Source organism: Quercus suber, unplaced genomic scaffold (genome assembly GCF_002906115.3).
Source record: "Quercus suber isolate HL8 unplaced genomic scaffold, Cork oak 2.0 scaffold_252, whole genome shotgun sequence".
Classification (NCBI taxonomy): Eukaryota; Viridiplantae; Streptophyta; class Magnoliopsida; order Fagales; family Fagaceae; genus Quercus; species Quercus suber.
This window is the reverse complement of record NW_027069708.1, coordinates 723,411-780,715: the sequence shown is the minus strand read 5'-3', so window position 1 is coordinate 780,715 and position 57,305 is coordinate 723,411. Positions and strand designations below refer to the sequence as shown.

The following is a 57,305-nucleotide window of genomic DNA, read 5'->3' as shown; positions in this document are numbered from 1 at the left end:
AGTTGTAGGATACTATGTGACTTATTATAAGTAAATTAAAATTATTAACATAATTTTCTTTTAAAAAAAATTAAAACTCTATTACTAATTCTCTCAATAAAAAAAAAAAAAAAACTCTATTTCTAAAATACTAATTAATTTTTTTCTAAAAAAAATACTAATTAATTTGATTAAAACTAATTATCAAAAGTTTTAATCTATTTATGGCTTATTTAGTCTAAATTATTTAAAAAATTTTAAAAAACTTTTTGATAGAAAGTTGGGAATTACACAATGTGCACTTGTTAATATGAATTTAAAACTCAAAGCAATTTTTGTTTCAAATTTTTACTATGAAAAAGTTGTGTTGGGTAGAACTATCCTTATTGTAATTAGTCCTTTAGAAAGGCATCCTGTAAATGTGGTTAACACCATGATTTTAAAACAGGTCATTCAATGAATCATAAAAGGAAGATGTTCAAGATTTTTGAGGTTAGAAAAAAAATTAAATCGTGATAATGTCATAATTAATTTAATAATGATTTAAAATATAAATAAATATATTAAAGTAATACAAATAGACTAAAAATAGTCCAAATAAATATAAAAACTATCTTTAAATGTATTTTTTACATCACAACTTTCATTATAATGTTTCAAAAATCAAGATAATATTAACAGTTGTTAAAAAACAATAGTAATATGGACTAATAAATTAGTAGTTTACATTATACTACTATCAATGTAAGATTTATATTATAGAGTAAATAAATATGTACAATACTGTAAGCATTTATTTAATCAACAATGTAAATCTTAAATTCATAATATAAACCAATAAACGAATTTAATAATCCAATTGGTGGGTTTGCAGTATTAAGAACTAATGTTAGTGCAACAAGAAATTTTACAATTTTTGCCACAACTTACCACGTAGTGAGTTATGTGTGGTGGAGGAAAATTAATGGGTTCATGAAATTTATATTTTCACCACTCACAACTTGTCACATGAAGCGAGTTGGGACAAAAGTTCTGAAATTTTTGAGAGAAGAAAGGAAACTGGGCAAATATTTTTGAGTTAGACTCAAGTGAGAGAAATGTTCATTTGCTACACCTACATAGTGTGCGGTTGGATTGTGATAGAAAATTAAAATTATTTTACTATTTAGCTTATTTTTGCTATTATTCATGAGCCCGAATGCACTTTTTGGTATTATTCATAAACCCCATTGTACTATTTCAACTAATTTTTACCTTTATCTATAGTACTTTCAGTAACAAATTTTCAGTTTTAGCAAAATAAGCAATATCTAAACATTTTCTCTCCCATTTTCAGTTTTAGCAAAATTTTCAATTTTAGCACTTTTCTTCTACATTTTCTCTCCAAATCACAAATATTTTGTGGGCCAGGTGGAAAATGTCTAGGCCCACCTAAAAATTTTCTCTCCCATTTTCTTTACCAAATAACACACAAACTCATTTTTTCTCATTTATTTTCCATCGATCCCATTTCAATAAATAAAGCAATCATATGAAAAAAAAAATTTAATTACAAAAAAAACGAAGGGTGGAGACATAGCCACATGTCCAACTTTTCACGTGGGGAAGGGGTAGGGGTGCAGTGCCTACCAATGTAACCGTGCCATAGTTTTAGACAAGACAACTCATTGAAAATAAAAAATGCATGAAGTTGTCTTTTAGTTTTGGATACTGAACAGAAGGAAGAAGGAAAACTCAGAAGAAGAAGAAGAAGAAGGAGGAGGAGGAAGAAGAAGGAAGAGTTAGAAGAAGAAAGTGTACAGTAAAGGTTTGTTCTTTTCATTCCTATTTTATTTTATGTGGATTTAGTGTGTTTTGGCCCTTTTGGGACTGCAATTTCGGAGTTGAGGGTGAGGACTAGTGATAAAAAGACGAGTTCAAGATAGAAAAGAAATTAGTCCTTTAGAGAGGCATCTTGTAAATGTGGTTAACACTAACAGTTGAGTTAACACATCATCATTGCATGGTCACAACTTTTTTGTTTTTAGGGCAATAGTCATATTGAACTATTGTTATTTAGAGGTTTTTTTTTTTTTTTTAAAGGATATTGTTATTTAAAATTGTGTCATAAGAATTAATGGTGTGAAAAATCATTCCTCTTGGCTGGTTTGCCTACTTCTGACCTATAAGCCAAGCACGTTGGTATCCTTTCACTTCATCTTTATGTTATATATTATCCTGTATAGTCAAAGCGGCCACAAGGATAAAATGGTATACCTACCTTCTCCATGCATCCATACTCTTGGAATTTCCCAACATATATAAAAGGGGAAGCATATAAGTAGATATGAAGAATATGTACTAATCTATATTATGTGCGTTTGTTCTGCAATAAATTTCTCTAGCAAGCTACAAGGAAGGCCACTATCCTGCAATTAATTGGGCTGAAAGTAGCGTCAATTAGGCAAGGCATGGACAGCAAAATCGAATTTAAAGGCAAAATTTGCGTGACGGGGGCTTCCGGCTTTCTGGCGTCTTGGCTAGTTAAGCGACTTCTCCTGTCTGGATACCATGTCACTGGAACTGTTAGAGATCCAGGTTTTCCTTCTTCTAACATTTCCTGTCTTTTCTCCCAGACATATATATATATTAATAAAACTATATATATCATTTGGTTGTTGCATGGGAAGGGAATGAGAAGAAATTAGCACATCTGTTGAGTCTGGAAGGAGCAAGGGAGAGACTCCGATTGGTGAAGGCTGATTTGATGGAAGAGGGAAGCTTTGACGATGCAATCATGGGATGCCATGGTGTTTTCCACACTGCTTCTCCTGTACTGAAACCTTCTTCTGATGCAAAGGCATGTTCTCATCTCACATTATATATATATATATATATTCTCAGTAGTCTACATGTAAATTATTCGAAAATAAGAAAGGCTGTTGACTGTTGTAGTATCACATGAAAATGCCGGATATAAATATATTTCATAATTAACCTTTATTTTTTTTCAAACATTCTATGTAAACAGGCCGAAATCTTGGACCCGGCTATTGAGGGTACATTGAACGTGCTACGTTCATGTAAGAAGAATCCATCTTTAAGGCGTGTAATTCTCACCTCATCTTCTTCAACTGTGAGGGTAAGAGATGATTTTGACCCAAACATACCTTTGGATGAGACATTTTGGAGCTCTGTGGAACTCTGTGAGAGACTCCAGGTGACACTATTTAAATTTTTTGGTTTTATCTTTCACACCAAATTTGCATTCCTCCTTAGTCACATATAGTTGTCGCATTTTAAAGTACAATGTCAATGGCCAAGTTGTTCGTATCCGTAACTTGCTAGTAGCTAGGACCATTTAGAGTACAATTCTACAATTATTGCTTGCCAAGCTGCTTTGCATATATTCTACTAGTTAATAATACAAAAGCACGTAGCTAACCTATATAAGTTCATCTTTTGGGCATGGTGATCGGTGAATTTCTAAAGTTATGGTATGCTTTATCAAAAACACTCGCTGAGAGGGCAGCATGGGAATTCTGCAACAAAAATGGTATTGATCTAGTGACCATTCTACCATCATTCCTTGTTGGACCTAGTTTGCCACGAGATTTGTGTTCTACTGCTTCTGATGTCCTTGGCTTGCTTAAGGGTAATTTCCTTTTGCATTATTCCTTGAAATCTTGCAAGTATGGATGTAAAGTTACTTATTACTATAGGTCAATTGGTGCTTTTATTATTTCATAATCAGTAAAATGGATCTTTGATAGCTAGCTTGTTAATTTTTGTGACTATGTGTGTGTGTGTGCGCAGGTGAAACGAAGAAATTTCATTGGCACGGAAGGATGGGATATGTCCACATAGATGATGTTGCACTTTGCCACATCCTTGTTTATGAGAATGAAACTGCTCACGGACGATACCTTTGTAGCTCCACTGTGCTGAATAATGATGAGTTGGCATCGTTGTTAGCAGAACGATATCCTTCACTACCTATCCCTAAAAGGTATGTTGGTATTTTCATTAATAATAAACACACACGGATATATACATGCACACATAGATGTTAATTGTGGGACTTTTCAGGTTTGAGCCACTAAACAGACCATATTATGAGTTTAACACCTCGAAGTTCAAGAGTTTAGGATTCAAGTTCAAGTCTATCCAAGAGATGTTTGATGATTGCATTGCATCCCTGGTGGAACAAGGTCATCTTCGGTCTGTCTAGCAATGGCCTGTGGTGACTTGTCCAGCCGATATTGCCCTATCAACTAATCAAACCATTAAATGTAGTGAATGAGAGTAATTGTTTCACACATAAAACTAACGCGAAGAATAAGAGTGAATGAGATTTTTAAGAACTTAGTGGTTCCTGTTTTATTTATTTTTCTCTAAATAGAGTACCTTTTGTTTAAATAAAACCAACTTGCATTAGGATGTCTTTGTGTGGAAGATTTACATTCAAATTCTTCCTCCTTCATTGAAGGACAAATTTTTTCTTATTACTATTTTTTCACTTTCAAATTTCTATATTAAAGAACAAGATGAGTTAGTCTAAAAATATTTAAAACGCCTTATATCAATCATGTGTAATCTCATATAGTTTAACTTTTTATACTAATCAAATTTGAGCATTAATAAAAAAATGATTTAATCACTACTTTACACACTTAAAAAGGTCAATCTATCCTTAATTGTATAATGACCACTTATGACGTGAATTTTAGGATTTTTTTTTTTTTTTTACTACATAACCATGCTTTGTTATTTGGCACACTAGTTAATTTGGCATTAATGGGACTATAAATATCATAAATCTTCACTCAATTGACAAATTTGGGTAAAGAGGATCTTCAATGCCAACTATTATTGATAAGTCCTTAGAAATCAGTGAGCTGAAAAGTCTTTGGATGTTGTTGATCTTGAAGAATGAGTCCTGGAAAACCAAAGAAAATTAGAGAAGACCGATGGAAGCTGGTCTTGAATTCTCCAATGGTAAAGTTAGTGGATTGAAGTAGAAAAGAGAGCACTTCAAAGACTTCACCAATTTTACTCTAGAATCCAAAAAAAAAAAAAAAGTGTCCATACCTCTGCGTAGAAGGGTCTTTATATAGTGTTAGCCTGACAATTATTTCTCCTACCGTCGTAGAGTTTGGAGGATTCAGAGGGTAACTTCCATAACTGTCATAGGAGTCACCTCATCGGGACTTGTGTTCTGATTCAAACAATATGACTCTTCAACATGACTCTTGGCTTTTGGAAGAGTGTTGGAAGAGTGTAACTCTTGGTGAACCTCACTCGTCCATCATTAAGGACAGACGAGGTTCACTGCTAGTACGTCCTTCATTGGACGAGTGAATGAAGGACGAATGTAAGAGGACGGTAAAGGAAGGACAAGTGTACCAGCCCTTCGTTCTCCACTTTGTACATCGCTATGGACAGCCATATGAACGAGTAATTAACTTGGCGTTTTTCTTGCACCATCAATTATGATGCCACTAGTCGTAGACCCAAACGATGTATGAGAATAAATAATTATTTTATAATTGTAATATAATATATAATTTTTTCTCTAAAACTTGTTGAAGATAATTTGTTCTCTTTAAAAATTAAAAAAATTTTATTCACTCCAATTAGGTCTATCTCAATTTCACTCAATCCACTTCAGTTCACTTCGGTTCACTTGGTCAATTTCGGTCCCCTTTAGTCAATTTTGGATTAATTGGGTCTTAAATTAAATTATATATATATATATAATTTGTCTTTTCAAGTTTAGCTAAAATTTTCATTTTTTTTCCTTTATTTTTGGGTTGAAAAGTATGAAATTTTATTATATTTAGGATAAACTCTTTAGTTTTGAGTTAAAAAATACAAACAAAATAGATATTAGAAATTAGAAATATGAGCCCTAAAAATACAATAAAAATGATAAATATTCAGAAGTTCTATTCGGTCCACTTCAGTCCTATTCAGTCTATTTTGTCTTCTTCGGTCCACTTTGGTTCTATTCGGTCCACTTTCCTCCTATTTGTTCCATTCAGTTCACTTTGGTCCTATTTAGTCCATTTTGTCCTCTTCAATCCACTTTGGTTCTATTCTGTCCACTTTCATCCTATTTGTTCCATTCGGACCACATTGGTCCTATTCTGTCCACTTTAGTCTTATTTAGTCCATGTTGGTCCATTATGTCCACTTCAATTGTATACTGTCAACATTGGTCAAATTCGGTTCTATTTGTTCCTATTCATTCCATTATGGGGTGTTTGGTCCTAATCTGTCCTTTTGTTCTTATTCAGTCCACTTTAGTCCTATTTGGTGCACTTCAGTTCACATTGGTTCACTCTATCCAATTTTTTTTTTTTTTTTTTTTTTTACTACATAACCATGCTTTGTTATTTGGCACACTAGTTAATTTGGCATTAATGAGACTATAAATATCATAAACCTTCACTCAATTGACAAATTTGGGTAAAGAGGATCTTCAATGCCAACTATTATTGATAAGTCCTTAGAAATCAGTGGGCTGAAAAGTCTTTGGATGTTGTTGATCTTGAAGAATGAGTCCTAGAAAACTAAAGAAAATCAGAGAAGACCGGTGGAAGCCGGTCTTGAATCCTCCGATGGTAAAGTTAGTGGATTGAAGTAGAAAAGAGAGCACTTCAAAGACTTCACCGATTTTACTCTAGAATCCAAAAAAAAAAAAGTGTCCATACCTCTGCGTAGAAGGGTCTTTATATAGTGTTAGCCTGACAGTTATTTCTCCTATCGTCGTAGAGTTTGGAGGATTCAGAGGGTAACTTCCATAACTGTCATAGGAGTCACCTCATCGAGACTTGTGTTCTGATTCAAACAATATGACTCTTCAACATGACTCTTGCCTTTTGGAAGAGTGTTGGAAGAGTATAACTCTTGGTGAACCTCACTCGTCCATCATTAAGGACGGACGAGGTTCACTGCTAGTACGTCCTTCATTGGACGAGTGAATGAAGGACAAATGTAAGAGGACGGTAAAGGAAGGACGAGTGTACCAGCCCTTCGTTCTCCACTTTGTACATCGCTATGGACGGCCATATGGACGAGTAATTAACTTGGGGTTTTTCTTGCACCATCAATTATAATGCCACTAGTCGTAAACCCAAACAATGTATGAGAATAAATAATTATTTTATAATTGTAATATAATATATAATTTTTTCTCTAAAACTTGTTGAAGATAATTTGTTCTCTTTAAAAATTAAAAAAAATTTATTCACTCCAATTAGGTCTATCTCAATTTCACTCAATCCACTTCAGTTCACTTCGGTTCACTTGGTCAATTTCGGTCCCCTTTATTCAATTTTGGATTAATTGGGTCTTAAATTGAATTATATATATATATATATAATTTGTCTTTTCAAGTTTAGCTAAAATTTTCATTTTTTTTTCCTTCATTTTTGGGTTGAAAAGTATGAAATTTTATTATATTTAGGATAAACTTTTTAGTTTTGAGTTAAAAAATACAAACAAAATAGGTATTAGAAATTAGAAATATGAGCCCTAAAAATACAATAAAAAGGATAAATATTCAAAAGTTCTATTCGGTCAACTTCAGTCCTATTCGGTCTATTTTGTCTTCTTCGGTCCACTTTGGTTCTATTCGGTCCACTTTCCTCCTATTTGTTCCATTCGGTCCACTTTGGTCCTATTTAGTCCATTTTGTCCTCTTCAATCCACTTTGGTTCTATTCTGTCCACTTTCATCCTATTTGTTCCATTCGGACCACATTGGTCCTATTCTGTCCACTTTAGTCTTATTTAGTCCATGTTGGTCCATTATGTCCACTTCAATTGTATATTGTCAACATTGGTCAAATTCGATTCTATTTGTTCCTGTTCATTCCATTATGGGGGTGTTTGGTCCTAATCTGTCCTTTTGTTCTTATTCAGTCCACTTTAGTCCTATTTGGTGCACTTCAGTTCACATTGGTTCACTCTATCCAATTCGGTCTGGTCCACCTTGTTCCCATTTGGTCCTATTTTGTCCATTTAGTCCACTTTGTTCCATTTGGTCCATTCTCATTTTAGTCCACTTCGATTTGGTTAAATTTAAGTAAAAGTCTTTCTAAATATGAAGGTTATGAATATACAAATCTAATCTTTATGGCATTTACTCATTTGTTTTAAAGTCATTACTTTTAAATGAGTTGAATGAGGTTGATTATACCTTCAAGCAAAACATACATATATATATATATACATATATGTATAATTTTTATTTAAATAAACTATTCAAATTCTTCATTCTCTTAAAAGAGATTATTATGATAATCAAAGCTCATAACAAACTTATACTGAATATGTATAATTTATTTTTTAAATTTTATTGTAGATAAATTTTTCCCTAAAAATTAAACAATTTCAAAAAGTAATTTCTATCACTCTATTTTTACAAACATATAATTTTATCATTTTTTTATGTTTTTAATTGATATTATTCTTTTTTGAAATGATACATATTATTCTAACTATTATTATTATGTATTATATTTTCCTAATTTCTTTTGATACAATTAAAATATTTAAGCTTCAAAGTTATTATTCAAATTTTCATTCTCTTTTGGAGATTATTATGATAACAAAAACTTATTATATAATTACAATTTGATATTACTCAAATAATAGATAATACTCTCAATCCAAACTTTTATTTTCTCATGTCTTAAGTAGGTACTCCAAATAGGACTGAAGTGATCTGAAATAAATCAAATGGACCGAATAGATCGAAATGGACCGAATAGACCAATTTGGACAGGATAGACCTAAAGAGACCAAATAGACCAAATTGGATCGAATAGACCTAAGTGGAAAAAATAGACCAAATAGGACCAAATAGACCGAAGTGGAGTGAATGTATTGAACAAACCAAATTAGACCGAAAAGATCCAAAATGGATCGTACTAGATTGAATTGATTGAAGTAGACCGAAATAGACTAAAGTGAACCAAATGGACCAAACTGAACCAAATTGGATTGAATTGACTGCAGTAGACCAAATAGATCTAATTGAATTGAAGTGAACCGAAATGGACTGAATTGACTGAAGTAGACCAAATAGATCTAATTGAATTGAAGTGGACCGAAATGGACCGAAGTGGACTGAAGTAGACTGAACCAAACCAAATAGATAAAGTGAACCGAAATAGACTGAAATGAGCCGAATGCCGATCTGTAATTAGCATAGCCAAGATTGTGTTTAGAAATAAACTCAAATTCTTACTTCAAAAATAATCAAGTATTAACTTAAAAAAAAATTAAACCAAAACTCTGAGAGAGAGAGAGAGAGAGAGAGAGAGAGAGAGAGAGTACTTGTAATGAGGAACTAAAAAATACAACACTAAAACATATGAACCCAAATTAGATTTTTAAAAGTCACATTGATTCATCAATATAAAGTAGAGTTGCAAGTAAGAATAAAAAATCAAGAGAGAGAATAACCACTTTTTCAAGAGACAATGTGAGAGAGAATAATAAGAAATCTATAGAAAATAATATGAGAAGAAAAAATTAAAAATATTAATAAATAGTAATAAAAAACTAAATTATCCAAATCATGTTATATTATGTAATAAAATAACATTACATTCTTATATACTATTTTTATAATGCAATATGATAACATTGATATATGAAATCAAAGAGAAGAAAAAGATAACAACTTAAAAAAAATAACTTAATCAAATCCACCCAAATTAGAGTTCCAAATAATACAAAAAATCCATTAACTTAAAGTAGAGATGCAAGAAAGTTAAAATAATCCACCAAAAAATGAAAAACAAAATTTTTAGAAAGAGAAAGAAAGAACCTTTTGTGTGTAGGAAAAATGTATATAGAATGAAATAGTGAATTGTAAATTTATAATAAGAATAGGGAAATAAGAAAAGACAAAAATAAAGGAAGAAAAAAGGATAGAGGAAAAATGATATTAAGGTAGATAATAATGGGGAGATGAAAAGGTAAAAGGGAGGGGAGAAGTTGGAGAAAGTATAACAATAAGTTGAGAAATTAATATGAAGAAAGAGAGTTAAAAATAAGAGAGAGAATGTTGAAAACGGGTGGATGATGTGGCCACTGATGTGGCTCAATAAAAGCGTAGCAACAATAAATGATATGCTTCAAATGTAAAATATTTTATATGTAAAAAATTTTTAGAATTTTTTAGAACTTTTTTTTTTTTTTTTGCAAGTGTTTTGTATGACAAGTAAAATTTTTAAGCAAATCACCAAAATCGGTGCTATAGGTCCTATGATCAGATCGCCAATGTCCACCACTAGAGTGGTGTCTCTGGTGATTGGATTTTTGGCACCAGTCATCAAAATAGTGTCTTCGACCACTGCCCACTGGACCGCCAGCACCGATGGTCAAAACATTGGCTTCGGTTATCGAACCTTCAACATTGGTCATTGGATAGGTGGCTCTAACTATCAGGCCAATGACCTAGCCACCAGATGGGGGGAGGGAAAGTCACGGTGTGTTTTGTAAAATATTTTATCAAATTTTTAAAAGCAAAATATTTTATAACTTTTTATTAAGGATTTTACAATCAACGAAAAATATGTTATAAATTTGACTATATTTTACATGCAAACAAATACTTGAAAATGAAAAACATTTTTCAAAGTATGGTTTATTTTAAAACAAACAGAGCTGAAATCAAAACTATTGAGGTGTGGTGGGAGATTTTAAGCAAGTGCTTGCAACCCAAGAAGGTAACCTATATTTCCACGGACCCTATAGAATCAAGTAATATCCCACCGGATTCAAATTCTAGAATAGAACAGGAGAAGTGGCATGGTTATTATTCATCTACAATGACGTGATAAACAAGGTTGGAGATATATAGGGTGGGTTCAACCCACTTATGTGAATAACATGTACCCAACCTCTCACAACACGTGAGACCTACACGTGTTGTGAGAGATTAAGTGTAACGTGATAATATACACCCTCTCGAGAGTGGATTCCTTTGTGGGCCAGACTCTTTCTACAAAAGTCCAAACCCTTATAAATGTTATACATTTGTCTCCTCTACAAAACACCTCAAAATCCACCTATGTGTAGTCGATCGGTCTAGAATATCTTTTCTTAAACCCTACAAATGATTCTATTGTGTTTTTATAAATATTTTTTGGGGTTTAATCCAACAAATTACACTTTAATTTCTCTTTCATAATTTTTTTTTCTTTAAAAATGGTACATGCCATGAGTGAACAATCGATTGTCAATGCAGACATTTCATTTATTTTAGATTCTTAAACCTCTTAAGGAATTTTATCTTATACAAATTAAGACTTTCAATAGTTAGTAATGAAAGTGAATATTAATTGTAGACAAAGAAATGCTAATGAAATTAATATTTATTTTAATTAATTTTATGAGCACTTCTTCGTCTACAGATACTTACTGACATACCAAATAAAAACTGGGACAAATTTTTGAGATAAATCTAACGAGTTGGTGAAATGGTTATTTACTGACATACCAAATAAAAACTGGGACAAATTTTTGAGATAAATCTAACGAGTTGGTGAAATGGTTATTTATATGAAATGGTTAAATGTCACGTGTATGCCTCTCCATCGATCCTTTGGATTCTTTCCTAGATGTCATGTGTATGCCTCTCCATCGATCAGATGGACAGTTGGACACATAATTGTTGAGTATATATCTTCATGTGGCTCGAATTTCTGCCACACCGACACGTACGTCTTCATCATGAATAAGTCTTGTGCCACATAAAGTGGCAAAAGACTTATTCATCACTAAGTCTTTTTCCCTCTCTTTGTCACCTGTGCTAACTTCTAACTGTGAGGTATTCATTTCAATCGAATACCACTCATTTATTTAAATATTCTAAAAATACTTCAAACTAATAAGTTTCATACGTGTCACTGTGATGGGTATCTACTATTCAAACTATCTATATATCTTGAAAGATCGAAGAAAGAAAGAAACAACAAATTAATACAAGGCTCTTTATTAGTAGAGTAGATTAAGTTATTATCTTAGTTTTCAGCAAAAAAAAAAAATTATTACCTTAGTTGATTATAAGCTTTGCCAATAAAGATTTGAATCTTTACTGAAGTAGGAAATGTAAAATAAGTGTTATAGATACCTCTTTAACAAAAGGTTGTAAACATATCATTTTTCTTATTTTATACTTATAATAAAATCGAAACATTTAGTGGGTGTTTGGTACACCCACTCAAATACACATTTTCAGTTTTTAAACAATATTACATATTTTCATACACTTTTTCACTTACATGTATTTTTACACGTATTTTCAAATAACAAAACACATGTACCAAACACTCCTTAAGCTGTCTTTGAATATTCAATTTCTTTATACACGTGGGCACAAATGTAAAAATAGTTAAAATTTTAATAATTAGTAGATCAACAAAAAATTTAAAATTGGAATTTTAATCAGACTTGTATTTAAGATTGCCGCGGGCTAAGAGGTTTCGTCGATGGGTGTCGGCCAAGACTATGATATCTGCACCTTCTTCCCAAGTAAATTGGTGAATCTTCCCCATATATAAGGAACAATTTTTTCAAATTGATTTCCTATCATTTTCCCCTTCCTCCTCCTTGCCTTAAATGGAAGATTTTCACTTCTTTTTATAGTGTGGTGTATGGATACTCATAAATAAGAATTCATTTCTTAATGATCTAATGACAAGTGCACGTACTAGACATGAAGGACCAAGAATCACATGGCTCATAGATCATTAATTCTTTTATTGGCTCGTTCGGCACCAGGGACTCTTATTACGTATGGCATAGGTTCTACCTTTCAAGCACATGTCCACAAATGTCTCTCCCCGTGCACATATAATTTGTTTCCATATATAGTACTTTTAAGTTACTATCTTCATGTCATTCACTTGACATGCCACGCCTAATCATAAGAAGTAGCTAGGTGCCTAGCTAGATCCTACGTACCCATGGTCTAGTTAGCATGCAAGTCTCCTTTAGGGTTATCTTACGCTTAAGTGATCTAGGTCCGGCTTCCTAGTTAATCCCACGCTTTAGGGTTATCTTATAAGAGACTCGTCCATGATCGCTTTAAGGCCTTCCGAGGAGAAACCATGGCTGCTTTTAATGGCGCCGAATTCTCCTTTCTCTGCATGCCAAATGCCACTTAGCAAAGGGTTATTCATTTGGATATATCTCAATGTGTCCTACCGGAGCCAGGTCCGCATAGTGGCATTGAGTCTGCTCGATGACGTTGAAGTAAGGTACAACAAATGCAATACTTAGTCCCCAAACAAATATTTTACTTAAGATCGATCTACATCATCTTGAGCTTTTTTAGATCGTAAAATCACAAGATTTTAAGATTTGGATCAAGATATAGCAACCATAAAAATAGAAGAAATTAAGAGACAGAGAACCGAGTGAGAGGAGAGAGACAATGGGATATATGACATGAGGGATAAAAAGAGATATTTAGAGAGAGAAAGAAATATTTAAATGGAACAATAAAAAATAAGAAAGATTATGTTGGAACGTGAATTTGAAAAGTGTGTTAGCTAAAATAGTGTATGATTGAGTGCAATCTCGCTAGTCTAAGTAAGTGCATCCAGATGGAGCAAAGCCCTCGTCTCTGCAGTTGTAGAAATGATAAGGTAACTCCCTTAGGATGGTCATCGGTGTGATGTCTGCCATAACATCTCCGATGTCAAAGTTAGTATAAGGAAACTCTTTGGGAAATAATCATGTAGTGTAAGAGAACAAGAAGTATTTCTAAGTGTGTCTATGTACCTTATGTTAATGTTGTGAGGGCCTTATATATGCTTCCATAGCCCCTAGCCGTTGTGGCTGTTAATGTGGTCTTAAAGTCTCTTTTGGTAACACCTCCTGGTCGATGTGAGCTTTGATGAGCTTCCAACGGTTTGTACAGCTGTTCCTGTTACTGTCCAAGGCATTTATCTGTCCGCATTGAATGACTTCTTTTCTTTCATCAGTAATGTGGCTCATATCGTCAAAGGCACTTGGTTAGTTCGTCTGTCAATATTGCGTCATTGGTTTAGATGAGGTTTTCTAGATAAGTTGAGTTCGTTAGTCCCATCAGTTGCCCTCGGATTCTGTGGTCGTTGTGACATATCATGACGACCATAGAATATGAAAGGTCCCTAGGCTGTACATGACTCTTGGGGGTTTCGCTCCACATTGAATGCGTGGTGGTGGCGCCACACATGTTGCGGCCATGTGGCACATTTTGACCAATGGAGTTAATGCTTCAATTTGTATGACTCTTGGGTTTCCTACTGAATTTCAATTTTTTTTTTTTTTTTAGCCTTGGTTTTTAAACTTCTCTTCTTCTCACTTCACTTTTCCCAAACGCCCAATCATTACTCTGAGTATTTCCTCCAATCTTTCTCTGTGATTCTTCTCCGAACCGATGCGTGGTTGGGCTTTCTACATTTTTCCTTTGAGGTATGTCTTTCTTCCGCTTCTTTTTTCTTTTTGGTGTAATCATAAACTATGGTGAATTTATTATTCTCTTTCCCCTTTCTTTTGTGTTTGTTTTTGGGTTTTGGGGCTTTTAGGATCCATCTTTTCCCTTTGTTTTCTAGTTTCTCTATGGTTAGTGGTTCTGAGGTTAGGATAGCTTGCCCCTCAATTTCTTTTCTCTTTGCTCGCTTAGGGGGGTCTTTAGGAATTTTCTCACATCTTGAGAACTTCGTTTTTTAGGGTAATAGTCTAAGCGTTGCATTGGCTGATTTGTTGCCTTTGCTTCATCAATCGATTGATTGGTTTGAGAGTTTGGTGAGAGAGCAAGGGATCATATCTGAGGTGAAATCGAGTGAATTAGAGACTGGCTTGTCCTCTAATGATGACCTAGTGGAGGTTAGGGGCGATACTACTGTTTCTGCCCCTCGGGAGGTTAGGGTTTTTTATGCCCTTAACGAGGTCTGTGGTTTGGATGCTGGCACATTTTCTAGATTCAAGGATAGATTCCAGTTTCCAGACAGGGTTAGGGTTCGTTCACCCAGTGAAGAGGATCGTGCCTGCCACTTCTTCCTTGGGGAGGTATGCTTCTACGAGACTGCCTTCCTGTGTGGGCTTAGGTTTCTTGTTCACCCATTCATTATGGAGCTGTTAGGCCACTTTGGCATTGCTCCTGGGCAACTTATGCCTAATTCGTGAAGGATAGTAGTCAGCCTAATGGGGATATGGTTGGCTATGGATGGTGACATGATCAGAGTAGACGAGCTTGTTTACCTATATTGTTTAAAGGCGTCTAAGGAGTATGGGTTCTATGAGCTGGTGCCATAGGAGAAGAGGACTAGGATCATCCGAAATCTGCCTTTATCCTTCAGATACTGGAAGTCCCGATTCTTCTTTGTGTCCGAGGATGATTGGGAGACGCCCTCTAACAAAATTTAGGGTGATCTCCCAAGGCTGCTCCATCGGTGGAGTACCCCGAATTTAGGTGCGTCATTATTTCTCCTCGTCCATTAATTTTCGTTGTGTTCATTTATCGTCACTAACCCTTTTTGCCCATTGTCTCCTGCAGTCAAGAGACGGCCCAAACTTAAAAGCAGGTACAAAGGACATGTTGAGAAAGTGATAGAGCACGCGAGGACAATCGAGGACTTTGACGACCTGGTAGACTCGTGGACTCTTGCTTTTTACTGTCTCGGTCCAGAACCATTTGCCTTTGTCCTGCGCAACCTTGATATAGAGGAGAAAAAGAGCAAGCGTTAACCTCATCAATGCTGACTTTCTTGCATATATACCTTTGCTCACAAGTTTTTTATTTTTTATTTTTTATTTATTTTTGTTTTATATAAGGAATGACGTCAAAGTATGTACGTCCGAATGAGGGCTAAGAAGAACAAGCCCTTGTCTAATCTTTGGGCCAAGACTGTGAAAGTGATGGACAAGGGTGCCTCCATCCCTCCTGCTACCTTGGTTACTCCTGGCACCAAGATGACGAGGATGGCTTCCCCAGCTGCCTTAGTTGAAGAGATCCCTCCCCAACGGAAGAGGCAGCAGATCGAGGATAAGGAAAAGGAGAAAGCTGTTTCACGTTTGTCCAGTGTTTGGGACGATGCTAAGGTTGCAACGGCTAGAGCGTAGGAGATTTTTACTGCTGATGAAATGAAGGTACTTTCGAGTTTGTCACCAAGTGAGCTTGTGGGTCATCATCTCCACAAACTCGTCCAGGTATTAAACTTGTGCCAGCTCATCCCCTCTCTTCCCTTTTTTTTTTTTTAATGATTCTTTTCTCCTAGGTGTTGGGGGAGAGTCTTCACCTTACCTCAGAGTATCTTACTCAAGAGGTCAAGGTCAAGTCTACTGTGTCTCGGGTGTCAGCCTTGGAGGCAAAGAACTCAAAGTTGAAGAAAGATTTGATAGTTGCCATGGACGAAGCTAACCATGCCAAGACCCTGAGTGACAATCTTAGGGCTGAACGGCAGTTGACTTTGGAGAAGGACGAGCAGCTCTTGGTGGCCAAGGAGAAGATCAAAACCATAGTTACTAAGGCCATCGAGGGTTTCCAGCAGACGGAAGAGTACAATACTGTGTTCTTCAGCTGGTACTTCAAAGGGTTCGAGCTCTTGAGGCGGTACTTCATCAAGCACTCTTCTGGAGTAGATCTAGAGAACTTGGACCTAGAAGAAGTAGATAAGGAGATGACAGTTGACGAGGCCTCCTACTCCACAGCCCCTGACGGTGATGCTCCTGAGAGTGATCTTCCTCCTCCTACTAGTGATGATCCAGCTGTGAACACCTGAACCTGTTACTCTTTCTTTTTCTTTTTCTTTTTCTTTTTTTCTTTTTTTAGGTGCTCGTTATGTTTTAGGCCTTTTGTAAGTCTAATTTCAGAAAAAAAATTTCTTTTTAATCTGCTTTGAGGACAATGTCTTTAGCCCAATGTTTATGGGCTTTTGGTTTAAATCTAAAAACAATGGTATCTGCTTGTTGTTTTTGGGCTTAAGTTAAATTAGCAATTGTATACTTACTTGCTTTTGATTTCGGTTCCTGTAGTTTTCCTTTCTGCGTCATTGCTTTGTACTTAGTAAGAAATTTTTAGTTGTGACCTTCCTTTCTTCGTCAGCAACTTTTTCCCGTCTATGCGGGTTTTGTTACTTAATTGATTTCCTGCGACTCATACCATCTTAATGGTTCTTGACGAGGGTTTTGGTGAACTAGTTAAGGGCTCAGATTCAGCCCTGAGCCTTTTCGAGGGATGTTCTTTCTTTGTGACCTTGTTTTCAGGCATGCATTTTAGTAGCATCTTGAACAGGTTTGTTGCAAGGTTCTTGTCTTTTGGTTTCGTCAGTAACTTGTGTCCGTCTAGGCGGAATCTTATTACTTATCCATTTTCCCTTTCTTTTTGTGACTTACACCCTTTTAGGGATCTTGTTACCTTTTTGGCCTCGTTAGAAACTTACTTTCGTCTAGGCGGAATCTTGTTACTTTGCCATTTTTTGTTTTATTTTTGTGACTTATACCCTCTTAGGGATCTTGTCATTCTTTTGGCCTTGTTATTAACTTACATCCGTTTAGGCGGAATCTTGTTACTTAGCCATTTTTGCTTTTCTTTTTGTGAATTCCACATTATGAAACCTGTTCTCATTAAGACATCAGTTGAATAATTCTTTTTATTGCTTTCAAGAATGTGTACAACTATCCGTTACATCTATTGGTGATATTTCTTCAAGTGCTCAATGTTCCATGGTTGTGGGAGTCTCTGTCCATCTAAGGTCTCCAGGTAATAACTGCCTTGTCTAGAGTAATGGACGACCCGGTAAGGTCCTTCCCACGTGGGGCCGAGCTTTCCTTGGGTCGAATCTTTGGTTGCTGGGGTAATCTTGCGCAGGACGAGGACTCCTATGTCAAGTCATTTAAGCTTCACTCTCTTGTTGTAGTACTCAGCTATCTTTTGTTGGTACTTCGACATCTTGTCGAAGGCTTTCTCTCTCACTTCGTCTAGACAATCTAGGTTGACTCGTAGCTAGTTGTTAATATTCTCCTCGAGGAACATCTCTTGCCTGATGCTACTTATTCCAACCTCGACCGGGATCATTGCCTCAGTGCCATAGGTGAGTCTGAAGGGGGTTTCTCTTATTGGCATTCTTGTCGTAGTCCTATAGGCCTACAAGACGTTGGGCAATTCTTTCGACCAGGCTCCCTTTCATCGACTAATTTAGCCTTGATAATCTTGAGTAGCGTCCGATTCATCACCTCCGTCTTTCCATTTGCCTGTGGATGTCTCGGGGACAAAAACTGGTTCTTGATCTCTAAGCCTGAACAGAAGTCTCTGAAGCTTTGGCTGTCAAACTGCCGTCCATTGTCTGATATGATCGTCTATGGAATCCCAAACCTGCAAATAATGTTCTTCCACACGAAGTTCTGGATTCTAGCTTTGGTGATGGTTGCTAGAACCTCTGCTTAGACCCATTTTGTGAAGTAATCAATGGCGACTAGTAGGAATTTTACCTGTCCTTTTTCTTGAGGTAACGGGCCGGTGATGTCGATTCCCCATTGGGCAAAGGGCCAGAGGGAGGATATCGTCGTCAGTCTCTCTGCTAGAACGCGTTGGACATTCCCAAACCTTTGGTGCTTATCGCACTTCTTGACGAGCTCCCTTGCATCTACCTGTATTGTAGGCCAGAAATAACCTGTTCTGATAACCTTACTTACCAGTGACCTGGGGCTTGCATGATCTTCGCATACTCCTCCATGGATATCATTCAGAATATATTTGGCTTCTTCTTCGTCCATGCGCATCAGGTAAGGTATGGAAAAACCTCTCTTGTATAGTGTGTCGTTCAGGATCGTGAACTTGGTTGCTCTCTTCCTAACCTTCTAGGTCTCCTCGTTGGCTTAAGGGAGGTGCCCATCCTGGAGAAAGGATATGATTGTTGTCATCTAGCTACCTGTGGTCTGGATTGCAAATGTGGAGATTTCATCGATGCTGGGGCGTTTCTAGACTTTCATCACCAAGGCCATGTTCACCGCTCCTTCTTCTAACAATGCTAACTTCGCGACTTCGTCTGTTACCATGTTCTGGCTTCTGGGGATTTGCTCATATTCCACTTTATCGAACTCCTAAGCCAGATGCTTCGTCAGCTTAAGGTATTTCTACATTCTTTCCTCATTTGCTTTATATTCTTATTTAATCTGCCCTATCACCAGCTTTGAATCGCTTTGGACTAGCAGTTTCTTAGCTCCGAGTGCCTTCTCGAGTCTTAGTTCCATCAGTATTCCTTTGTATTTGGCCTCATTATTGGTGGCTGAAAATTTTAGTTGAACTCTGTATTTGAGCACTTCTCCGTTAGGGGTGGTTATGACGACCCCTACTCCCCCCTTCTTTTGGGCTGACGAACTATCGGTCTGTATTGTCCACCATTCTGTCTTGTCGGTGAGACTATCCTCGTTTGGGAGGGTAAATTTAGCAATGAAGTCTGCTAGGGCTTGTGCCTTAATGGCTGTCTTGGGGTGGTACTGAATGTCAAATTGACTGAGTTCAATCGCCCATTGGACCATCCTCCTAGCTACCTCATATTTGTTCATGGACTTCCTGATGGGTTGGTTCATCATTACCAGGATAGGATTTGCTTGAAAATATGGTCGTAGCTTGCGCGAGGCTACTATTAGGGCAAATGCGATCTTCTTGATCTTGGGATACCTAGCTTCTGCTCCTTGGAAAGCCTGACTGATGTAGCAAACCAGAAGTTGTTTCTTCTTCTCTTCCCTAATCAAGGCTGTGCTCATGGCTGTGGCTAACACTGCCATATATAGATATAGATTCTCTCCTTCCTTGGATGGACTTAGGAGGGGTGGATTGCTCAATAACACTTAAATTCTTGAAACACTGCCTCACATTCGACAGTCCAGGCAAAAGCTTGCTTCAGTGTTTTGAAGAAGGGCAAACATTTGTTCGTTGCCTTAGAGACGAACCTATTGAGTGCTGCTATCCTTCCTGTGAGCTTTTGGACTTCTTTGACAATCTTGGGTGATGCCATATCGAGTATGGCTTGTACCTTTTCTGAGTTTGCTTCTATTCCTCTTTGGGACACCATGAATTCCAAGAACTTCCCCGAAGCTACACCAAAAGCACACTTGCTAGGATTTAACTTCATCTAGTATTGTCTAAGGGTGGCAAACGTCACTTCCAAGTCGTCCAGATGGACAAGTTCTTCTCTACTCTTGACAAGCATATCATCCACGTATACCTCCATGTTCCTGTTTATCTGCCTGCTGAACATTTTGTTGACTAACCTCTGGTAAGTTGCTCCTGCATTTTTTAGTCCGAAGGGCATTACCTTATAGCAATAGAGCCCTTGGCTTGTGATGAAAGTGATTTTCTCCTAATCCTCTCCAGCCATTTTTATCTGGTTGTATCTTGAGAAAGCATCTATGAACATTAGTAACTTATGTTTGGCTGTAGAATCCACTAGCTGGTCCATCCCTAGTAGAGGGAAACTATCTTTCGGGCAAGTTTTATTCAAGTCCGTAAAGTCCACACACATTCTCCATTTCCCATTTACTTTCTTCACTATGACGACATTTGCGAGCCAGTCAGAATAGTAGACCTCTCGGATAAAGCTTGCTGACAACAATTTATTGACCTCGTTTGTAATTGCTTGGTTCCATTCTGGGGCGAAGACTCTTCGTCTTTGTTAGACAGATTTTCTCTCTGGGTCCACGTTCAGCTTATGCTGAATGACTTCTGAAGGTATGCCTAGCATGTCCTCGTGACTCCACACGAAGACGTCCATATTTCCTTTTAGGAACTGGACGAGCCTTATTCTCATCTTGGGACTTAGCATCGTCCTTATCCTTGTCATCTTGGTTGCCTCTCCCTCGACCAGTTTCACTGTCTCCAGGGCTTCTACTTTATCTTCTTCTTTCTTCTCGATCATCCATGTATGGTTCTCCTTTGCAGCCAAGACGGCCTAATAGCACTCTCTAGCTAGGACTTGATCTCCTTTTACTTCGCCAACACCGTTCTCCATTGGGAACTTTAGCTTTAGGTAATAGGTGGACGTGGCTAACTTCCATCAGTTGAGTGTGGGCCTTCTAGTAACTACATTGTAAGACGAGGGGTAGTCTACCACCAAAAAGTCTAACTGACGAGTCAACTGCCTTGGGTAGGTCTCCACCGTTATCGTCAGTGTCACTATACCCTTGGGATATACTCTATCTCCACTAAAATTGATGAGGGGAAAGTCAAATAGGCGCAGCCTCCCTGGATCGAGCTTCAATTGCTGAAAAGTAGGAAGATAAATGATGTTTGCGGAGCTACCATTGTCCATGGGGATCCTTTTGGTGTTGAATCCTTCTATTATGAGCATAATGACTAAGGGATCGTTATGTGGCTGCTTTAATCCCCTAACATTTTCCTCGTTGAAGGACATGTCCTGATTCGTCCGTCTCTACTTACACGGGGGTGTCATGTGGACGCTATTCACCTGCCTCTAACATGCTTTCCTAAGGGATTTGAATGACCTGCCTATGAATGGCCCTCCTACAATTGTCTTTATCTCCCCGATTATATTCTGCGGAGGTTGGGACATGTGGTCCTCGTCTCTGGGCGAAGACTCGCGCTAGTTTTTGTTTCCATCTCTGAACTTACTAGACTCCCCCTTCTTTACATACCTTTGCAGTTTCTTTTTCTGTATCAACTCCTCTATCTGCTCTTTTAGGTCCCGAAAATCTTCTGTATAGTGGCTATGATCCTTATGAAACCGGCAGTACTTCTTTTTGTCACGCATGTTCGGCAATGAATGTAATGGTCTTGGCCATTTGAGATAATGTTCATCCTTAATCTGTGTCAAAATTTTGTCAACAGGCATAATTAAAGGAGTGAATTTTACCACTCTGGAAGTTTTCTCATCTTTCCGTTTATCCTCGTCACTGGTCCAACGATCTGGACGCTCCCTTTTTCGTCCTCTACAATTGTCCTCCTTCCTTCCTTTGTTTGCTGGTCTCTCTACATCCCTTATGGTGGCTAATGCATCTTCAGCATTCATGTACTTTTGTGCCTTCAGGAGCATCTCTGCCATCGTCTTAGGAAGATTCTTCGCAAACGAGGCCACAAACTCTCTAGACTTCCGCCCTGCTTTGAAGGTCGTCAACTGAATTTTGTTGTCAGCTTCATCTACCTCTAGGGTCTCCCGAGCGAAGTGTTTCACATACGACCTTAAGGTTTCTTTCTCCCCTTATCTAATGGTGAGCAAATGGTCCACTAGCCTTTTAGGGCGTTGTCCTCCGATGAAATGGCACAAAAAGGCATTGCTCAACTACTTAAAACTGTCAATGGACGATATTGGCAACTTGGTAAACCATTCCCTGATAGCTCCTTTGAGAGTGGTGGGGAAAGAACGACACAATATTTCGTCAGGAGTCTATTGAAGGCCTAATGTCATCTTGAAGGTGTTGAGATGGTCTTGAGGGTCTTTAAGTTCATCAAACGGCTTAAGTTGAGGCAGGCGGAACTTTGACGGTATAGGGCATTTTAAAATTGTTGTGGTGAAGGGCGAGTCTGTTGCTCTAACCATCCTATCTAGGTTTCGATCTGTTTTTTCCTTAATGGTGTTCCTTAACTTGTCCATCTCCTTTCTTATCTCTCGAAGAAGATTTGAGTTTTGCCCGTCTGGGGTAATCGACCCTAAACGGTTACTCCTTCTATTGCTATCTCCCTCATTCTCTTCGTAGGCTCTAGATCGATTCTCCTCCTGCTAAAGTCGTAGTCTCATTTCTTGATTCTGTTGGGTGAGCTCTTCGACGATGGCCGTAAGAGCCTAGACTTGCTAAACTAATGCTGCAGAATCCTGGTTGGACTCCATCTGAATGGAGAAGTTGATTGGAAACTACACTTTCGGATCAAGGTACAAAAATGTCGTTCCCACGGACGGTGTTAAACTGATGGAGTGCAACCTCGTCAGTCTAAGTAAGGGCGTCCAGATGGAGCCAAGCCCTCATCTTTGCAGTTGTAGAAATGGTAAGGTAGCTCCCTTAGGATGGTCACCGATGTGGTGCCTGCCACAACTTCTCTGATGCCAAAGTTAGTATAAGGAAACTCTATGGGAAAGAATTATGTAGTGTAATAGAACAAGAAGTATTTCTAAGTGTGTCTATGTACCTTATGTTGATGTTGTGAGGGCTTTATTTATGCTTCCATAGCCCGTAGCCGCTGTGACTGTTAATGTGGTTTTAATGTCTCTTTTGGTAACACCTCCTAGTCAATGATGTGAGCTTTGATTAGTTTCCAACAGTCTGTACAGCTGTTCCTATAACTGTCCGAGGCATTTATCTATCCGCATTGAATGACTTCTTTTCTTTCGTCAATAAGGTGGCTTATATTATCAGCGGCACCTGGTTAGTCCGTCTGTCAATATTGCTTCGTTGGTTCAGATGAGGTCATCCAGATAAGTTGAGTTCGTCAGTCCCATTAGTGTATGTGTCTATGTGGTTAAAAAGATAAAATTAGGAGGGAAATTGGTTTAGGGCTGCCACACTATAAATCTTGAGTGTATGGTAATTGTTGATGGCTTATAATGGAACACAGAATAATAAAAGGAGAAGTGGAAAAATCAAAGGAAAACACAAGCAATCCACAGTTCTGCACCACATGAAAAACCCTCTGTAAAAGAAACCACATAGAAAACCTATTACCTATATGCTAGCCAACCTACCCTTGCATTTTTTTTTCTTAAAAGTATACAAGTTTTTATTCCCTTTTTATGAAGGTAGAGGGAAGGGGGACATGATGTTGGGTTTAGACATTAAGTTGGCAAACCGTGGATAAAACAAGTCTTGTTTTGTAGTTTAGAAGTGTATTCAGAGGCGGAACTAGAATTTCAAGAATGAGAGGGCCAAAGTAATAAAAAAATATAAATTTTATCTAATTTAAGAATATTACGGGTCTGTTTGGGATCCGCTTATTTTGCTGAAATTGAAAACTCTTTGCTAATATTAATGTAGATAAATGTAAAAATTAGCTGAAATAGTGTAGTGAAACCTATTAATAGTACCAAAAAGTGCAGTAAGACCCATGAATAGTAACAAAAATAAGCTGAATAGTAAAATAAGCTGACTTTTTAATTTTTACCAAACACATGCTACATGGGAATTATGTGAAAAATTTAGAAGAGTCATCCATATGTTTTTGAAGATTTTAACTATTTGGGGGGAGTTGTTCATAAATTTAAGGGTAATTTTAATTTTAATGAGTAGTTCCACCCTTGAGTGCATTTGTACGATTAAGTGTGCGTTTGGCATGTCTTAAGTAAGTTTTTTTAACTATTCAGCTTATTTTTGCTACTGTTCATGGCCCACTGCACTTTTTGATACTATTTATGGGTCTTACTATACTATTTCAGCTATCTTTTAGTTTTATCTATAATATTTTCAGTAAAAAATTTTCAGTTTTAGCTAAATAAGCTATTCCCAAACGGAAAATATTATTTTTGTCAATTTATTTTATTATTCAGTTAATTTTTGTTACTATTTATAGGTCTCACTGCATTTTTTTATACTATTTATGGGTCTTTCTATAATATTTCAGTAACTTTTACCTTTATCTACCGTACTTTTAATAAAAAAGTTTTCAGTATTATCAAAACAAGCGGAAGTCAAACCAACTCTAAGCTACTACCCAAGTCTTGAAATTTAGAGTGCTAGTTTCAACTGGTAAATTGCGGTCCCTCTCATTATTTATGCTGCTTTGCATAAAGGCAACTTTTCTTCAAGAATGATAAAGCCACATTTAAAGTGATGGCGAAATTTATCTTCAATCTCTGCCACATTCTTATTTTGTAGCCTCATAAAACCTACACCGTGTCCTTTTTGGATTATTATTAATAACAAAAAAAAAAAAAAAAAGGTTGGGTAGATAAGTGGACGGTCTAAATGCAGCTATACAAACCATCATCTAAAAAACAAAGGGTTGTGATGGACAGCATTTTCCTTGTGGTACACAATATAGTTGGGAAGGCATATTTGTTGTGAAAACTCAACGTTATCTTCCTCATCTGTTTTCCTCTCTTTGCTGCAGCATATTGACTCTTTCCTAAAATCAATAACTAAAGTCAAGAGGACAATATAGTTTCTTGTTGGAATTGGTACAAGCTACCAAGTAATATGGTTCTGCCATGTCATGCCGTGGAAGAGCAGCAATGGCATCATAGCTTGGCAGCAAATTAATTAGTGCAATGCTTACAAGTTTGAAAACATAGTCATCTCAAAAAAACAGTGAGATCCTCGCTCATGCATCTTTCAAAATATCTTCTGCAACATGTGAAATTATTTATTAGACTCTCTCTTGCACAGCATATATAATCCTTCGAATTCTAGTTATATTGCAGAGTAAGTATGTACAGACCTATATACTTTTTCCAGAACCATTCTTTCTATATTCATTTTTAGTATGTGTATGAGTTGTAACTTTGCAATTCAATCTGTTCCAATAATTGTTTTCAGTAGCAGGGACTCTCTATTATTTTTCTATATATATGATTTCCCATGTTCCTGACTGCATAGAATTGAAGGAGGGTCATTTTGTTTGTGGTAGGTATAGATAGAAAGGAAATGGCGGAGAAAGCGAGAGCAACACCATCTAATTCTTCTAGTAGACAAAATGAGCGGAGATCGATTGGGGTGTTCGAGCCGGCAGAGAGTAAGAAGAGTACTAGCAGTGAGACAGTGGATGATCATCGGGGTAGCACTTCCTTGCTGGGGTCTAGTAGTAGCAGCAGTATTAGTAGAGAGGCAGCAGTGAAAATAAATAAGTGGATGGCATTCGAGCCCCACAATTCTAATGGGAAAGATAATAATAATAATAGTAGTATTGATATTGATATGGATATAGTACCAAACATAAAAGCTGAAGCAGGAATAGCAGAAAGAATAGCAGAATGGGGTCTGGTGGTGAAGTCAGAGTCAGATGTGGGAGAAGGCAGTTTCAAAAAAGCAGGAGGAGAAAGAATATTGATTTTAGGAGGGGAATCGACAAGAACATCGGAGGAATCGAATCGTGGGTCATTTGCATCTGCATCTAAATCAGCATCAGGAGATTTCCCAAGGTTATCGCAAGAGTTGAAGACGGCTTTGTCCACTTTGCAGCAGACATTTGTTGTATCTGACGCCGCTAAACCTGACTGCCCCATCATGTACGCCAGCTCCGGCTTCTTTAGTATGACCGGTTATTCTTCTAAGGAGGTCATTGGAAGGAACTGGTATGCCATCGGACCTATTAACGCCATTTCACTTTCCTTTCCTTTTTCTATTTCTTTTTTTTTTTTTTAATTCGTTTAAGCAGTATTTTTGATGAAAATAGTTTGAAAATAGTAGTGATTTTAGTATCCTTGACTTAAAAAAATAATATCTGTTTCTGCCGTTTATTCTCAAAAAAAAATAATAATATAATAATATCTGTTTATACAGTCAAGCAAGTAATTCACAAACTATTGTTATAGTAAAAATAATAATTTCAATAATAAGTTTGGATAAAATTAATAAAATTAAATGTTAAATTTTATTGGATATATACAGAAGTTTAAAATATACATAATGCTAATAAAATAAAATAAAAAGGGGTATTGTGCACATAACTTATCACACGTGTGTGAATGATGAGTACAATTAAAAAAAAAAAAGTGTGATAATCATTGCTCNGGCTTCCGATTTGGTTTTGGTGGGCTATGGGTTGTGGGTCAAGGTTTTGGGTCGGCGGCATTGTGGGTCGAGGTTGTTGATTTCCGATTGTGAGTTTGTTTGTTGATTTCTGATTTGTTGTTTGTTCCGATTTGTTGTTGTTGATCAGGGAGTTCCGGTGCAGTTGTTTGTTATTTGGTTGATCAGGGAGTTCCCATGGGTTTTTGGTTTTTTTTTTTTGTTGTTGTTGTTGTTGTTGTTGTTCTGATTTGTTCCGATGGATTGTGGCTGCCACGGTGGTGGCTGCGGCGGCGGTGGCGGCGGTGGCAGCAGTGTGTGTGGTTGTTGTGGTTGTTTTTTTTTTTTTTTGATAACTGGTTGTTGTGGTTGTTATTTATTGGGATAGATATATTATTTTATTAGGTTGTTTATATTATTTTAATGTGTAGAAAATATTATTTTAATATATAGAATTGTAGTATAAAACATCTGATAAATGGAATGTGGTAAAATAATGTGGTAAAATAATAAAGTAGGGTTTTAGTGTGGCAAAATGGCATAATTTTTGCCACATCTGATACGGATGCTCTAATAAAATAAAATAAAAAGGGGTATTGTTGCACATAACTTATCACACGTGTGTGAATGATGAGTACAATAAAAAAAAAAAAAAAAGTGTGATAATCATTACTCTTAAAGGAAGATATTATTTGTGTGTGTGTTTTTTTTTTTTTTTTTTTTTGCACTTCTCTTTTTTAAAACAGTGCATTATGTCAGCTCATCCTGTCTTCTTCTTTTTTTCTTTTTTTTCTTTTTTCCCCCAATAAATTAGAAATAAATACATTGGTATTACATTTTAAAAATTGAAAGCAAATAAATGTTATTCCTTACATGCTCCTATTAACCATATGCGCAAAGCTGCCCTCCGTGTGCTCTCATGCGTCACCTGCACTTTAGACCATTTTAAACAGTATTTCTCTTCTGTTTGTGGTGGGTTTCATTAAAGTTTTTCTTGTGTATTGATTCTATTGAATGAGCCCTCAAGGATTTAAGGGTTTATCCTTTGAAATAGACATGTTCTATTTTTTGTGTTTATCTCGTTGAGTCGTATTCATATACCCTCACCCACCATCTCAATACCAATCATGTGCTTTCATGTAGTTGTATTGTGGCTTCACGAAATGCCTCCACTTTGAAGATACCCTTTACATTTCTCAAATGGTCAAATGCACTAAGAGCCCTCATCTCATGTACTAGTTTCGTCCTAGCGATGTGCCATACCCATTATTCGACTTTCACATGTCCATTATTCACACAGTACTTACTTATCGTTGATCCTCTTGATTCATTCAATGTGCATTAAAGGCCTTTCTTATATTGAAAACTTCCCTTCTAAACTTAATTTTGCACCAATGCGGGACAACGCTTAGTGTTTTATTTTTCGATAACCCTTAAACTCACGTGTTACAACCAAAACTGTATACGGGAGTTAGTCATGTGTAACGAGTTATAAGGCAAAAACACATCCACGCACTCAATGCAGTTTTGGGTGGGGCAAAAAAAAAAAAGAAAGAAAGATGTTCTGTACCCATACTCTACATAGTACTTATCGGTGGACCCTCCTAATTCATTCAACGGGGATTAAAGACCTTTCTTATGTTTTTGTTATCCCTCATCCTTAAGTTTGATGGAATGTTCTATCTTTTACCACCAAAAGAGGAGAGAGAAAAAGAAGTTTGAGGGAACGTTAGAATATATCGAAATATTAGCATAGATAATATAATTATGGGAGTAATGATTATCACAAACTAACTATTGTATATTCCTTACGCAATCCCTTTGAAAACACAATTTCAAAGGGAGTGTATAGCGAATGTGCAGTGAGTAAAAAGAATTTTGCTTCTTGTAATACACGCATCATAAATGTGACCAGGCCTGAGCCTGATCTCAAACTTTTCTATCCACTGTTTACCTAGGCCGTTGGCTAAACTCTATTGTCATTTTGTATTCTTCTTTAATAAAAATGTGTGAGAAGATATGTGAAAGATGAGGCCGTAACAGGGGTTTTTGACTTGTGGGTGCAGCCGATTTCTTCAGGGACCGGAAACGGACCCGAATGAAGTGGCCAAGATTCGAGATGCAGTTAAAAGTGGGAACAGCTACTGTGGCAGGCTCTTGAACTACAAGAAAGATGGCACCCCTTTCTGGAATCTTCTCACTATCACCCCCATCAAGGATGACCATGGCAAGACCATCAAATTTATTGGGTATCTATTTCTTTCTTTTCAATGCCTACTAATTCTCTCTCTTGTTTTCTAAAACAATTTGTTACAGCCTTCTCCTTATTGTATGACACTCTTCTCTAGTCTAACAATTGTGGTACTTGTACACTTACATATATATACACATGACACACATGCATGCGATTCAATGTTAAATGTCTACATGTACACCTGCATGACTTATATGTTAGAATCAGTGAACAATTAGACTGTCCTCTTTGCAGCTTTGTCAGTAGGTTGTAGTGCCTTTTCTTGGCCTCAGCTCCGGCCTTGGCACATTTCTTGGTTTTGTTGGAAGAGTAGCCAATTTAAGTGAACTTTGATATTTTTTCTAATTGATATCAGTGTTCTCCATTGAACCAAAATCACCTAAATGTTAAGTGTTGAAAATGCTTTGCCCAGAAAAAGAGTAGGATAAAGATCTATGACCAAGAAATCTCAGGTGAACAGGTCTTTGCAAACTATAGCTTCAATGTAGATAGAAACTTTGGGCTCAAGGGAGCTCACACTGCTTCAATTAAGTCTAAAAATCTTCAACTTGTCTGTATTTATGTATTATTGTTGGAAGAATGCTTAACTGACCTTATTCATATAAGTCGAAAAATCGTATTTCGTCATGTGTCTTGGATTCAAAATGACTATATCTAACCTTATTCATGTAATGCATATCTTGAAATGTTAACATGTGCATGCATCACCTTATAATGTAATCTCGTGATGCTTAATAACCATTCATGCGCCATTTTGTTTAATTGATGTTTTAGACTTGTTACTTCAATTAATATGCTGTCATAAGAATCTTATGATTATTTCAAATGAGGCTTCCTCTCAGGCATTAAATGCCTATTCCTCAATTTGGTCATAAAGAACCTCATATCTTTAGAAACCCAAATCTCCACTCCACTACTCAATGCATTTAATGAGCTTAAAAATTTATGAATTTAGTCATAGATAACCTTTTGAGTGCTGAATTCAAGGATGCTCCCTAACTAAATTTATCACTATTGATGCCTTAATGATTATTATAGCTTTTCTAGACTTGGTAATTTCAAATCATAGGGCCACATAACTATTTCCTGAAATAATAAAACATATGGTCATAAGTGAATATATATATATATATATATATTTTGGCCTTTTTAATCATGATATGAATTGTTTAGCAGAATGTTTTCTGTTTTCTGTGAATTATGTTTTTATCTCATCTTATGGTGCGATTTTCAATGTTGTTTCTACAGAATGCAGGTGGAGGTCAGCAAGTACACAGAAGGTATTAACGAGAAGGCACTACGGCCAAATGGTTTGCCCAAGTCATTAATCCGTTATGATGGTAAGCATTTGTACTCACCCTGTTGATGGATATGACTGTGACTGCTTCAATCATCTTATTTTCACATGTCAGCTCGTCAGAAGGAGAAGGCTTTAGGTTCCATCACAGAGGTTGTCCAAACTGTGAAACATCCACGATCTCACACTCAAGCTACAAATCGTGACACTACCAGCAAACATGATGAACAAGAAAAATTTGACCTTGATTATATTCTGCCAAAATCTGCTGAAATTCAGAATATAAGCACACCTGGTGGACAAACGCCTCAATCAGATTACAGGGATGATGTGTCTCGCTCAAGTTTAAGCCAGGAAGCAGGCAAAAAATCTAGAAAATCAGGTCGCGTTTCCTTGATGGGGTGAGTGTTTATTGAGTCACCATTGCTTTATAGTAAGGTTGATACTAATTGCATATTGTAAAAAAAAAAAAAAAACATTTTGAGCATTTTTGTTTATACACAAATATCAAACTCAAGGTTGGTTAATGCCTATGAATGTCCTAGCAGGACCTATGACTCCCTTTAGAAGTACCAGATTTCTATTTCATACATAAATTTCTCTTACAGTTTTAAAGGGAGGTCTCTGAGCTCTGCAGAGAGGCAAGAACAGAAACCAAGTATTGAACCAGAGGTTTTGATGACTAAAGATATAGAACACACTGACAGTTGGGACTGCACTGAAAGAGAAAGGGATATACGCCAAGGAATTGACCTAGCAACCACATTGGAACGCATTGAAAAGAATTTCGTGATCTCTGATCCAAGACTTCCTGATAACCCAATTGTAAGATAAAAGAAAATTACTTGTTTATTTGTATTAGGAAAAACCTTGAGATAAATGCTCAAGAGATCAGAATTTTAGTAGTTTATCTTCTGATGCACTCAACTACAGTGCACTAATTCCCCCTCATCTCTTATTTATTTATTTATTTTTTATCCTAATTGAACCATATACTGCATTTTTCATGTCTATCATCATATTAGATACACAATGAGGTACTCCATTGATGTTAAGATGCTTCTCTAAACAGGTTTTTTTTTTTTTTTTTTCCTGTCTACTGCTGTCATCACAGCTTACTGCATTTTACTATCATACTCCTTGTGATCATATAACACTGCCCAGTATAAAATGTTAAATATTGGCATTAATAGTAGCATTTTTGTCAAGAGAGAGTTATATCTACTTTTTAAATCCTAAATAGTATCAATATCCAATATACAACCTTCATGGTACTCTATGTAAGCGTTATGGTTCTATTTCACAATATATACTATATATGATATAGATGATACTAAAGGTGATATAATCGTTCATGTGCAGATATTTGCGTCTGATAGCTTTCTTGAATTGACAGAATATACACGCGAAGAAATTTTGGGAAGAAACTGTCGGTATGAAAACTGTATTTTATATCTTTGTTTTGTTATTATTTTGATTTCTTGTATCCATTTGCCTCCCATTATAGGGGCATTCAAATTGGACTCATTCTTGTTGCACAGATTGTAATTTTTTTTCCATCTTTATGTCCATTCCTTCTCTTGTCTTTTTCTATGATTGTACCATTTAATGTTGTACTTCAAAGTGTTTTCACTATAACTGGTTAAAGCAGATGCTTATATTTACTGGACCACTTTTAAATAACAATTCCAAAACTTTTGTCCAAATTTCAGATAAGGATGATATGTAAGTTAGAGGCCTGGGAGATGATAAGTTGATGTGTGTGAATGCTTTTTGATGTTGTTAAGATATTTTAGTAGCTAGTTTACCTCATTCAACAAAGAATTTTTTTTTTTTTTTTAATAATTAGTTACAACAATGGGGGACGGGGGATTTGAACCCTGGATATTTCGTGAGTGTTTGGATTGCAATGAAACACTTACTTGCGTCTAGCGTTTGCGTTTTAGTGGGTCCCGTGCACTGTTCACGGGACTTATAAACTACTTTTTTCAACAAAAGCAACTTTAAAACTGGGTCCTACGGCACTATTCACACATTTAAAAATTATTTTGCTACAGTATTTTCAGTTTTTAGTTTTCAGCAATAAGCGGTATCCAAACACACCCTTCCATTAAAAACATTAGGAGGTGCCAGTTAAGCTACAAGGCTCTTGACAACAAAGAATGGTTTTAGAATTCTAAAGGCAGATGTTTTTTTTCTGATATTGATACCTCTACCATATTCATGTCTCATTGGTTTGGCAGTGAAAATCTTGGGGACTGAAGTTTGAAGGTTCAGTCTATATTCTTTTCAGATATGTCGTATTACTAGCAAAAACTTTGAGTTATATTAGATGTCATGGCGATTGTCATAGCTATAATCTTATAGTTTTAGTAAATTTTTATAACATATTATGAAAATAGCATTGCATTTTTTTTTTGGGTAGAGTTTTTATTCTCTCCTATCTTGTTCTATTTTACACTTGTTTGAAAAACCTTGGATCAGTACTGCCAGTTCCATTCAATTTTTCCTTGCCCATTTTCTAGGTTTCTTCAAGGACCTGAAACAGATCAAGCAACTGTCTCAAAGATAAGAGATGCCATTAGAGCACAAAGGGAAATCACTGTGCAGTTGATCAATTATACCAAGAGTGGTAAGTAAATACTTTTGATATCTGGTTTAATTGTTTTTATTGTTTCATTTCGCTTGAAACTAGGAAAGTTACAGCATTTGAGTAGAAATCGAATTGGCTGGGTGTTTGCTTGATTGGAAGGACTGCCAACCTTTCTCATGTCATAAAATTATAATTCCTTTGGAATTTATTTTATATTCATTGCGTTGGAAATTAATGTTTTACCTAATTTTTATTTTTGTTTTTTATTTCCATCATGCTAAGTTGTTATGATTTCATGACTTTCAGGAAAGAAATTCTGGAATTTATTTCACTTACAACCTATGCGCGACCAAAAGGTGACTACATGGTTATTGTCTAGATATTTGTTAAATCAAATATCAAATTTAATAACCATTGAATTCAGATGTTAAATCTCTTTCTATTTTTTCATTTGAGTCTGATGTAACTTTGGTAGGGTGAGCTTCAATACTTCATTGGTGTCCAACTAGATGGAAGTGATCATGTGGAACCCTTGCGCAACCGCCTCTCAGAGCACACAGAGCAACAAAGTTCTAAGTCGGTGTGTGTGTATATATATATATATTTTTTTTTTTCCTTCTTTTGATATCTTTTCTCCGTCTATATATAAGAGCTGTGAAAGTAGCTATGATTCATCATTCATAATGTCGGGCATAAGAACAAAAATCTTATGGAGATGGGTGTTCTTAATAAGAATTTTAATGTAGATGGACATACCAAGAAAGTTAGAAAAAAGAATGAAATTGTCCATTAGAAAATCATGGTGGCACCTATTGAGAAAAAGATGAGGGATAGCTACCCAAGATGGTTTAGGCCTAGTGAGAAAATCACTAGACTAAATCAAGTTGGAATGAGAAGTGCTGAAGGCGGCATATGGGTAGAAGTAGTGAAGAAAAATATAACATAAAGAATGTTGACAAAGAGTATGACTTTAGATAGAGTAGAATGCTAAAAAGAGATACATACAATGGACCTAACTAGTGATAAAGGATTCATATATGTCATGGTGTTGGGGGAAATAACACCTTGGGGATACTTCATTTGAGAGGCTAATTTAATATATAGGGGCACCACTTGACCCAAAAGCTTAAGCCAAAAATCTCCCCTTTCACGTGTGAGCCTTATACCAAGTCACTTGTGGAACTTCGGTTAGTCTCCCCTTTAAACGGAAGCCTTTAGCCTTTTTCTTAACAATCTAAGTGTCATGCATTACCATCACCAATAAAGTGCCCTTTACTCAACCATGGGTGGAGCAAGCCTTTGAGTCTTCCTTGCACAACTATGTGAGTCACAAACATGCACTTAGTAGAATCCTTTTACTCAACCATGGGTGGATCTAAAATGGGATTCTTCCTTGTTCTACTTCATGAGACCTACTAATGAACACTTGCCCTCGAATGATCGGCTTTGATACCATTTGTTAGGGAGATAACACCTTGGGGAGACTTCAATTGAGAGGTTAATTTAACATATAGGGACATCATAGGGTTATATTTGGTCTTTTCTTAAACTTATAGGTAAGAGTCCTAGAAACTACCCATGTTCTAAAATTCAGAATGTATTAGACCCAATTGATATAAAGCACAATCAATAGTTTTTGGTGAAACTTCCTGAAATGTATATAACGCACAATGAATGCATGTAAAGCAATTACAAACATTTTACGAATCAAATGTATTGTCTAAAGCAATAAAAAAAAGATCTTACATGGTAGTGATAATTAAGCAGAGATTTGTCTAAAATTCAAGTAATGCTGCAATCACAATTACATTTCCCTTATTCATTAGTCAGCTAAATTGTACTTTGTGTGACCTGTGTCTCTAGATTTGGTAGAAAGAAAAATATAACTTATAATAAAATTATATTTTAAAAAAGTAAGAATTTAGAGATTGTCACTGCTAGCTTGAGGCTTTTAAATAGCACTGGTGTAATAGTCATTTGGGGTTAGTATGGATAATCTAACACTTCTAGAAACTCTCTCCATGTTGAGTTCATCTTCTATCTTCAGCAGGTTAAGTTATATTTTGATATGGATGGTATCTTTTTATTTTCCCCCTTTTTTTGACATGTTTCTGAGTTTGTTTCTCTTTAATCAGGTCAAAGCCACTGCAGAAACTGTTGATGAAGCTGTCAGAGAACTTCCTGATGCCAACTTGGTAAGGTACTCTTTTTTATTCATGTTCGGACTGATAATTGTTGATGCATATGTTATTAGATTTGAAGAATTTAATTTAATTTATTTTATAAAAAAGTTGTTGACATTTCAATTTAGGAAAAAGTTTACCTTCAAACTGGGTTAGTCAGTAGTCACATGACTTTTTTTAATGAGTCATGTGACTCATTTGAATAATACATGCGGATGATCTTATAAATTGCCATGTATTGGGTTGAAAGAGATTCCTCCAAACTGGTTTGGAGAAAAACATTGTCCTTCAATTTACTACAGTGCATGGTTTTCTTATTTAGATAGCGGATTATATTAAGTTGCATGGTCACCAAACCTTACAGTTCAATTCCTCCAAAGTTCAAATAGGAATCTTGTGAATCTTTTGATAAAATTTGTTCATTATATTGCTATCAAATGATATAACCAATATATTTCAAATAAGCTTGATTTACAAAGCACTGGAGATCCTTATTATTAGACTTATGGTTAAGTGATTAAATTCACTATTTCCTAATAGTTTAAGCCTTTGGAACAATCGGTAATTTAACATGGTATCAAAGCAAAAGATCCTGAGTTCGATCCCTGGCTTTACTCTACCTCCCATTTAAAATGTTAAATTCCCACTTGTTGGGCCCCCACTTATTAAGGGAAAGTTTAGACCCACAAGTGAGGAAGAGTGTTAGACTTATGGTTAAGTGATTAAATTCACCATTTCCAATGAGGGGGAGTGTTAGACTTATGGTTAAGTGATTAAATTCACCATTTCCTAATAATTTAAACTTTTGGGACAATCGGTAATTTAACACTTATATCCCACTTTCAATAAATGCACATCTCAATATTTATGATTTTCATTCTCAATCACACACGCGTGCGTGTGTGTTTTGATTAGACTTGTTATGCATTAAAAAATTCCTGCAAAAAATTCTTTCATAAAAATAAAGTATTTGGGAATTTACATGACTCTTTGTCATGATGGATAAGACATGATAATTTTTTATATTTCCATCTTGCAAATTTTACTATTTAGTTGTTGTTACACCTTGTACTCTTTTTCATGATGAGAACCTGGTTCTCTTTCATCAATATGTTTGTTCATAACTGATACAACTAATATAATCTACAATTTTTTAGACACCAGACGATTTGTGGGCAATTCATTCTCGGCCTGTCTTTCCAAAGCCTCACAGAAAGGATAGTCCTTCTTGGATAGCAATACAAAAGGTGAAGATTGCAAAAGTTAAAATCATACTGTATCACACTCTAATACCTTTCACATTTTTTTAGCTATTCAAACTTATCTTGCATAATGAACTTTAGGTTTTTGGGGATAAGGATATGATGATTTGACTATAAGCCTTCTCTAAGTGGTTATTCATTCATGACTATTATTATCATTATCAATATTTCTGGCATATATAGCTACCTATTCTTTCATGTGTCAACTGCAAGTCCAGGAGTTTTATTTTTGTGGGATTCCATCTGAAACTGCTGAGGGTTTAAACCATATCCAAAAGTACTCACTGAGGATCCTGCTTGGCAGCACCAACAACGGATAATGACCTTTAAAATTATTAATAAGGGTGAACTACTGATTTATCCATGGTAAAGCATGAAATTGGATACATATCATTCAGGTCATTATAAATTTGTAACACAATATATTTTTCCAGAGCATCTACTTTAACAATGCATTTGACTTCAATCTGCTTTACTAGTTGTAATGACTTTGAGATTCTTTTTTCAGTAACTCCTTTGCCTCTCAAACTTTGACAGTATGGTTTAGCTAAATATTGCTTTCATTTCTTTTCTGTGGTTAACCTTTTCAAGTAACATTCCAATCCTCATTGCTTCTAAAATACTAACAAAAGAAAAATATTCCCCAAAGCACAGAATAAAAGCATACATTTCAAAGTCTTTCTTCAAGGTTACCGTGTGGATTTGAGTTATGATTCCATATATGTCCATTATGTGGAGTTGCATTTCTTAGAGAGTGCCAAATTGGTTATCTATCAACTTTATTCCTGCCACTTAACTTCAAATGAACACATGTTTGGCCCCACTTATAATGAGAGACGTTTCTATTTTGAGGTACTCATGCAGTTTTGATCTTGCTCGAGAGGGAAAGCTAAAGATTCCACATCGATTAGGTGTATAATATGATATGGATTTATATACTAGTTGGGAAGTTAGTTGGCCTCTCCACTTAGTAGTTTAAGCATTTGTGACAAATGCGTGGCCTTTGGGCCAATTGGCACCTCCACTACCTAATAAGCATGGGGGTGGTGGGTGAATGTGGAGGCTTGAATCCCCCTTGGGTGCATGAATATGTTGCCTAACAAAAAAAAAGAAAAGACTTTTGTGACTTAACGACAAATAGTCAACATTATATTAAATTTATTTACTTCCTCTATACCATGTTTGACCTCTCTACTTAATAGCTTAAGTTTTTTAGACAAGGTGTAATTTATTAAAATTTTACTAATGTAAGTGATAATTTTTTATGTGTATCATTTATCTTAGTTTCTGCGGTAGAATCTGCAGGCTTTGAATAGTTATAATTACATACTGATATGTGTTCAAGTCCATTTATGCTGTTTATTTTCCAGTTATGTAAATTTTGGCATCTTGCAACTGTCTCCTTTACTAATATCTCAATCTTCCTTCCCTTCAATCCCTTTGTGCTTCTTAGATCACTGCACGTGGTGAAAAAATTGGGCTACGTCATTTTAAGCCCATAAGACCATTGGGTTGTGGAGATACTGGCAGGTACAGTGACTTTAATGCAGATGTGATTGTCATAGATTTCTCTTCATGCACAGAACTTGTTGTGACATGATTAGATACGACTTCCAAATTATTGCCTGTCTAATTTTGTGTGTATTCTAATCTTATTTGTCAGCATTAATGATATTTTCTATTCATTATGCTTTTTAGCGTGTATGCAAGTGTTCAAACCTATTTTGATTTTTAGCTGATGGAACTGAACAGAATCCTGGACAGCTTGAATGGATCCGTCAATATGATGCAGAACAATGAGTTCTGATACCAAAACTGATACAGCACAAAATTCTCAACGGGAACTGAGATTAAAAAAGAATAAAAAATTCAAATAAACCTAAGAATCAACACCTAGATTCTCTTGGAGTCATCACCAAGTGGGATAGAATGCCCCGGAATCAACACCTAGGGTTGCCTATAATCAGTACTGGGGCATTGAAAAAAAGTCAATAGAAATTTCATTTATAATAAGCTTGTCTCCATTGGAGTACAATAGTGAACTTATACGGACTATTAGGACTAAACCCTAACCCTAATTGACTTGTGTCAAAGCTTAATTATTAAATTATGAAAATAATCTTGACTCTAGGAAAAAAAATCCAATGGACCAATAGTAAAAATATAATTGAATTCTAAAATTAAATTATACTAAGTTAAAATAAAATTGGTTTTGCACTCCTTGCATCACACTTGGTGACTGGCACAGCTTGTGCATATCCTACTTTTCATAGGAACAAAGGAAGACTCTTTTCCCTCCCCAATCCCCTTCTATAAAAATAATACAGGTCTCTGAAAAAAAATTGTAATCATCTTACCTTAAAACATGTTATATTCCTTTCATGGCTAGTGTCCCTCATCCCTCACTCCTTCCCTACCTCTAATTACCTTAAAGTGTGTTATATTTACTGGGGGCCCTTTACTCATTAAACATGCTAAAATGATAAATATTTCAGATGTTAATATCATACCTTCTTGAATTAAGGTAAGTACGAGGGCTTGAAGGGTACAGGAATGAGTGCAATATAATCTGTAATTAGTTTTCATAAGTTATCAAATAGGTTATTTTGCAATTTCATTTTAACATGTAGAAAGAAGTCAAATGGCGTGAGTAGAAAATTCTTTCTTAGAGACCTAAAAATTGAAGGATAAATTTGGTGTGTCCAGATGATGCCATTGATTGGAAAGAGGAAAAATGAAATGGAATTCGGATCCCATAAATCTTGAAAGGTTTTCAAGATCCGTTTTTGCTAATTAGTCTCGCATGATTGATATGAGAGAAAGGGGTTCATTTAAAGACCCTAGATAGGGAAGATATGGCATTGATAAAATATTAGATAATAATGGCTAAGTGATCAAATTCATTTTTTCCTGTCAGCTTGAGCTTTTGAGATCAACGATATTTTATCAATATTTATACTTAAATAGGTTGAACCCAAAGATAAAGATGAAATAATTAGATTATGACACTAAAATATGTAATATGTAAATGTAATGCCCCTAGCCCTTTGTGTCATGTTCAAAACTTAAGGACAGTGTCAGCCAACCCTAACCCTTGGTGAAATCTCTGCTACATTCACCTATCCAATGAGATCTGAAATAATTTGTTGTCTACTGATCTTTATATCTTGAAGAAGATTGATTTATTACTCCCTTCTTTTACACTCAGTGATTCACTTGTGCTTTAGAATTCACTTGTGTGCTTTAAAATTGCTGTCTTTCTCCAGGTCCCACAAAGGTCTTGCTTAACATCAACAGCATTAAAGTAAAAATTGGATTCTTTGCTCTTCTTTATGATTAAATTACTGTGGTTTTTGTTGCAGTGTTCATTTGGTGGAATTGCAAGGCACAGGTGAACTATATGCTATGAAGGCAATGGAAAAGTCAATAATGCTTAACCGTAACAAGGTATGAATATATAAGAGAATTGTTATTTGACTGTTTAAAGATACCTAGCCCATTTCCTTTCTATTTGAAATCAATGTAACAAAAGAGAATATTTCTTTCAAAATCCTTTCACTGTTTTTTTTTTTTTTTTTTTTTGGTGTCAAATAAATCCTGATGACTTATATTGAGTCTACAAAAAAGTATTTGGTTTCATGATTATGTGGCTTAGAATTTTTTGCTCAAATAGCACCTCCTCCCCTTGTAAGAGCAAGGTGGGGTTGAGGTCGTCAATTCAAGACCCATCAAGTAGGCGTGTAATTTATCAAGAAAAAAAGGCTTAGAATCTGTGGCCTTCTCTTACATTTGAAAGTTTCATGAATTTCATTAACTCCCATAAATGCAAAGACGCATATATGCACAACTGAAAACATTTTAAATATGTATGTGAAAGAAAAATGCTTATATGTTTGGAAGTTTTTAAATTTTTAGTGAAATCAATCTATCTGTCACTAGTCACTTTGCCTAGATTGATGATTTAATTGTCAAGAAGCTTGTTTTGAGATGCCCTATTTTGCCAAATGAAGCTAAGTCATCAATCAATGGGATTACCATTCCTTTATTAGTTCTGGGGTTGAAAGACTTCATCCTCTATGGTCCATGGCCAACACATTTTTTGTTAATACAATGCCCTACTCTAATCAAATATCATGTTTTCTTAAGGATATTAAGCTATCAATTTTTTATACTGCTATAAATACAATTATATAATTTTTGCATCTACATATTGTTGGTGATGTTTACAAAGGAATTTTGATATATGCTGCATGCACGCATATCAGCTATACACATGAACATGCATAGGTATGGAATTTTTTTTAGTCTTACCAAAAGAGTCAGTTCATTTTACTCATTTTTCTAATGGTCATATTTTTGTGGGTGCTGTACAGGTTCACCGAGCATGCATTGAGAGGGAAATCATTTCTCTACTAGATCATCCTTTTCTTCCCACACTCTACACTTCATTTCAGGTCTACTCAATTTTGTAATTTTAATTTTATCTTACTAACTTTAGACAATGGTAAATAAAGGAACTGGTGAGTTTTCAGAACAGGCTTAATCTCTATGCTCAATTACTTATGCATGCATACACATGCATGTATGTGTAGTTGACGCATGAATGCTTCTATAATATGAATTTGAGGATAAAGGAAATCAGAATTGCAGCCTGTGAGCTGATCAAATACTTGTAAGATTCAAGTGGACTTATATGGCTTTGTTCAAGCTCACAAACACACTAACACTACTGTAACTGATATAATCACACAAGCATTCCTAAAATGAATAGACTAGGCAGCCGGTGCCCTTGTCTCTCTTTTTCTATCTTTGCCAGGGCTAAGGTTGAGGTTCAATCCCTACTGCTCCTGGCTTTGTCATTCAGTCATATCAAGTGGACTAGGCAACGACCAAGATCTATGTTTCACACCTTTCTCACTTACCTAATATTTCTTCTCTATACTGAAAAGGGTTGTTTTGTAGTATTTAAGATTTTTTTTATATGTATCCAAGAATATCTAATAATTATTTCTTATAGTTTCCAGATTTAAAAAATTTTATTTTCAATTTTCCAATCAAGTATTGGATTCGTATTAGGAGTATTTAACAAATATGATCACCCTTGTAGAAGTTCTGAATTACATAATGGACAAGCAATAGTAATAACAAAAAATAGTGTCTAGATGTATTTGGCAAGAAATACAGAAAAGGAGGGGCTGGGGTTGGGGGGGAGGGGGTGTCCTAGCTTTACTACTGGATTATTCCAGTTTCTTGTTTGAGAATAAAACACTTGATATGACTTCTGTATATCCTTCTCTTTTATCTAAGTTAATCCATTAGTGGAGTAGCCCTTAATTTGATGCCATTTGGAATTCTCGTTGTTGGTTAATAGTACTGATTTGTAATACATTTGAGTATACTGATGTCTCTTTATCTCCTCAGACCTCTACACACGTTTGTTTGATAACAGACTTTTGCCCTGGAGGAGAATTGTTTGCCTTGCTTGACAAGCAGCCAATGAAACTTTTTAAAGAGGATTCTGCAAGGTACTCATTGGTTGTGTTTGTAACATATTTTAGTGCCAAAGCAACATGTTGCCTTCCCGTTCTTAGAAGTTACAATATAGAAGAACAGATTTTAGCTAGTTGAAACTCTTTGATTGTCCCAGAATTCCACTATTATTGAAGTGGAGATAGAATTTATCATTCAGTTGGTGCAACTAGAATGTATGATTTCAGATATTCCTTGTACACTTTAATCATTGTTAGACTGGTCATGTAAAGAACAGACTAATTATGGGTTTCTCTTCATTTCTAATTAAAGTACTGAAACATCTTATTCTCATCCTGATAAGTGTACACCTGTTATATATCAAACCTTTTATTATTTCAATGCTAACTTTTATTCATCTCTAGGTTCTATGCAGCAGAAGTTGTCATTGCCTTGGAGTACCTCCATTGTTTAGGTATTTAGATCATATGAGAATCTCTAGTATCTTTCCTCTGGTTTTACGGTATTAATTAGTTTTTCATTTACTTGTATAATGGATTGGAGGAAATCACAGGGAACTTATATATGTGATAGCTTCCTAGGAAAATGGAAACCATTGCTTTTTTTCTTGGCTAAGCTGGAAACGATTACTTAAGATGTCATAAAAGTATTATGTCCTTATTCCTCTTTTTTATTATATAAATCTTGCATGGATTTATCATACCAGTATCATACATTGTTGCTGCTTCATCACTTTAGTTTATTCATGTTTAGTTTGGCAGCTAAGTCTAGCAGAGATAGGCTGTTAAGATGTATAAACGTTGAACTTCTGTTTGTGTGCTTATTATTTGTCTTTTCCAATGCCTTTTTACAGGAATAATTTATCGTGACCTGAAGCCTGAAAATATCTTACTCCAGAAGGATGGGCATGCTGTACTAACTGACTTTGATTTATCATTCATGACATCATGTGAACCACAAGTATGTTAAATTTTTCCTGTCAGATGACTTTGTGCTTCAATTTTCACAGACCTGTACCTGTGATTCTTGCCTTTCCTAGTATAGGTTTATGGTCTTCATTGAATCAACAAAGTCACCTTAAGTTGACAACCAAAAAAGAAGACAAAAATTAAAACAGAGATGAAAAAAATCCACTTAGTCAAAGAGTTATAGTTCACAGGAGTGCAGTCCACTGCTCTTTTCTTGTCAAAGGATAGGACCATGCAAAGAAAATCAAACCTCTCTTCCAGTTGACTATTCAACTGGCTGCATGATTGAATCCAAGAAATATTCCTGTATCTTATATATTTATTAAATGGTGGTAGTCTGTGGTTCATTTCCACCTTAGTTGAAGACTTGATTCTATCAGCTCATCATTTTATATTGTCACTATATTATCAACTCTATAGTCTTTTCATTCTTGCACCAAATTGTTGTGAAAATTTCTCTTCTTAAGCATTTAGAATATTTCTTGTACCATGAAAATTGAAATGTTGGGAATCCGAGATTCCGAATGACATGATCTTCAGGTTCTGCTTGATAATTACTAGATTCTTAAAATGTGAACTACTGACCATGCTACTACTTACTGCAGATTATAAAGCATCCCCTACCCAGTAATAGGAGGAGATCCAGGAGTCAACCACCACCAACATTTTTTGCAGAACCTGTCGCACAGTCGAATTCTTTTGTTGGAACTGAAGAATATATTGCTCCTGTACGGTGAATCTTTAATCATGCTAAATTTTCATTTATTTCATGCTACTTCTTGTACTTCGTCTGGTATATCAAATGAAAAAAAGTTTTGGTTTCTATCAGATTCTAGAATTTTTGGGAAATTCTTCACCAAATTTTTTATGGAATGTTTAATATGTATTTTTCTGTGAATCATTAGAAATATTTTTGACAAATAAACTTTTATGTCCTGGACATCCATTTACTTCATATTATTTTGAATGCAAAAATTGCCAAGGAAGTTGCTTTCCTGCAAATCCTGGGGTCTGGAACATCATACACATCCTTGTTCTGCTTAATGTTCTTTTGTGTTCAACAAATTTGCAAAGGAAATTGCTTTCCTGAAATTCCTGGGTCTGCCATGTCCTGCACGTTCTTGTTCTGCTTCCCGATCTTTTATTGCAACAAACAGCTACATTGCTTCCCCATACATCCTTGGCCTGCCTCTGCAAAACTAATGATGAGTAAAGAAAGCAAACGAAAATGTAAATTTTCAGGATATGTTAATTCTTGAGGATGCTAAAATCAGTAAAAAGAAGTATAATTAGTGTCAGTAGGCTATATTACAGAAGTGTTTATCAAGGATAAAATTTTCTGTCCTCACAAGGAATAGTAGGAACCATACCTTTTTTAACTACGTTAATCAAATCATTTTCCATAAGTGAGTTCCCAAGTACCATTTTTGGATTTATTCCAATATGGAACTCAGCTTTGATGTCCTGTTTATAATAATTTTTAGTTTGGACTTTTCATAATTGGTAAGAAATATGTACGTGTTTGAGAACATGCTAGCTGCTTATACTTGCATATTCATCAATCAGTCATGTAGGTGCTTACTGTTAACATATTCCTTATCATGTTTACCAGGAAATAACTGCATAACTAAAAATTGTACCAGCAATATTAGAAATATTTTATCCACTAATTTCTTTTTAATGTTCTTATACTTGATTTCAGGAAATAATTACAGGTGCAGGACATAGTAGCGCCATTGATTGGTGGGCTCTTGGTAAGCACATGCTCAAACTTAATTATTTTTTCTTTTACATTTTTAAAATGATATTCAAATATTTTATAAGAACATAATATGGGACCTATGCCTCATAATATTATGCTCTTGGGTCACGAGATGTAGGACTCTTAAGAGTTCTGATTATTTTTTAAAACATCAAGGCATCTTTGGACTGTTACACTCCAAAGCTAGCCTTAAAGAGGTTATTGACTGAGAATCTAGATGTAGGGGTACATGGAGATATGAAGTAACTCATTCACTTTGTTTATATTGATAATAAATGTATTGTTTCTGTTTAATCTGCTTCACCGCAATAATTTGGATTCTTTTTTTTTCCTTTTTGTGATTAAAGCCTTAGGTGATTCCTGTTTCAAATTCAGGTATCTTGTTGTATGAGATGCTCTACGGACGTACACCTTTCAGGGGAAAGAATAGGCAGAAGACATTTGCCAATATCTTGCACAAAGATCTCACCTTTCCAAGCAGCATTTCTGTAAGTTGTTGAATTTCTAATGAGCTTGCATATGCGTAGGAAAATCTTTGTTTTACCGTCCACTTGGAGTTGCTTTTGTTTGATGATGTTGACCAATTGAGTGGGTACTGCTGCATAATCATCAAGTTGACCTTTGGTTAAAATTTGACCCTATTTTCATTTTAATTTTTAAGAACAATATTTAACATATTTCTACTGCAAAAATGTGATTAAAGCCTTAGGTGATTCCTGTTTCAAATTCAGGTATCTTGTTGTATGAGATGCTCTACGGACGTACACCTTTCAGGGGAAAGAATAGGCAGAAGACATTTGCCAATATCTTGCACAAAGATCTCACCTTTCCAAGCAGCATTTCTGTAAGTTGTTGAATTTCTAATGAGCTTGCATATGCGTAGGAAAATCTTTGTTTTACCGTCCACTTGGAGTTGCTTTTGTTTGATGATGTTGACCAATTGAGTGGGTACTGCTGCATAATCATCAAGTTGACCTTTGGTTAAAATTTGACCCTATTTTCATTTTAATTTTTAAGAACAATATTTAACATATTTCTACTGCAAAAAGTCCCGATAACCTGGTTTCAGCCTAAATACCTTTTGTCAAAAGAGTGGGGACTTTTCTGAAAATTGTGAGAGTTTTAATATCAATATTTATCTGTATGGACAAGGTTGTGAGCTACCATTTGAGGCTAAACTTTTTTTTTTTCCCCAATAAGTAAGCATTAAGTATATATCTCTTTGCATTGTTATGCAAGATTATTTTATCGATTCAAGATGGAATCCCTTGGTGTGTGATTATTTCTAACAATATAGTTTGATAAAGCTAGATGTGGAGTCAACGTCAAGCTCGAAGTTTGGAGGAATGGAGTAAAAATAGAAACAAAGATTTGGGGAGTTGATCCATAGATATCAAAGAGAAAGCTATTGATATCTTTGATCAATAATTCATAGGAATGGAGAGTTCAGAGAGGATGTGAACCATGGGATAAGAGTAGGGTGGATGAAATGGAAAAGCACATCAGAGTTATTTTGTGGTAATAGAATACTCATTAAGTAAAAGAGAAAATTGTATAAGACTACTATAAGACCAATGTGCTCTATGGTAATACATATCTGGCTATTAAGAAGCAAGATGTTCATAAAAGGTACATGAATGGAAATACAAGAAAGATAGAATACAAAAAGAAGATATTTACTTACAGGTAGAGATGGATCTTATTTATGGAAAGACGAGAGAAAGTCACAGGTAGAGATGGATCTTATTTAGACCAAAAAAAAAAAAAAAGAGATGGATCTTATTTATGGAAAGACGAGAGAAAGTCACTTCAGGTAGTTTAGTCATGTGCAAAAGAAAGCAATTAATGCACCTGTTAGAATGAGTGATTCAAGTTGGGGATGCAAAAAGAGGTAGATGAAAACCTAAAATAACACATTGCTAATAGTAGAAAAAAAAATGACATGCTAATTAAAGAGGCTTAAAAGAGTATGATTTGGATAAGATAGAATGATGGATAAGTATATATGTGGTCAACCCCAATTTAGTCTATTGAAGATTCATATCTTACCCCAAATTTTGAGATTAGCTTTGTTATTGTTGTTGGCAATGCCTCAAGCAAAAACTGAAAAGAGCACCAGGGCATACACCAGAAAGCACAAACAAAAATCTTTTACAATCTATACTATCTTATAGTGCAAAAGCAAAACAGAAGCTATTGGTAACTCAAATTAGTATCAAAGAGGTGCCAAGATCGCTGCAATCACAGGTACTGCTAATTGCTCTACAATTTGTTGAAGCTGCTAGTCACCTCAAACTCCAACTAATCTCCTTGACTTTGGCTGCTATAGAAAAAATTTGTTTGAAGTTCATCTCACTGTAAATACAGTTAAATTAAAAACTTGTAATTTATTTCAATATATTTTCATCCTAAAAGAGGTGATTTAAGGTGCCATTTCCTTTAAGTGGAAAACATGTTCTGGAGAAATATGATTTATACTGAAATATGGGACTGCTCTTCGTTAAAATTGTAAAGGAAGTAACAAAAATTGTCCATCATTTAATTTTTTTGAAAATAAACATCTCAAAGAACAATGGAAGCCATGCACAAAGGAGTGGACTGTTGTTGTCCATGATATACTTAACAACATCGGTTAGTCACAAGACCAGTAATTAGAGGTGTATGATTTCTAGGTTCCACATTCTTGATCACTAAACATAGCCTACTGTTTCTTTTAATGTGTTAAATTTTTTTATGCATTAAAATGTATCCTGGAAATGACTTGCAAATGAGCTTCTTTAACAATTGAATTTATGAGGCATGAATCATTCAGTCAGTTAACTTGGAAATCTCAGCTGTTATGCATTAGCTGATCTTACTTCCTTGATGTTCCAGGTAAGTCTTGCAGCCAGACAGTTGATTAATGCATTGTTGCAGAGAGACCCTGTCAACCGTTTAGGATCGAATACTGGTGCCAATGAAATCAAAGGACACCCTTTTTTCCGTGGAATTAATTGGCCCTTGATCCGCTGCACGGTAGTAGTAGTACATTTCTAATCAACAGAAAATTTTGGAAATTGATTTTTAGAAATGTTGATAGTAATTTTGAAAGCCTACTCAGGAATTAATAGAAATAAATCTTTCAGAAGTCTTGATTATCCACTTGGTTGTTTGCAGAGCCCACCGCTATTAGATGTGCCTCTTGCATTCATTGGAAAAGATCCAAACGCCAAGGAAGTACATTGGGAAGACGATGGAGTGCTGGTTAATTCTATGGACATGGAGGTTTTCTGAAGGTCCACATTAGTTACTATATAAAATCAGATCAGCATTATGCCTTTCTATTTGCAGTTGCTGCAACCACAAAGCCAAAATATTAAAGTGTCTTCATCCACTTGATGTAGTTAAAATTATGATCTACTTCTTGAGTCCTGTGGTTGTTCAATTTTGGACAAAACCTAGAGCTGCTTGATATTAGTTTTATGCCCATTGTTATTTATAGTATCTTTTGGGTTTTACACTCATATTTTCTGTATGAATTGTGCAGGATTAGTTATAATGTAACATAAATCGAATTATGTGACGTTGGTCCTGCTTTTCTCTGAAGATGGAGCTACCTCAGCTTAGAAACTAGAAATTGCAGATCATAAAGGGAAGAGAAGCAGCCATCAGGGTCCTGTAGCATAGTATAATTTGGTAGTGCTGCTGGGTTGTTGGTGCAAACACCACATGATAGCATATTTATGGAGATTATCTTTATCATTTATGTTATCTTTATTTGTGTTTATCTTTAATATTGGATTAGTATCTGAGATTGTTAGGATTATCAAATTAGTATTTGAGATTGTTTAGGATTTGTTTAGGAGAGTTTATCCTTATCATTGTGATTCCTGGAAGTTGTATATAAAGCTCTAGATGATTTTATTTATTTAATTTTTTTTTTTTTTGTATTTTACAAACTATAATTATTATTTTTGAGATTATTTGCAAGATTACATTGTGTTTGTTTAGTGGTGAATCCAAACACCTTAGGTGGGAAGCCTAAGGTCTACGTAGGACAAATCTAGGTGGAGCTAGGTTGTCCTTCATCAGTTGTCTAAGCTCTAAGGGAGGGGCTTATATCGTATATAAGGTGTCAATGACAAAATTAGCATTTGGACAGCATCTAGACCATTACCATTTTGTTGGTGAATATCAAATGGAGAACAAATCTTATCATAGCAGTTAATAAATGTTCTAAATAAAGAACAAATTGATCAGTATTCAAGTTTTTGGAGACATATACATCCCTTTTGAAGTTTACCACTTCAATTTAGTGATTCGCATGTGTTGACATGGCTTTTTTTTTTTCTTTTTTTTTTTTTTTTTAAGGGAAAAAAAAAAAAAAAAAAAAAAGGCATCCATTCAAAGTTTACCACAAATTCAGTAATTGGCAGATTTTGAAATGGTCAAAAAAAAAAAAAAAAAAACGCCATGTAGCCAGTCCAACCAAACTGCCATGTGTACCAAATCAATTCACTACAGATATACAAGGGAAAGACGTTATCATGAAACTAAATGCACTCTCCTAGGCGTTATATAGAGCATTGCCGTTGAGAACAATCAAATGCCACTATCATTAATGACTTAGACCCCAAATTAATTACAGTTTTAGGCTAATCTAACAATTTAGTCCAAATAAAAGGATTAACCAATTAAACTAAACATGGATGATAACTTAAGTACGTAAAAACATGTAAATGAACAACCTATTGAAAATCATCCCAAAGATAACACTTAAATGTGTTATAAAAGAGGAAAACTCCAGTACCGAGCATAAAAATCTCTCCATAACTTACTGTCGAAATGATCCACTATAATAGATAGTTGCACTACAATTACTCACAAAACCTTCAAGTAATGTAGCAAAGTTGTACTTAAGCCCTCTAAATTCCTGGGAGCAACCGACTTCAAAGTCCTTTCTCTACTCTAGCATTCAAATTTGCAAGTTGTTGCCAATCACACAATCAAGTATCTTTGATCACTCCAAGGCATCTTGGAGATTTGGGATTGCTTCAATGATTTCGAGGAACTCTGAAGGTTTCTTTTGTGTGTAATGGATTTAATCTCCTCTCACAGAATTTGGCAATGATGAGAGGGGAAAGGTAAAGAGAATGAAAAGGTTTTAGCTCTAGTGTTTTAGGCCTCTCTCTAGCTCTTCAAATGGGGATTGGGTGTTTTTCCACATTTAAATTTTGTGGAAAATTAGAATATTTATTGTGAGGACATGGTCTAGAACAACAAAGAGAAGAACAACTAATTAGATTTGTACATGTGCAGTGAGGGCAAAACTATTGTCCAATGGATTTTCAAATTTGAAACTTGTATCGCCAACTTACTTCATAGACTTAGTTTCAGAGGTTTGAAATTGTGCGCACTTCATCTTCCACTTTGGCATTTGCACACTTCACCTCACTAACTCAAATACAACTTGAATATCTACAAAGTTTAAAATATAATGAAAATGAATAATTTAATTATATGAAAATTTGACATGGAACTAGCCAACACTCTTAGATCCTAATAGCCATTGGGGTCACTATTTGTCACCACTCTGATCAGGCGGAAATTAATGCTCAAATCAGTATGATGGATTATGAAATGAAGTTATAATAATACCATTCGGATGTAGTTTTAGAGGAAATTTTCCAATTTACTACATAGTGATTCATTAAAACATCCACATGTACCCTTAGTAACATGACCTATTTAATAGGCCATGTGACCTATTTAAATAATTTAATGAGATATGATTTAGTAGACATGTGTGTACGGTCACATTGTGGGTTAGGTCTACTCGAAACTGGTTTGGTAGAAAACATTTTTCATACTCCATTCCATTTGTTGTTAACTCCTAAAACCACATTCGTCTGCTAGAATGCCCTTGTTTCCTCTTTTATGTCTTAAGTTTAAAAGGAGGTTGAGGGGGAAAAATGGGTCTAGGGCCTAGGCTCTAAACATGAGGTGAAGCCATGGATATGAGGTTAAAACCTTCTATTAAGCCTTCATTTGGGAAGCGCGTTTGGCTCATTTTTCAGCGGAAGCGTTTTTTTATTGTGGATCCCGTGCATTGTTCACGAGATTCACAAATATCTTCATTCAATAACTTTTTCTTTAAAATTGAGTCACACAGCACTATTCACACATTTAAAAATTATTTTGTTACAGTATTTTCAGTTTTTAGCAATAATCAGTATTTAAACAGACTCTAATTGGTTGTAATTTGTGAGAGATTGGTTGAATAATACAACTAATGCAAGATACTATCTCCTAAAAGAGGAAGAGACAACTCTTTTCCTTGAAAGAGCATAGTGGATTAGAGTTGCACTTACAAGGTGTTGGGGGGCAAAAGACCACGTATTGCTACAATTTTTGTTGATAAATCACTAGTTGCAACTTGCTACATTGTGATGCTGTACGGGAACTGTGGAGTTCGGTGGTTCTCCTATTTGGAATTTCGTGGGTTTTGCCCAAAACAGTGATTTGAGTAGTTGGCAGGCTCGAATGGATTCCTTGTTTACAATGATTTCTAAAGAAACTTGATGAGGATTCCCACCACGAATAACAGAATTTCAACAACAGAAATGGTAATACAACAAAGTTGAGCAGGTTATATCACAAAATTTAAAATACCCAATGAAAATGGAAATGCATCATTAAGGCTCCTTGCCTTGCACATAATAATACCCTTAGAAAACTACTCGCAAAACACCTGGCAGAAACAGGCCGAATGCACTAACCATATAGAACATGTAATTTTAAAGGTAATTCAGACATGCAATCATGTCACAATCCTCAAAAACACATACGAAACAAAAGGTGCATTCCAGTCATTACAAAGAAAAACATAGAATAAGAATAATACAGTAAGCACTTGAATTTCAATCAATATATCAGGCGACTATGTATGCCTGTCCTCTACTTGGTGGCCTGAGCAATTATATTACTTATTGAACTGCGCTGCTCTTTTGCCATCTCCACCAATGAATCCTACAAACCAGCAATATAATGCACTCAGCAAAAGTGTGAAACTTTTAACCATATAGAACATGTAATTTTAAAGGTAATTCAGACATGCAATCATGTCACAATCCTCAAAAACACATACGAAACAAAAGGTGCATTCCAGTCATTACAAAGAAAAACATAGAATAAGAATAATACAGTAAGCACTTGAATTTCAATCAATATATCAGGCGACTATGTATGCCTGTCCTCTACTTGGTGGCCTGAGCAATTATATTACTTATTGAACTGCGCTGCTCTTTTGCCATCTCCACCAATGAATCCTACAAACCAGCAATATAATGCACTCAGCAAAAGTGTGAAACTTTCCAAAAGGCATCAGGACTAAGAAAAAGTCTACCTGTGCAGATATCAACCGTGCAACTGATTTCTTGCTAGATTCCTGAAGTTCACCAGCAATCAATAGTTCATCCAATATATAGTAGGCCTTCATGTTAAACAGTAACAAACAGTGAGCAAAAAGAGCTTACTTTCACATCTATGTAAAATGCATATCCAAAAGAACAGTGCAATTTTATTACTGAGGGACATTTGAAATGGCTGCTCAACATGCCACATAGGAGGACACATAAACCAAACTCAAATGCTAATTAAACAGAAATTTGCCCATAAAGCATGAGTAATGGACATACCTTGTGGAAATTGAAGATCAAATCCAGCTCACAGACCTGTGAAATATGAATAAATTACTAGGATGTCCATCCTTTATCACAATCAAATGGGAAAAGAATGGTGTGCTACTTTTATAAATGAGTCAGATTATATTTCACTAACACTGCCAAAGTATCGGTCCAAAATCTCCACATAATGATGAATTATTTCAAGGACTTCTAATTCGTTGTCTTCTTGGTCAATGCACATGCAGAAATACAGACTAGCATATCTGCACAAACACATTATTGGAAACTGCTCAGTGGCTCATGTCAGAGATGGCAAAAAATATTCCTCAAGTAAGAGATTCTCATTATAACAGCAAACACAGAGTAATATTCTGGCATTACCTTTTATAAACAACTTTATATCCTCTCCATTCAACAAAATTACAGAGCTTGGGCCCTCGGGTAAGAATCACTCCACTTAGCTCCCGTAGAACCTTCTCAACATAATCATGAAAGGGTGGATATCAACATTGGAAAAAATGCACATCAGTTTAAGAAACAAATGCAGTAATGATCTTTGTGTCCATCATCGTGAACACAGAGTATTCTCATTTTTAATAAAATTTCTTAGTTATCAAAAAAAGAAAAAACAAAAGCTGTAACAATACCTTCAATTACCAATGAGCTATAAGGAGAACATGCACACATCCCAAAACCAAACAAAAAAACAAAGCAGGTGATACGTAACCCCCAAGGGGTAGCTCAAATCTCCTCTTTCCCCTCCCCATAGGGCCAAAACTTAATAATTTTAAACCAAAAATAAATAAATAAAGAGCAGCTGATACCTTAGTTCTTTCCTTCTGTGTATACGGTGAATACCATTTTGTCAACCTCACTTTTCCTTGTCGACTAATAAGAAGCACAAAGTGAATCTACAACAGGTTCAGGAACATAAATTATTACAGAATTAACCAATATAAGAACCTTGATGTTAGGTTAATTATGCAGTTAAGTCACATAAAACTGGCGGAAAACAATGTCAAAACAGTCTCAAAGAAGGCATTACAATTGTGAATATGATGATGTTAATGTTAGAGAATATCAAAAAATTTCCATGATATGAGATAGTTGAGTCATGTGCAGGTAAGAGCTTGTTATTGGTAAGAGTTTTTGGGAGGCGAAGAATCTTCAGTGAAGATTTCTCAGGAATGCAATTGGTCTGGGAGGAAGATTCTAAAATTGAGGCAGATTGCTAGGCCTTTCATTAAATTTGTAGTTGGCATGGAATCAAATGAGGAGCTAATTAATGTTCAAAGCAAGTGGAGTTTGGTAGAATTAGAAAGAGAGGACAGGCCTATTTGGAGTCCAGGAAAAAACAGCACAGTACTCCAGCAAAAAGAACTTGGAACAATGGAAGAAAAAGGCTTCTTGAGGTTAAATATTTGGTTCCCTAAAGGCATGATTTTATTGGGTGGCTACACTAGCAATGCATAAAACATAAGCAACAAGGAATAGGTTGGTGCAGTAGGGTGACAGATCAAGAACTGAGATACTTGTTCTCTAAGAGAATCTCGAGAACCATTTTGAGCTAATGCCTATTAAGGAATCCTAAAGTTAAATGGGATGAGATTGTAAGATGAGGAGAGGAGGAAGTTAAAGGAAAAAACTTGAGGTCTAATTTAAGCATATTACCATATTTTGCAGCAAAGGAATGGTAATTATACAGAAGGCATTGTGAGATTGATAAGATGGAAAGTAAAAAAAACAGAATTGTGAGTATAATGGCAATTTCTGTAACTCTGCTTAGAATATGGAAGCTTGTTGCTAGTGGGGGTATCTATGATAACTGTGGTTTAGAGTCAATGTAGCTAAGAATTCCATTAGTACGTTGTAGTAATTTCAGGGTGGCTACTGGCTAGGTCTTGAAAATGTTGAGTTGAGAGTTGGGTGTCTGTTTTCTTATTAGTAGTAATCTATTGATTTAAAGCTTCAGTATTTGTAAGTACAACTACAACGAGTTTTGAGTTTTAACCAACCAGCTGCTTAAAGCAAAAGGCAGCATCCAAGCTCAAAGCACAAAATTGTACTAGGAATTTGCAACAAGGGTAATCATAGATTCAGTTTCTGTTAATACCCCTAATATATAAAAATCAACATTTATAACGGATTCTTCTGAGAGACTAAAATTCTCACACACAAAGAAAAAACCCAGATGGTAAAAAAATTGAGGTGATAAGAATAATCACTATGGGTGGATCCATCAGGAAATGGAAAATAGTATGGGTGTGATTTAACAGATCTTGAACAGAAGAAGAAGCAGCAGCAGTGAAAACAAAATCTTAATTTTATGTTCTACTTGTACATTTAAATATAGAATTAAGGAAACCCAAAAAGCATATAGAAATAGAAGAGAGCAGAGAGTTGCATGAATCGGATCTATATATCCAAATATCATTCCAATTGAAAGAAAATGAAATCGAGAGAGAGAGAGAGGTTACCATTTTGGTGTGCGGAGATCAGATCAATTAGAAAGAAAGAAAGAGCTTCTTTCCTTCTCCTTCACCGAGACTCTGATAACGCAAATTTCATTTACGGTCGTCAGTCTTCGAGAGGCTTACGATATAGCAGTTACGACCATCCCACTTTGGGCCCAATGCCAGCAGGCCTTCTCTTACATAATACCATATAATTGGCTCAGACCCAAATACTATATAATCATTCATATATTCAACTCAACCCAAGCCCACTTTTATTTATTTTTATTATTTTTTTGTGTGTGGAGAATCTAGTCATGTTTTATTGAAACAAAACTAAGAAGCATTTCTTCTCCCCAAAAAAAAAAAAACTAAGGAGCATCATGAATTACAAAAGAAGCTACATCTTCAAGAATGTCTTCTAACTACACCTGAAACTCAAAAAACTTTGCCTTTTTTACAAGCACATGAGTGGTCCATGTCACCAGCGCATTTTACATTATTTAAATTTGCTTCATGATAATCATTGAATAATAAACATTTTAGTAATGTTAATGGTGGATTTTTGTGAAAATCAAATAATAACTTGCCACTACAGTAGATTGTGGAAAACTAGTCATTACCACATTTTGTCCTCTTTTAATGGCTACGTGTTAATTTCTAACAATAAGCCTAGGGATACAAAAAGTTTCCTAATTTTTTCACAATTATTAAAGACCTAAGATGGTATATATGTTAGGATTGATTATTTGATGTACCATAAATTGGTTTTAGTTTTGGAGTCAACTGAAAGTGGCGTTGTATTAACCATAACTAAATTTTGAAAAAAAAGTTGTTGAACTTTGTATTACTAGCATTGCTCAATTGAGAGGTAAAAGGGAAAAAAAAATCATATAAAAAGAGATCATATTACTGATCGAATTCCATTAATGCATTTCAGGGCGGCTGAATGGTAGAGTAATAGATGCGGTTGCCTAAGACCCCAAGTAAAAAAAAAAGCCCCCAAATTTTAACCAATAGAGTTATATATAATCAATAAATAAAATAATATATTTTTATTAAATGAAAAACAAACAAAAAAGTAAGAAAAATGTTAAGTCCACAATATTTTTCACAACACTTTTACAACAAATGCTAAGTAGCAGATTATTACAACTTGTTATTGATGACAAAAAAATAATTGTAGTGGTATTTTCAAATAAAAAACAAGAAACAACTTAAAACTTAGGATTTGTTGTGAAAAATATTGTGAATGTTGCACTTCTAAAAAATAAAATAATAATAATAAGAGTTGAGTTAGCAAACTTTTACTAGTTTTTGTCTAGATTTACCATTAACACAACTCTTTTATTTATCACTATCAATTTGTCACATCAACAAGTATGAAAAGTTTTGTTAAATTTTTTGTATCTATAAAATTTCTAAAAAAAGAAAGTGTAGGGACTCAATTTGGATTTGACCCTGAGTATGAATGAGTTTTCAGCCCAACAAGTTCAAACAATAAATTTGTAGAGAGTGGGTTAAAGGTTTAGACGCTGGCCGTCGTTCACCAAACATGAACTCTCTTTTATTAAAAAATACTTAGAGTTTATTTACAACTGAGGGGATGCTCCTCGGCCACGGGCCGATGAGCCCCTTTTCTTCTCCTTCTTCCCCCCCTCCTTTTTTACTTTATTTGCTTTTCTTATATAGTCTTCATCTTCTTATCTCCTTCTTCCATCTGTTGATTATCCATTCGCCTCTCTTCTGGCCGTCTGTCCCATCAGAGACCTTATCAGTACTCAAGTGGTTCACTCTGATCAACGTTGCCCTGCTAAAAGGTTATATCCCCATTAATGCAGCCAGAGGGGTTAGGTGAATGCATTAAGTGTGAATGTGATAGCTTGCTCTGGGCTTGTCCCTTCCCAAAAATTATCCTTAGTATGCCGAGGACGAAGAGGTCCTCGGCGTGAGTCAAAAAAGAGGCTTTCCCCAACTTAGCCTTGGATGGTCAGTCTTCCTCGGCGCCGGCCTTGGGCCTACTACGCGATGGGCTGAGGCTGTTAGGCCCACGGGCCCCACAATAGCCCCTCAAAACCCTGCTGCACGTTCCCTCGGACGGGGAGGAGGGTTTTGATACCTACGGGCCCTCTAGACGAATCGCCCCACTTCGGTTTGTGCTAATGCTGGCGACTTTTCGACTGCCCGATGTGCGTTTTTTGCGTTTCAAGACTTAATGTGTGCCCACATTAAATTTTGGCGGCACCACGTTTCCCACTTTCAACGGTGTGATGGTAATTGTTCGGTGGGGATCTCCTGCTTTTATGGGCAGGCAGTTACATTTGGGGAACCTAAGGAGGAGTATAAGTACCTGTTTGAACCGCCTGGTTTCCTCATTTTTGCACTTACAATCATTGATGCGTATGATTTGAGTCTAGTTCAACTTGCACACTACCTGAAGAGAATCGTCATATTTCTGTAAGTCTTCTTCTTCCAGTGACCCCAAATTTTCTTGATTCTACTCCTCCTTTTCTTCTTCTGGAACTTTTAGTCGTCCTTGGGGAATGGGTAAGTTTAAGAAGTTGGTTGAGTCCAACGAGATGATGAACAAATTCATTGTTGACTATGGAATACCCAATAATGTGAGTTTGAAGTACTGTGAAGAAGGGGAGTGGTACATTAAGAGGAGAGAGGGTGAAGTCGTGATCCCGATAGTCGCTTTCGTAGAGGGAGGGATGAGAATCCCTATGAGGCCAGTGAC

At 35.6% G+C, this 57,305-nt stretch overlaps 3 protein-coding genes across 5 annotated transcripts; 2 read left to right on the top strand and 1 right to left on the bottom strand.

Annotated features, from left to right (window-relative positions):
• The first annotated feature begins 1,685 nt into the window (after positions 1-1,685).
• Positions 1,686-4,322, top strand: LOC112003056 (tetraketide alpha-pyrone reductase 1). Its single transcript, XM_024035229.2, has 7 exons — positions 1,686-1,786; positions 2,364-2,556; positions 2,649-2,818; positions 2,990-3,178; positions 3,451-3,613; positions 3,775-3,967; positions 4,048-4,322. Exons 2-7 carry the CDS (start codon positions 2,430-2,432, stop codon positions 4,187-4,189), a joined length of 984 nt encoding a protein of 327 aa, XP_023890997.1. The 5' UTR covers positions 1,686-1,786; positions 2,364-2,429; the 3' UTR covers positions 4,190-4,322.
• A 20,662-nt stretch (positions 4,323-24,984) lies between these two features.
• Positions 24,985-48,355, top strand: LOC112003116 (phototropin-2). Of its 3 annotated transcripts, XM_065780957.1 has the most exons (24): positions 24,987-25,220; positions 25,540-26,203; positions 28,706-28,888; positions 30,142-30,233; positions 30,306-30,591; positions 30,799-31,015; positions 31,553-31,623; positions 32,716-32,822; positions 33,090-33,139; positions 33,259-33,363; positions 34,919-34,978; positions 36,124-36,213; positions 37,682-37,758; positions 39,591-39,675; positions 40,602-40,682; positions 41,650-41,753; positions 42,123-42,172; positions 42,572-42,678; positions 43,292-43,414; positions 44,389-44,440; positions 44,824-44,936; positions 47,323-47,463; positions 47,605-47,723; positions 47,975-48,355. In XM_065780957.1, the coding sequence occupies exons 2-23, from the start codon at positions 25,557-25,559 to the stop codon at positions 47,719-47,721; spliced, it is 2,958 nt and encodes a 985-aa protein (XP_065637029.1). In that variant the 5' UTR covers positions 24,987-25,220; positions 25,540-25,556; the 3' UTR covers positions 47,722-47,723; positions 47,975-48,355. The 3 variants fall into 3 exon arrangements, with proteins under 3 accessions (XP_065637031.1, XP_065637030.1, XP_065637029.1); XM_065780959.1 differs by lacking the exons at positions 47,323-47,463; positions 47,605-47,723; positions 47,975-48,355 and having other exon boundaries at positions 24,985-25,334; positions 44,796-44,937; XM_065780958.1 differs by lacking the exons at positions 47,323-47,463; positions 47,605-47,723; positions 47,975-48,355 and having other exon boundaries at positions 24,986-25,334; positions 44,824-44,977.
• Positions 48,356-51,507: 3,152 nt separating this feature from the next.
• LOC112003039 (AP-1 complex subunit sigma-1) lies at positions 51,508-54,703 on the bottom strand. Its single transcript, XM_024035215.2, has 7 exons — positions 54,590-54,703; positions 52,937-53,023; positions 52,494-52,585; positions 52,267-52,375; positions 52,125-52,160; positions 51,833-51,919; positions 51,508-51,755 (listed from the first exon to the last, which is right to left on the bottom strand). The coding sequence occupies exons 1-7, from the start codon at positions 54,590-54,592 to the stop codon at positions 51,684-51,686; spliced, it is 486 nt and encodes a 161-aa protein (XP_023890983.1). The 5' UTR covers positions 54,593-54,703; the 3' UTR covers positions 51,508-51,683.
• Positions 54,704-57,305: the final 2,602 nt, after the last annotated feature.

Coding starts and splice junctions, on each gene's coding strand:
- LOC112003056 (XM_024035229.2), top strand. CDS start 2,430: ATGGACAGCAAAATCGAATTTAAAGGCAAAATTTGCGTGACGGGGGCT. Junction 2,557..2,648: donor TGGAACTGTTAGAGATCCAG/GTTTTCCTTCTT, acceptor TTGCATGGGAAG/GGAATGAGAAGAAATTAGCA. Junction 3,179..3,450: donor AACTCTGTGAGAGACTCCAG/GTGACACTATTT, acceptor GAATTTCTAAAG/TTATGGTATGCTTTATCAAA.
- LOC112003116 (XM_065780957.1), top strand. CDS start 25,557: ATGGCGGAGAAAGCGAGAGCAACACCATCTAATTCTTCTAGTAGACAA. Junction 26,204..28,705: donor GAGGTCATTGGAAGGAACTG/GTATGCCATCGG, acceptor TTGTGGGTGCAG/CCGATTTCTTCAGGGACCGG. Junction 32,823..33,089: donor GATCAATTATACCAAGAGTG/GTAAGTAAATAC, acceptor CATGACTTTCAG/GAAAGAAATTCTGGAATTTA.
- LOC112003039 (XM_024035215.2), bottom strand. Junction 52,161..52,266: donor TGGACCGATACTTTGGCAGT/GTTAGTGAAATA, acceptor CATATTTCACAG/GTCTGTGAGCTGGATTTGAT. Junction 51,756..51,832: donor CACGGTTGATATCTGCACAG/GTAGACTTTTTC, acceptor GCTGGTTTGTAG/GATTCATTGGTGGAGATGGC.